Raw genomic sequence first — 72,089 nt, forward strand, 5'->3', positions numbered from 1 at the left:
AGTACCTGAATTATTGTTGGATTTTATTTTGAACTCCGAGGGTCGTCGTGTCTTCATACATGGCGTCACTCTTACTCTTGGATGCTTCCGCTGAGATAATACCACTTTACTCTGATTTTTCCTCCGTTATTTGATTATTAATTATTTAGTCAAACTTTTTATTGAAACCCTAGAATAATTCCCCTTTCTTAAAGTCCCATTAGTCGCGACCACCTGCGTTTATTAATCCTAGAAAGGGCGGTCGTGACAAAATTCGTATATGACTTCTCTCTCTTCTTCTCTCCCATCTCTCTCATCCCTTCATTCTTCCCCAAATCAGACTTTCTCTCTTCTTCTAATTCCATCTATGATTGATACTCTCTCCGTCCCTAAAAAATAGCCTTCATTGGAAATGACACTGGTTTTAATGAGCAATCGGTAAAGTAAGAGAGAGAAATCATATACAAATTTGGCAAACATAGAGAGTATTGGGGACTTATTCCTATGGCGAAGGGTGAGCTCTTTTTCAATAACATAAATTAACGTTTTTCCCTTTGCAAAAAATGGTCTTCCAATGATCAGCAGGACACTGGGATCTTTCTTCATATCGAGGATGATGAAGTCCACCGGATAAATAAAGTCGTTCACTCGCACCAACACACATTCTCGAGGATTCCATTGGGGTGCCTCACGAATCTATCTGTTATGATTGGTATACTGAAAAGCATATTTCGAGCATGTTGGACGGATAGAATTGTTTGTATACAATAAACTCTACAATTCACTTGCCCAAGGCGAGAAGATGTAATTTTATCGCATTGGCGTTTGTTTATGCATTTGTAAGATGTTTCTCAAACATTTAAATGTATAAGAAGCAAACAAGTCTAATTCTTCTGCATAGTAGACTGGTCGTGAACGAGGTTCACAGAATGTGACACAGTTGGTCCTTTGTAGAAGAGAAATAGAATTTCACAACCTAGATAGACTTTGACTACCTATCGTAAAAGGTTGCAGTGTCAGTCCGCATGTTTCCTTACCTTAGGAAATAAACGACACTGATGTGGTATAGCACTGAAGGATCTAACAGTTGAGATAAGTCTTTCTTGCTATTTACTAAAAGACGAGGTCTCAGTGATTGCTATTTCTTGATCATTGTTGATATAACATTGAGCATATGATATTGATTATGCACTACTTTGATTTATCAAATGGTGCGGATTTTTCGCAATCCAAGAATCCTGATATCTTGGGTAGTGGTGATCAATGTCTAGAGGTGCTAGTATTGTTATTGCAATGAATCGTGTGCTGGGTGAGTCCATTTTGATGATATCCTCAAGAGGTGTTCGAAAAATATTTTATTATTCAGAAACACGGCCGGTTGGAATTTATTCCAGAACAATAAATAGCAGACTTATATTAATTAATGGATATTTATATCTTAAACACAAGAAATAATAAATTAAAGAGGTAAAGCCCGGATTACTCGTAATTTGGGATTGAACATGCAGTCAATATTATTATACTATAGTGGATGATAATAATATTATGTCGGACTTGTATTAAATTGGGGCTCAAATTAATTAGTAAAAGTCAAACAGGTTTGGCCCAAGTCCAACCTCCATGGATCTCTAATCTGACACATCATAACTCTATATAAAGGAGATTAGACAGAAGACAAATGAATTAATTCATTTTTTTAATCATTCCTCTCTCTAGATTGAACGTAGTTCTCTCCAGAACTGAATTTTTGTCTTCTTCTCTAATCAAGTCCTTTTGTTTTTTACGAGCTTTGCCCACCCAAAGGTTAGATTCTGAGTTCGGGTAACACATTAGAAGGTCCGTGGTTGCGTACGAAGAACATCACGTGGAGAAGACGCAAGCAATCGTCGATTCTTTGGAGAATCTGTTCGGTAATTCTAAACCGTAGGAAATCATGAATTAGTGTTTTATTTCCTAAGCATGATTTATGTGCGTTCGTGTATGCAATTGGTTGTTTAACATGTGAATAATTAATCCCATAATCAGTCAAATAGATATGTAGATCTGATTTATTTGTTTATGCATTTCTTTCGCTGTGCAAGGGTATCAATCCCCATCAATTGGTATCAGAGCCAATTATTGGCTCTGATTATGTGGACTAATTTCATGTTTTGTGAATGGCTTAATCCTATGTGTTTTCGTTGCTTATTATATGTTTTATAATATGCATAGCTCGAAGACCCTAGATCAAAGAGAAACACGTATTTTTCAATGTTTGATCGTGAATCGCTAATTGCACAATTTGGGAGATTCAAATCTCGGTTTTTTTTAAATATGTGATTTAGAGTTCTCTCATCGTTACCTGTACATGTATGTAATGATTACATATTGTAATCTATTTTTCGTGCTTATGGTTACGTGGAGTGAATTGCGGTGATATCCGCAAGAATTCATTTTGAATGATTCAATTCAAATTTTGAATTGCGTGAATGTAGTAATTTATTTACTAATGTTTTTGGTTAGCAATCATTACGTGATTTTATATTATTATGTCTTGATTAACCATTGTTCAATTCGTACGTGATTTTGTATCACGACGTTGGTGAATTGCTGCATTCGAATTGTTTGAGACATGGAATCTAGGTGTAACCATGAATTGGAGTCGGCTGTAGCGGTGCCGGGCAGGTTGCTACAACAGCGGCGTTCCGATCAGTGACATTGAACTCTCCAGGCGAACAGTGACAGTTCGTTGCGACAGCGGCGGGAACCGGAGTTCAGACTGCCCAAGCCCTTTGGCTGGGCTGTCTCGACGAGGCGCTGGCAGCAACGGTGATGACGCAGTAGCAGTTTCGCGTTGGGGCAGCAGCGGCTGCGAAGGCGACGTTACAACAACGACGATGACACAGCAGCAACATCGGGCTGGGCAGTTTGCCAAGCAGCAACATCGGGGACGGAGGGAGTATCTATCTAGAATATATCTTAATAAATTTAGATAATTATTAATCTTGTATTGTATTATCTTTTGGATTTGAGATAGATGTAGTTTTGTCTAGTTAAATCTTAGGTGAATTAAATTAATATTAATTCTAGATTATCCTAATTTTATGGATATAAATAGATTTATTTCTATTTAGAATATATCCTAGAATAATACAAGATAATCCTTATCTAATTGGATTTTGATAAAATTAATTTTATCTAGAATAAATCCTAATAGATATGATATATTCTAGTTTCTTATTCTAAATAATATAAGATTTGTTTAAATCTTAGAATCATTGGATTTTATCTTTGTCTTATGGATTTGGAGAAATTTGTTTTTATCCTGAAATATCCTGGCAAGATTTAGATAATGATAATCCAAGGCCACTCTTATCTTGAATTTTAGGATTTGATTTTGTCAATGTAAAATCTAGAATAATCCTAAGAGGATTTAGATAGATTCAACTCTATCCAGATAAATCCTATATTAATTTGGATAACCATTATCCAAGATAAATTTATTTAATCCAAAATTTCTATTTTGGATAAGATAAGAATTAATTATTTAGTTAAATCTCCCTAGATTTATTAAATAATTTCAATAATTATCTAGTTTAATTAATCGCCATGAATTAAATGGATTTATCTGTTTATTTGGTGTTAATCTATTTTAAGTGGATTATCTGCCTTATCTGCTTATGTGATAATTATGCAAAAACTATATTTAAAATTACTAAGCGATAATTACAACAATGCATTGTATATGGTCTCAATAAATTGGTATATATATGAAGCAATTTCTAATATTATAGCGACCCACCTTAGTGAGAGTAATAATCCTACGAAATAGCAAGTTCATAAGATTTGACTTCTTAAAAAAAAGATTAGACTTCTTAATAGTAAATTGTTTAAACTAGAAGCGTGTTTCTAATATTATCGCGACCCACCCTACTGGGAGCCATAATCCTGTGAAATTGCAAGTTCATATGTTTAAACATATTTATAAGATAGCTATGGAATTTTGTTAGTGGCGTACGACCTTCCCTAGAAGGAGTATCAAAACATAAATGAAATTCCTAGATGTGAATATTTATATGGTAAAAGCCTAGACAATATTTGGCGGCCATGCCACCTTAGTGGTCTCTAGACTATTCGTCGGTATTGTGACCAGAAAATTGTTGGAATCTGAATTTGTATGATCTCCCTAGAGGCATACTTATTTTGGTTTTCATAGTTACGAGATACATAAATTATTTTGTGGTTGTTTGCGATTATGCATCAAGCATAATATGTGATAAATAGTTTTATTTCTTCTCAGCCAAATTTTTAATAATTTCTGCGAACCTTAAAGAAATCAGCTCGAAGGCCAAAATTATGTAGACTGAAAATGTTAAAAGGATAAGATTCTCATTGCTGAAAACTTAAAGTTTGTAATCACCGAATCATGTCCTCCATATCCTCAACAAAATTCCACAAAGAAAGTTTGAGAATGCATTTTTTGCATATACTTGACAAGTTCTTTGAGGAAGAAGGTCAAACTACTTTCTTTAAAGTAGTAAGATAAGTCTTGGTTTATACCGATGATAAAGGGATATCCAATGAGGACGATGTCCAGATTATATTGGAATATCCAGAAAAGATAGAATGTTTTGAGGAATCTTCTGATTCAGTTACTCAAATAGTTTCTACACTCAGTTCATCGCCAAAAGTAATAGGGAGTGATTATATGAAGGTTGTTACTGAATAGTTGGAAACCCTAAGCATTATATTCACTTAATTACTATTGGAGGAAGATAACATGATAGTTGACGAATTCATTAAGGCTGCATATTTCATATGTCTTAGTTCAAGCGAACAGGAGACTAGCAATGGAAAGAGGGAAGGGCCGTATTGTCATCAATGCCTGCTGAAAGCAAGAAATGCAAGAAAAATTTGGTGAAAAGACAAAGAGAAGATGCATTGTAAGTCGGATTGACCTCTTATATAGAAGGACAATGGCTTAGGTAACAATGCAACTTCTAAAGGATAGATCTAGATCTAGTTGGGCAGTTGTTGCAGTGAGAGCTATTTATTTATGCCCACTTTATTGTTTTGTTTTGATGTTAGAGATTTTGTTTTATTGGTACAGTCTTGTTTAGAATGAATTTATATTCAGTTTCTAAACTCATTTATGATTCCACGATGTTCAATTTCATTTTATAATGCTTGCATTATTGAGAAATGTGGATCGAATATCTATCATAGTACCATAGAATAACAAATTATACATCATAGTATCTAAACAATATAATTGCAACAAGATTGAGTTTAACACGACAGTTCAACTTCTTAAACAATGAATGATAAAGTATTTATGACACTTAAAAACAAGGCCAAGAAAGTACTTAGTAATTTTTCAAACTGATTTTGTCTAACTCAAATGACTACTGAGATTTTAACAACTTGTTTGTTAAATAGCTGAAGAATCAATCAAGTAAGTCTGGTTGATGCACTATAAGTTAGAATCCTTTGGTAGTTCAAGGGATTCAGAATACATATAGAAATGCAATATAGAAATACTAGCAAGTCTCAATGGTTTACACAATAGGAGACGAACAATGAGTAACGATCAGTAGTGGGAGTTAAATCCTAGTTGACTACTACAAGCATTCTTCTAAAGAATTGGATAGTCATATAAGAAGATATCGAAGTCCCTCAAAGACAAGTTCGATAAATGAACAGTTTTACTCAATAAAACCTTATCCTTGATGGGATATATGTTGGAAACAACGAGTTATACCATAAAGAAACTACTATGACATCAATACCTTCTACAACACACGAGTTGTGGACTAGAGACAAGTCTAGTCCAGCACATCTCAAGGTGTGGAGTTATTTGAACACATGTTTTGGAAAAGGTATCCAAGTAATTGGAGTTGTGTACTGAGGTATGTTTTAAGGTTATCCCAAATGATAGAAAAGATACAGGTTCTATAATCTTCACGACATGATAGGTGTTTGTTTACACGAATACTAGATTCTTTGATGAAGATTATTTGAAGAACTACAAGCCTAACAAACATGATAATTCTCAAAATAATGAGAATATCTATTTTTCATCTTAACCAAGAAGTAATACTATTAGAAACTTATGCACTAAGAAAATCAACGTTTGTACCTAAGATTGTAAGAGTCATGTCATAGTGGGAGCGTTCTTTGGGAACATAACAAGTTCATGGGTCTAAGAGAGTCTTTTGACTCAGTCTTAGATCGACTTGAACCTAATCCTTGTAACTACAAGGACGCATTGGCTCATTCAGATAGTCGTTTTTGATAAGATGATAGATTCTGAATAACAATCTTAAATAGACAAGAATGTTTGCAAGACTTGCGATACTACTCATAGACTATTTCAGCTAGTGGGAGCTAGTGGATCTGCAAGTTTAAACAGAGATCTTAAAAGGCTAGAATAATGGCTAAACGGTTATACCAAGAGAGAATCATATTCTCGCCTGCCATTATGCCTAAGTCGATCTGTATCACATTGTCTATGTAGCCTGCATAAATTATGATGTATGTATTATGATTGTCAAGACAGTTCTCTTTAGTAGAAGTTTTGAGGAGATCATCTGCATGGAACATCTTAATGGTTATGTAATGAAGGGCAAGCAACACGTGATTTGGAAGCGTATGTAGATCATTTATGGTCTTAGGAAAGTATCTAAATCATAGAACATGTGTTTCATTCACGTTGTCAAATATTTTGAATTTGACCAGTGCCCTTAACAAAGCTACAAGTACAAGAAAGTTGAAAGTGCACCATATATGGTATTCTTGGAACTCTACAATGATGACATCTACAAAAGTTGATAAACAACTTAGAGGGTTATCTAGCGTAGGAAACTGATCGTCTACCCATTTAAGGATGATGGATTTAAGATAGACTAGTTACATTCTAAGCATCTACGTCATTAGATTGCTAGAAAAAGAATGTTATGTTTTCTTAAAGAATCCTACATCTACACAATACTTAGACACTTTAGCATTGAAAATTCCAAGAAAATGTTTTACTTCTCTAGATGGAATTATCTTTTCTCTAGTCAAATGTTTTTCGACACTGAATGAGATCAAGAAGAATGAGACAAGTTCTGTAATTGGAAGTCTCATGTATGCTATGATTGTATAAGTTAGATATTAGCTTCGCCGATAGAAGCTTGATATCATTTTAACCATGGCCAAGGACATTGGATTGGTAAAGAATATACTATAGTACTTGAAAAAGACTAAATGGTATGCTCTAGTTTACCAGACATCCATGTTATGTCCTTTAGGTTACATCGACTCAATTTTATAATTGATAGATGATCGAGTCATCGTCTGACTATGTGTTCGCTTTAGGAGTTGAAAACTGAGTCATGAAGGAGTTTGAATACATCACAGACTCTGCCATGAAAATTACAAGTGCGGTTTCATCGGAAACTGCTAATGTAGTTGTTCATCTTAGTAATTTCCTAATAGCTTTGACCGTGAATTCGAGTATGCCTATGAGTATTATATTTTGTTATGAATACTCTAGCCATGTGTCTAACTCGAGGGAAGCACGATCTGATAAAGCTAAGGAATCACATACAGAGGAAGTATGAAATTAATTAAGGATTAAGTGCGCAGCAAGACATTATAGTTACCAAGATATTATCAGAGAACAACCTGACAGAATTTTTTCACAAAATTCTTATATGGTAACATGTTTTACATATGAGGTGAAAAAATATGGTAGTTCGATGTATCATGGTCCGAGACCTACTTAGAGTATAAGTGGGAGAGTTTTAGCAGTGGGTATACTTGAAAGCATGATTTTGAGTATAAGTGGGAGATTGTTAGGATTGGTATACTGAAAAGCATATTTCAAGCATGTTGCACGGATAGAATTGCTTGTATTCAATAAACTCTACAATCCACTTTTAACCCAAGGGGGGAAGAAGTAATTTTATCGTATTGGCTTTTGCTTATGCATTTATAAGATGTTTCTCAAACATTTAAATGTATAAGAAGCAAACAAGTCTAATTCTTCTGCATAGTAGACTAGCCGTGAACGATGTTCACAGAAGGTGACGCAGTCGGTCCTTTGTAGAAGACAAATAGAATTTCACAATCTAGATAGGCTTTGACTACCTATCGTGAAAGGTTGCAGTGTCAGTCCGCATGTTTCCTTACCTTAGGAAATAAACAACACTGGTGTGGTATAGCACTGAAGGATCTAACAGTTGAGATAAGTCTTTCTTGCTATTTACTGAAAGACGAGGTCTCGGTGATTGTTATTTCTTGATCATTGTTGATATAACATTGAGCATACGATATTGATTATGCACTACTTTGATTTATCAAATGGTGCGGATTTTTCGCAATCCAAGAATCCTGATAACTTGGGTAGTGGTGATCAATGTCTAGAGGTGCTAGTATTATTATGGCAATGAATCATGTGATGGGTGAGTCCAGTTTGATGATATCCTCAAGACGTGTTCGAAAAATGTTTTATTATTCAGAAACTCGGCCGGTTGGAATTTATTCTAGAATAATAAATAAAGATTTTGAACTAAACAACTCTTGGAAAAAGATATTAATTAATTAAAGTCAAATAGCAGACTTATGTTAATTAATGGATATTTATATCTTAAACACGAGATATAATAAATTAAAGAGGTAAAGCCCGAATTACTCATAATTTTGGATTGGACGGGCAGTCAATATTATTATACTATAGTGGATTATAATAATATTATGTAGGACTTGTATTAAATTGGAGCTCAAATTAATTAGTAAAAGTCCAACAGGTTTGGCCTAAGTCCAACCTCCATGAATCCCTAATCTGGTCCATCATAACTCTATATAAAGGAGATTAGACATAAGACAAATGAATTAATTCATTTTTTTAAATCGCACCTCTCTCCAGATTGAACGTGTTTTTCAGTCTATCCAGAACTGATTTTTTGTCTTCTCTAATCAAGTCCTTTTATTTCTGGCGAGCTTTGCCCACCCAAAGGTTAGACTGAGTTCGGGTAACACATTAGAAGGTTCGTGGTTGCGTACGAAGAACATCACGTGGAGAAGGCGCAAACAATCCTCGATTCTTTGGAGAATTTGTTCGGTAATTCTAAACCGTAGGAAATCATGAATTAGGGTTTTATTTCCTAAGCATGATTTATGTGCGTTCTTGTATGCAATTGGTTGTTTAACATGTGAATAATTAATCCCATAATCAGTCAAATAGATCGGTAGATCTGATTTATTTGTTTATGCATGTCTTCCGTTGTGCAGTGGGCACCAATCCCCTTCACTATCTACTAATGTAGGGTGACAGTGGTTGCCTTCAATACACCGAAAGAAGCTAAAGGGCATATGATTAATGCTTGCCCCTAAGTCACATAAGATCTTTGTTTGCCTATTGAGGACTAGAAATTTAAAATTATTTTAAGAGAGAAATTGATTTTCATATAAAATGTAGAGGAATAATTGTAGCTAGTAGATGAGATCTTATATTCAAAATCATCAAATGTCAAAATTTCCCTTTTCATTTAAAATTAAGAAAAAGAGGAGGGATTAATTTAAGCCACTAGATCTCAAGATTATGTGGCCAAGATTAAGTTACTACTAAGTTATAATACAAGATGTATGTTTTCTTTATAATAAAAAACACCCAATGTGGGCGGGGTTTAGGCAAATCCCCAACCTGTAAATATGATCAAAATATATCATTCAAAAACATGACTCAAGCCCAAAAGTAACTTGGATCCAAAGACAGAGCAAGAGAAAGTTAACTGGAAACCCCACAAGTAAGTTATATCCATGCTATCAAGATATAGGTTATCATATGATTAAATCTCTGTATATATACCAACCTGGTTAGTTATCAAATTAAGTTATCAAAATTGACATTTGTAATATACCGAATTGATTTAGTTATGAAAATTATCAAATTAAGCTAATTATCATTTGATTAAACTCTTATATTATGGTATATTATTTAAAAAAAATTGATTTCTAGTAAGTGGCAAAAAGTGATTTGAAGTTTCTCACTTGAATATGAAATTTTAATATTGTAGAATATATGCTTCAGTTTGTCCCACATTGCTAAATGAGCATTCATTGATCCTATTTTTTAAGGAGTTTCATTACTCACTCTGTTATAAAGAAATATACAAATTTATAAATGATACCAGTTTTAATATACCATTGGTCAAATAACAAAGAGACACCCGTTTTAATATACCATTGGTCAAATAAAAAAGAGATGTGAAAAATAAGAGAGGGAGAAACAAATATAATAGAAGTAGTGTTAGTAGATTATGAGGTCCACATGATTATTAGTGTGTAATTAGTTAAAAACTTTTTCATGTTTAGACTTGGTCTAATCTTCGAGGATGGCCTAAAATGGTAAAACTAATCTACTTTTTAAGGACGAATGAAGTATTACGGGAAATTGATCCATAAAAGCATAAACTTTGCCTAATATTTGTTTTTTCCCACGAAATTTAAAATTGGTAGTATATAATAGCACAAAGTTTGCACTTCATTTGGTATTTCCCACGGCATGTCTATTACTATTTGTCTAACTTACTAGGCTTTTTTGTATCACACTTGACACAATTAAATCAACGTGGCTTTTTATCCTACATGTTATGAACTTAAAAAGTGGTTTAAAATATCTAAAAATGTATCACGATTGCCTACGTAAAATAAGATTTAGATGAAAATATCTTATTTGAGTGAGTTTGGGAAATACCAAACCAAATGCAAAGTTTGTGATATTATATACCAATTTCAAAGTTCATGGGAAATACCAAATTGCAAATGAAACACTCTATAAACAAACTAGATGCACTACAAACACACTACACACAATGCATTGCAACTATACACAAACTAGATAGATTAATTACATTATACACAAAATACACACATTACACACACTATAAACCAAATACATATACTAGACACTATACATACAGAATTATACATACAGACAGCTACATACATAAAATAAACATATACAAAAAATACAAACAAAGCACACACAATAAACACACATTGGACACACGCTATACACAATGTTCATAAAACAAATAGACTAAATACACAAAACAGGCAGAACCCTAAAATTACACAGACTACAAACAAAATACAAACATTTCACGCACAAAACACACACACTACATTACACAGAAAATGCACATTATACATAGGACACAAAATACACGCTCTATACAGACTATTCACAATATACACAAACTATACACTAAATATACATGTACAAAAATACATACTATAAGCACCATACACAAAGTACACGCTCTATACACAAAATACAAGCACATTCATACACACATAACACAAAATACACACAACATAGATTGCACATAATACACAAGACGCTATACCCAAAGTATATACACAAAATACACAAGTACATATAGCACACAATACACAAAGTGCTCAAAATACATTGCACACAACACACACACTACACACAAAATATATATACAATATACACAAAACAATGCTACACAATATACACAAATACACACCATGTGCTCATAATACATATATTAAACACAATACACATTTTACATAGGACACAAAATACACGCTCTATACAAACTATTCACAATATACACAAACTATACACTAAATATACATGTACAAAAAACACACTATACGCACCATACACAAAGTACACGCTCTATACACAAAATACAAGCACATTAATGTGTGTTTTATGTAGTGTGTGCATTGTGTATTTTCTGTAGTTTGTGTATTGTGTATTTTCTGTAGCGTGTGTAGCACATAGTCTGTGTTTTGCGTTTACAGTGCATGTATTTTGCGTAACCGCAAATACAAAATACAGATAGTGCCCTACACGCACTCACTATAAAAAATAAACAATACATGTGGTTATTTTGATTTCTTTCGTAGAGTTCTTCCTATGCTCTGGCTCATGTGGTTATTTTGATTTCTTTTGTGCTTATACATTTATATGACTGATCACCTTATAAAAGCATTTTTTAGGTTTCAATTATACTTAAAGCATGTTTTAATTCAAGTTATGAGCATGATACATGTGATAATTGCGCGAATAGAATTTTTCTAAATAATCTGTTAAATAAATTAGAATTATTATGTAATTGATTTTATCATGCGCTTCCGCTGCCAACCCCTTCACACTCGACCACACAAGAATTCGAGTTTAGAGGTTCGTACAACACGATTTATTTAAATATCAGCGTCTTAGGAAAAAGTAGAAATTAGCACAACGGAAACGACTGAAACACGGTTCCATGTATGAAGACATGAACCTCCGAGAGTACTGCATGATTTAGAAATAAGCCCACTTGATTAAGCACTCTCCCTTCATTGCGGCTCAACCTACAGATTTAGAAATACAAGTAGGACTGAGTACAAAACATACTCAGTGAATACATTGCCGAAAGATATAAATATACATGTATACAAGAAATATTGTCAAGCCATTATAACAATAACACTTGGGAGTTTTTTTGTTAAACCTTAAACCTTGCAACTTTTTTAAGAAAATACCTCCTTCTTAGGATATTACTTCCTTGCGATTGCCTTAGTTAAAAAAATTTATTAATGACCATTTAGCTTCAAGATAAGTAAAAGTAGATGTCATGCACCTAGGATTATATCTCGTCTCATTCCTTTAAACCATTAACTTCATTAATTCAACTAAGAGATTTAATTCATTTGCAAGAAATTAATTAAATCAAGAGGTTAAATAATTTAACCATGAATTTACCTTACTCAAATTATGCAAGGACACAAACAAATTTAAGACAATAAATCCCAAAGCTTCAACTTAGACATAGCTTACTAGTTAAATAATTCTAACTTTAAGAATAAATTATTATTATTATTATCATAAAAGTTAGACTAATCCAATATTAAAATTTAAAGAAGACTTTGGCTCAAATATTTTAATTTTAAAGAGTCCATTCAATATAATAAAAGATAAATAAAAGAGGCCCTAAAAATTAATTAATTTTAAGATCCATTCTTTAGCCATTAAAGAAATAAATGATCAAGCCCTACTCACGTCATACTCACTTTGCGCCTCCTGCCCCCCTCCCCACGTCTCTCTCTCAAATCTCCCTTTTCTCTCTCGCCTCTGCCGGAAACGGCTACTGCCGGTCACGCCGGCGCCGACCAGCCGCCCCTCTCTCCTTCTTCCTTTCTCTTTCTTTCTCTTTCCCCTCTTCTCACTTTCTCTCGGTCTCCTTCTCCACCAGCACCACCGCCGGCTGGAAACCGCCGCTGCTGCCGTCGGGCTGCCGCCGCCGCTGCGCCGGCCGCCGCCGCTTCGGAGGTGAGTATATTTCACTTTTTAAATTTTGTAAAACAATTTTCTAAACTTTGAATCTTTGCTTAAATTTTCAGAAATCAAGAGGGGTTGAAAAGACATTGAAAAAGAGTGTCGTCTTTTGCCGGATTTCGTCACCACCGCCGGGCTGCCGTCGCCGCCGCTGAGCCGCCGGAGGGCAGAAACTCCAGCCCATGTATGATTTCTTATTTCCTTAGTTTAATCTTTAATTAATTGGCTTATGTATTTGTGATTCAAGAGGCCAAGGTTTTCCTATTTATGCTTAAGAGTTGAGATCTTGAAGAAATATTAAGCATGCTTGTGTTTTGGGTTTTGGGACGGAGATATGTACTAAATGATGGCATGCTTTGAAGAAAGAATTTTGGTAGGGAACTTACTTAGATGATGAGAAAAAGCTTGATGAATGAACAATATGCAACTCTCCTCTCCTTGCTAGCTAGACTCTTGAAGCACTTTCCTCCAAACTTGAATGGGTGGAAACATGGATTTTTGTGGGTGGAATGGATAAGTTTATATGATGAAACTGATGAGAGATTGTGATGGGAAAAAGGGTTGATAGGGATGTTCTATTTATAGTGAATTTCTTACCGTGTGATGTTTAATGTGGCGACAAGATACATAAGGCTCCTCTCCTCTTATTCTTCATACTCATCATGGTGTTGGGGACTTTGTTCCTCTGATTCTAATTAACTCACTGTTGGAGCATGCATGGGGAGGATTTATTCATGCAAGATTTTGAAAATGATAATGCATGTGTGCTATATGGGCTATGGCTAGCTGCAACGGGACGAGCAATTTTGTTTAGGTTTGTATACTCAATGTCATACACAAACTAAACATTGCACAATTATGCCCACTGTTGAGGTTTTGGGGCACTTCAGGCCTTTGTTTGCTGCGTGCATTTGAATAAGCAATATCTATGGGATATTAAGAAACCTATTTAATATTGTAAGCATTATATCTGGGATGTTGAGTAATACTAGTTCAGTCATGCACTTCAGCTCATTCTTCAATTTAATATTTGCCATGTTTTTCTGTTAATTCATCAATTCAACAAATAGGTCATAAAGTCTAATATTTAGATGCATCAAAACATTTGTATATGGTTTCCAAAAACAAAGATGATGAACTTGTGATTTTAAGGTCCCATATTGTTTCATGCCTATTGTTTGTTCTACTTCTAATTTACGGAACAGTTTAAACATTATTTACTACAGATTTATATAAAAAAGTTTACTAATTATATTACTAACCTATTTAAATATATTTTTCTATTTATGTATCAGGTTGCATAGAAAAGAGAAGATTATGATTGCAGCTTTGGAAAAAGGCAAAACACCAATTTTAAGAGAACTGTTTAATGCAGAACAGTTTCAAAGCAGGTACGTAGAAAAAATAAAGAAGGTATGCTATGGTTTCCATGACCACAAGTCCACAAGTTGATCCAGTTCTTTCTTGACTTCATGTATAATATATTGTTGGTCTTAATATCGTGGCCAAGTGTTATTGATGTAAACATTTGTAACCATTACAAGTCCACAAAATTTCTGAATTTTGCAGGTTATTACAGATGTAAACATTACGATAGGAAGAAAAAAAAGGAAAAAAAAAGTGTTGCTGATGCAGCTGAATCTATTCAAGCACCGGGCAACCTGTATAGGAGTCTGAGAACACTTCCCAAAAACAGGAAAAAAAAGAAGAAAAGAAAAAAAGGAAAAAAATGGAAAAAAGGAAAAAAAGAAAAAAAAGGAAAAAAGAAGGTAGAGACGAATACTCAACTATGCCTGTGGAGCATGAAGATGTTGAGGTTTGAGCTGTTGTTTTCCCTCTTACCTTTTGTGTGATTGCTGAATTTATTATTACGGATATCACGATAGATATTTTTGACTAACTGGGCCATATTTCTTTATAGCCAAGAGAAATGACTTTGGAAGACATTGAGAACAGATTAGGATAAAGACGATTACTCAACTAAAATGTGCGGTGTGGAAAGAACGGCTTAAAGGTTAGGGTTCAAATTATTGCTTGACCTTATTTGTGACCGTTATATTGTTAGGTCTGTTTGTGTGTTTTCCCCCTTAAGTTATGGTTTTGCATCGTGGGCTCATTGTATCTCACTTTTTGGGTGTAAACATGTCCCTTAACCGTATGATTTACAGCTTACTAGAAACAATGATTGCATGTTTGCATCATAGAAATTTGTTACAATTACAAATGGATACAATTTTATCAGGCTATGATGCTAATGTATGCTTAGAAAAATAACTCTTGACCTGTGCATCTGTTTTGCAAGTCAGTTTGGTGTCTTTTGATAATTTCATTATAATTTTATCGTTCTTCTGTTTTTCTTGAGGATAATTTCTCTGGTTAGTTAATATACTCCCGTTGAAGAAATTGCCAGTTTTTCTATGTGTGGTTTCCTTGTCTACCAATTTTTTTTATAGATTTAGCAACGTTAGCATGGTATTGTCCTGCCTTAGTAATTCAGTCTTATATCTCTCCCCTTATAGGTATCCAAAAATTTGAGAATATACAGGGTTCCGCTTTTGCTATTATTAGCGAATGATTGAAGTAATATGGAGCTTTTCAAGGTATTATGCTACTTTCCATTATAACTCATTCATCTTATAATCAAAAATTGATTAGGTTATTCCACTTTTCCATATCATTATATTGATTTTTCTCATGCCGCATATCCATTGCAGATAATTGTGATTCTGGTAGCATTTTATTCATACTTTTTATATTTTATTTTCAGAATGCTTCAAATGGTGTGAGAGGAAAGAGGCTGTCGCTGAACTAACAGAACTTGCACCCGCCAAAAAGATTACTCCTGGAGATTTTTCAGAAGTTTGTCGTACAATAAAGAAGGTATGCTATGGTTTCCAGGACCACAAGTCCACAAGTTAATCCAGTTCTTTCTTGACTTTATGCAGAACATATTGTTGGTCTTAATATCGTAGCCAAATAATTCGTGTTGCCTGCACAACATTTTTGAATCTTGCAGGTTATCACAGATGTAAACATTACGATAGGAAGAAGGAAAAAAAATAGTTTCTGTTGCAGAAAAGGGCAACCTTTTTAGGGGTCTGAGAACACTTCCCAAAAAAAAAAGGAAAAAATGGAAAAAAAAGAAAAGAAAAAGAAAAAAAGGAAAAAAGAAAAAAAAAGTAGAGATGATTACTCAATTATGCCTGTGGAGCTTGAAGATGTTGAGGTTTGAGCTACGATTTTCTTTTCCCCTCTTACCTTTTGTATGATAGCTGAATACAATTAGGGACATCACGATAGATATTTTTGACTAACTGGCCCATTTTTCTTTACAGCCAGGAAAAATGAGTTTGGAAGAGATTGAGAACAGATTAGGATCCCTTATTCAAACGGAGACGATTACTCAACTAAAATGTGCTGTGTGGATAGAGCAGCTTAAAGGTTAGAGTTCAAATTACCATTTGACCTTATTTATGACAGTTACATATTTAGGTCATATATATGTGTGTTTTTATGTGTGTTTTCCCCCTTAAAATATGATTTTGCATCAAGGGTTCATTGTATCCCACTTTTTGGGTATAAACATGTACATCAACTGTATGATTTGCAGCTTATTGGAAACAATGATTGCATGTTTGTCTATAAACTGAGATTTTAGACACTATCATGCGTCCCAGAAATTTGTTACAAATGGAAACAATTTTATCTTGCTCTGATGCTAATGTATGATTAGAAAAATAACTCTAGACCGGTGCATCTGTTTCTAAGTCAGTTGGTGTCTGTTGATCATTTCATAGATGATTATGTTTCATAATTATTTTATCGTTATTCTGTTTTTCTTAAGGAAAGTTTTTCAGGTTAGTTAATATGCTCCCGTTGAAGATTGTCAGTCATTCCATGTGTGGTTTCTTTGTCTACCTAAATATTTTACTGATTTAGCAACGTTAGTATGGAATTGTTCTGTCTTAGATATTCTTCATCCTATATTTACAAGTATATGGATTCTACAATCTGCTTGTTTGAATTTTTCTTTTGCTCTTAAGATAAACCTTTATCCAATTCCTTTGCCAATGTTTAACTTGGACAAATTTATCTTGTATATTTGAAGCAAAATAGTATATGGGGTGTAGATTAATCCTCATATAATGGCTTTTTACTTTCAATTTTCTTGATATTCTCTTTAAATACTGCTTTGTTTATTGGTCTTTTTTAAAAAGGTTATATTGCTGAAATATACATTTTGTTTTTGGTTCTTCGATGTTAGAGTATTAAACTTATTGAGATGCTTTTGTATGAATTGCTTTAAAAAATGAGGCCACCCATTCAAAATTGTTATCTTGCTAATGATAAAATCTGTAATTCAATTTTTAATTTCTGATTTTTTTGTTTCAGCTATTGTGTCTTTTAAAGAGCAGCTGAAGCATGCTTTAATGAAATATTGAGGGTTTGTTTACAAGAAACTGTATGAACATCCAAAATTTTTATTCCTTGAATGAGGTTTGCTAACTTTAGTTGTTAGGTGGCACTAAACCTATCTTATATCACTCCCCTTATAGGTATCAAAAAATTTGAGAGATTTACAAGGTTCCACTTTTGCTATTATTAGCGAATGAGTGAAGCAATATGGAGCTTTTCAAGGTTAATATGCTACTTTCCATTATAACCCATTCATCTTATAATAAAAAATAGATAAGGTTATTCCACTTTTCCATATCATTATATTGATTTTTCTCGTACCATCTTATGATTCTGGTAGCATTTTATTCATACTTTTTATATTTTATTTTCAGAAAGTTTCAAATGATGTGAGAGGAAAGAGGCTGTCGCTGAACTAACAGAGCTTGCATCCACCAAAAGATTACTCCTTGAGATTTTTCAGAAGTTTGTCGAACAATTAAAAAGGTATGCTATGGTTTCCATGACAGCAAGTCCACAAGTTAATCCAGTTCTCTCTTGACTTTAGGTAGAACATGTTGTTGGTGTTAATATTGTGACCAAGTAATTAGTGTTGCCTGAGCAACATTTTTGAATCTTGCAGGTTATATCACAGATGTAAACATTATGATAAGAAGAAAAAAAAGGAAAAAAAAGCGTTGCTGTTGCAGCTGAAGCTATTCAAGCTCTGGGCAACCTGTATAGGAGTCTGAGAACACTTCCCAAAAAAAGGAAAAAAAGGAAAAAAAGAGAGAGAGAAAAAAAGGAAAAAAATGGAAAAAAAGAAAAAAGGAAAAAAAGGAAAAAAAAAGGAAAAAATGGAGAAAAAAGAAGAAAGGAGAAGACTATTACTTGACTATGCCTTTGGAGCTTGAAGATGTTGAGGTGCTGTTTTCTTTTCCCCCTCTTACCTTTAGTATGCTAGCTGAATACATTATTATTTGGGGCATCATGATAGATATTTTTGACTAACTGGCCCATTTTTCTTTTCAGCCAAGAGAAATGAGTTTGGAAGAAATTGAGAGCAGATTAGGATCCCTTATTCAAGTAGAGACATTACTCAACTAAGATCTGCTGTGTGGAGAGAGCGGCTTAAAGGTTAGGGTTCAAATTACCGCTTGACCTTTTTTATGACAGTTACATATTTAGGTCACATATATGTGTGTTTTCCCCTTAAGATATGGTTTTGCATCTAGGGTTCATTGTATGCCACTGTTTAGGTATAAACATGTCAATCAACCGTATGATTTGCAGCTTACTGGAAACAATGATTGCATGTTTGGTCTCTTAAATGAGATTTTAGACACAATATCCTGCATTAGAGAAATTTGTTACAAATGGAAACAATTTATCTGGCTTTGATGCTAATGTATGCTTAGAAAAATAACTCTTGACCGGTGCATCTGTTTCATAGATGATTATGTTTCATTATAATATTATCGTTCTTCTGTTTTTCTTAAGGAAAATTTTTCTGGTTAGTTAATATGCTCCCGTTGAAGAAATAGTCAGTTATTCCATGTGTGGTTTCCTTGTGTACTTAAATATTTTATAGATTTAGCAACGTTAGTATGGAATCTTTCTGTCTTAGTTATTCTTCCTCCTATATTTACAATTATATGGATCATATAATCTGCTTGTTTTGAATTTTCCTTTAGCTCTTAAGATAAACCTTTATCAATTCTGTTGCCATTGTTTAATTTGGAAAAAATTATCATGTATATTTGAAGCAAAATAGTATATTGGGTGTAGATTAATCCTCATATCATGGCTTTTTATTTTTAATTTTCTTGATATTCTCTTTATATACCGCTTTGTTTATTGGTCTATTTTAAAAAGGCTAGCTGTTGTCTTTGGTTCTTTGATGTTAGAGTATTAAACTTATTTAGATGCTTTTGTATGAATCGCTTTAAAAAATGAGGTCACCCATTCAAAATTGTTATCTTGCTAATGATAAAATCTGTACTTCAATTTTTAATTTATGAATTTTTTGTTTCAACTACTGTCTTTTAAAGAGCAGTTTTAAAGAGCAGCTGAAGCATGCTTTAATGAAATATTGAGGGTTTGTTTACAAGAAACTGTATGAACATCCAAAATTTTTATTCCTTGAATGAGGTTTGCTAACTTTAGTTGTTAGGTGGCACTAAACCTATCTTATATCTCTCCCCTTATTGGTATCCAAAAATTTGAGAGATTTACAAGGTTCCACTTTTGCTATTATTAGCGAATGAGTGAAGCAATATGGAGCTTTTCAAGGTTAATATGCTACTTTCCATTATAACCCATTCATCTTATAATAAAAAATAGATAAGGTTATTCCACTTTTCCATATCATTATATTGATTTTTCTCGTACCATCTTATGATTCTGGTAGCATTTTATTCATACTTTTTATATTTTATTTTCAGAAAGTTTCAAATGATGTGAGAGGAAAGAGGCTGTCGCTGAACTAACAGAGCTTGCATCCACCAAAAGATTACTCCTTGAGATTTTTCAGAAGTTTGTCGAACAATTAAAAAGGTATGCTATGGTTTCCATGACAGCAAGTCCACAAGTTAATCCAGTTCTCTCTTGACTTTAGGTAGAACATGTTGTTGGTGTTAATATTGTGACCAAGTAATTAGTGTTGCCTGAGCAACATTTTTGAATCTTGCAGGTTATATCACAGATGTAAACATTATGATAGGAAGAAAAAAAAGGAAAAAAAAGCGTTGCTGTTGCAGCTGAAGCTATTCAAGCTCTGGGCAACCTGTATAGGAGTCTGAGAACACTTCCCAAAAAAAGGAAAAAAAGGAAAAAAAGAGAGAGAGAAAAAAAGGAAAAAAATGGAAAAAAAGAAAAAAGGAAAAAAAGGAAAAAAAAAGGAAAAAATGGAGAAAAAAGAAGAAAGGAGAAGACTATTACTTGACTATGCCTTTGGAGCTTGAAGATGTTGAGGTGCTGTTTTCATTTCCCCCTCTTACCTTTAGTATGCTAGCTGAATACATTATTATTTGGGGCATCATGATAGATATTTTTGACTAACTGGCCCATTTTTCTTTTCAGCCAAGAGAAATGAGTTTGGAAGAAATTGAGAGCAGATTAGGATCCCTTATTCAAGTAGAGACATTACTCAACTAAGATCTGCTGTGTGGAGAGAGCGGCTTAAAGGTTAGGGTTCAAATTACCGCTTGACCCTTTTTATGACAGTTACATATTTAGGTCACATATATGTGTGTTTTCCCCTTAAGATATGGTTTTGCATCTAGGGTTCATTGTATGCCACTGTTTAGGTATAAACATGTCAATCAACCGTATGATTTGCAGCTTACTGGAAACAATGATTGCATGTTTGGTCTCTTAAATGAGATTTTAGACACAATATCCTGCATTAGAGAAATTTCTTACAAATGGAAACAATTTATCTGGCTTTGATGCTAATGTATGCTTAGAAAAATAACTCTTGACCGGTGCATCTGTTTCATAGATGATTATGTTTCATTATAATATTATCGTTCTTCTGTTTTTATTAAGGAAAATTTTTCTGGTTAGTTAATATGCTCCCGTTGAAGAAATTGTCAGTTATTCCATGTGTGGTTTCCTTGTGTACTTAAATATTTTATAGATTTAGCAACGTTAGTATGGAATCTTTCTGTCTTAGTTATTCTTCCTCCTATATTTACAATTATATGGATCATATAATCTGCTTGTTTTGAATTTTCCTTTTGCTCTTTAAGATAAACCTTTATCAATTCTGTTGCCATTGTTTAATTTGGAAAAATTTATCATGTATATTTGAAGCAAAATAGTATATTGGGTGTAGATTAATCCTCATATCATGGCTTTTTATTTTTAATTTTCTTGATATTCTCTTTATATACCGCTTTGTTTATTGGTCTATTTTAAAAAGGCTATATAATGCTGCAGTATACATGTTGTCTTTGGTTCTTTGATGTTAGAGTATTAAACTTATTTAGATGCTTTTGTATGAATCGCTTTAAAAAATGAGGTCACCCATTCAAAATTGTTATCTTGCTAATGATAAAATCTGTACTTCAATTTTTAATTTATGAATTTTTTGTTTCAACTACTGTCTTTTAAAGAGCAGTTTTAAAGAGCAGCTGAAGCATGCTTTAATGAAATATTGAGGGTTTGTTTACAAGAAACTGTATGAACATCCAAAATTTTTATTCCTTGAATGAGGTTTGCTAACTTTCGTTGTTAGGTGGCACTAAACCTATCTTATATCTCTCCCCTTATAGGTATCCAAAAATTTGAGAGATTTACAAGGTTCCACTTTTGCTATTATTAGCGAATGAGTGAAGCAATATGGAGCTTTTCAAGATTAATATGCTACTTTCCATTATAACCCATTCATCTTATAATAAAAAATAGATAAGGTTATTCCACTTTTCCATATCATTATATTGATTTTTCTCGTACCATCTTATGATTCTGGTAGCATTTTATTCATACTTTTTATATTTTGTTTTCAGAAAGTTTCAAATGGTGTGAGAGGAAAGAGGCTGTCGCTGAACTAACAGAGCTTGCATCCACCAAAAGATTACTCCTTGAGATTTTTCAGAAGTTTGTCGAACAATTAAGAAGGTATGCTATGGTTTCCATGACAGCAAGTCCACAAGTTAATCCAGTTCTCTCTTGACTTTATGTAGAACATGTTGTTGGTGTTAATATTGTGACCAAGTAATTAGTGTTGCCTGAGCAACATTTTTGAATCTTGCAGGTTATATCACAAATGTAAACATTACGATAGGAAGAAAAAAAAGGAAAAAAAAGCGTTGCTGTTGCAGCTGAAGCTATTCAAGCTCTGGGCAACCTGTATAGGAGTCTGAGAACACTTCCCAAAAAAGGAAAAAAAGGAAAAAAAGAGAGAGAAAAAAAGGAAAAAAAATGGAAAAAAAGAAAAAAGGAAAAAAAGGAAAAAAAAAGGAAAAAATGGAGAAAAAAGAAAAAAGGAGAAGACTATTACTTGACTATGCCTGTGGAGCTTGAAGATGTTGAGGTGCTGTTTTCTTTTCCCCCTCTTACCTTTAGTATGCTAGCTGAATACATTATTATTTGGGGCATCATGATAGATATTTTTGACTAACTGGCCCATTTTTCTTTTCAGCCAAGAGAAATGAGTTTGGAAGAAATTGAGAGCAGATTAGGATCCCTTATTCAAGTAGAGACATTACTCAACTAAGATCTGCTGTGTGGAGAGACCGGCTTAAAGGTTAGGGTTCAAATTACCGCTTGACCTTTTTTATGACAGTTACATATTTAGGTAACATATATGTGTGTTTTCCCCTTAAGATATGGTTTTGCATCAAGGGTTCATTGTATGCCACTGTTTAGGTATAAACATGTCAATCAACCGTATGATTTGCAGCTTACTGGAAACAATGATTGCATGTTTGGTCTCTTAAATGAGATTTTAGACACAATATCCTGCATTAGAGAAATTTGTTACTAATGGAAACAATTTATCTGGCTTTGATGCTAATGTATGCTTAGAAAAATAACTCTTGACCGGTGCATCTGTTTCATAGATGATTATGTTTCATTATAATATTATCGTTCTTCTGTTTTTATTAAGGAAAATTTTTCTGGTTAGTTAATATGCTCCCGTTGAAGAAATTGTCAGTTATTCCATGTGTGGTTTCCTTGTGTACTTAAATATTTTATAGATTTAGCAACGTTAGTATGGAATCTTTCTGTCTTAGTTATTCTTCCTCCTATATTTACAATTATATGGATCATATAATCTGCTTGTTTTGAATTTTCCTTTTGCTCTTTAAGATAAACCTTTATCAATTCTGTTGCCATTGTTTAATTTGGAAAAATTTATCATGTATATTTGAAGCAAAATAGTATATTGGGTGTAGATTAATCCTCATATCATGGCTTTTTATTTTTAATTTTCTTGATATTCTCTTTATATACCGCTTTGTTTATTGGTCTATTTTAAAAAGGCTATATAATGCTGCAGTATACATGTTGTCTTTGGTTCTTTGATGTTAGAGTATTAAACTTATTTAGATGCTTTTGTATGAATCGCTTTAAAAAATGAGGTCACCCATTCAAAATTGTTATCTTGCTAATGATAAAATCTGTACTTCAATTTTTAATTTATGAATTTTTTGTTTCAACTACTGTCTTTTAAAGAGCAGTTTTAAAGAGCAGCTGAAGCATGCTTTAATGAAATATTGAGGGTTTGTTTACAAGAAACTATATGAACATCCAAAATTTTTATTCCTTGAATGAGGTTTGCTAACTTTAGTTGTTAGGTGGCACTAAACCTATCTTATATCTCTCCCCTTATTGGTATCCAAAAATTTGAGAGATTTACAAGGTTCCACTTTTGCTATTATTAGCGAATGAGTGAAGCAATATGGAGCTTTTCAAGGTTAATATGCTACTTTCCATTATAACCCATTCATCTTATAATAAAAAATAGATAAGGTTATTCCACTTTTCCATATCATTATATTGATTTTTCTCGTACCATCTTATGATTCTGGTAGCATTTTATTCATACTTTTTATATTTTATTTTCAGAAAGTTTCAAATGGTGTGAGAGGAAAGAGGCTGTCGCTGAACTAACAGAGCTTGCATCCACCAAAAGATTACTCCTTGAGATTTTTCAGAAGTTTGTCGAACAATTAAGAAGGTATGCTATGGTTTCCATGACAGCAAGTCCACAAGTTAATCCAGTTCTCTCTTGACTTTATGTAGAACATGTTGTTGGTGTTAATATTGTGACCAAGTAATTAGTGTTGCCTGAGCAACATTTTTGAATCTTGCAGGTTATATCACAGATGTAAACATTACGATAGGAAGAAAAAAAAGGAAAAAAAAGCGTTGCTGTTGCAGCTGAAGCTATTCAAGCTCTGGGCAACCTGTATAGGAGTCTGAGAACACTTCCCAAAAAAAGGAAAAAAAGGAAAAAAAGGAAAAATGTTGAAGATTGTCAGTCATTCCATGTGTGGTTTCTTTGTCTACCTAAATATTTTATAGATTAAGCAACGTTAGTATGGAATTTTTCTTAGTTATTCCTCCTCCTATGTTTACAGTTATATGGATCCTATAATCTACTTGTTTTGAATTTTCCTTTTGCTCTTAAGATAAACCTTTATCAATTTTGTTGCCATTTTTTAATTTAGAAAAATGTATCATGTATATTTGAAGCAAAATAGTATATGGGGTGTGGATTAACTGCTTTGTTTATTGGTCTTTTCTAAAAAGGTTAGATAATCCTGTAGTATACATGTTGTCTTTGGTTCTTCTATGTTAGAGTATTAAACTCTTGAGATGCTTTTGTATGAAATGCATTAGAAACGAGGCCACCCATTCAAAATTGTTATCTTGCTAATGATAAATCTGTAGTACAATTTTTAATTTATGAATTTTTTGTTTCAGCTGTTGTGTCTTTTAAAGAGTAGGTTGAATCACAAACTGATTTGGATCCATCTGTTGAGAGGTCGATCCATTTACTTTGTGTTATTCCCAGCTGGAATGAGAAAAATGTTCAGGTGCTGCATCCAGAAACTTAAAATTTTTACATAATTTCTTTGTTGTTATCGACTACTTGGAATGTTGAACTTGCTTAAGCATGGTCTGTTGAACAGGTCCTGCAAGAAGTTATTGATATTGTCACCCAAATTACTGCGGTAGCATCGAAGCTTCCTAAAGAGTGTGTTGTGAGAAAATCTTCAAATGGTGTAAGAGGAAAGAGGCTGCTGCTGAACTAACAGAACTTGCATCCACTAAAAAGATTGCTCTTGGAGATTTTTTAGAAGTTTGTCGAAAAATAAAGGTGTCCAGTTCTCTCTTGACTTTATGCACAACATATTGTTGGTGTTAATATCGTGACCAAGTAATTGGTGTTGCCTGAGCAACATTTTTGAATCTTGCAGGTTACTATAAGAAAAAAAGAAAAAAAGGAAAAAAAAAGAAAAAAAAGGAAAAAAAGGAAAAAGGGGAAAAAAGGAAAAATAAAAGAAAAAAGAAGTAGAGACGATTACTCAACTAAGCCTGTCGAGGATGAAGATGTTGAGGTGTGAGCTGCTGTTTTCTTTTCCCCTCTTACCGTTTGTATGATGGCTTAATATATTATTAGGGACATCACAATAGATATTTTTTACTAACCGTCCCATTTTTTTTACAGCCAAGAGAAATTAGTTTGGAAGAGATTGAGAGCAGATTAGGAATTCAAGTAGAGATGATTACTCAACTAACAGAACTTGCATCCTCCAAAAAGATTGCTCTTGGAGATTCTTCATAAGTTTGTCGAACAATAAAGAAGGTATGCTATGGTTTCCATTACCACAAGTCCACAAGTTAATCCAGTTCTCTCTTGACTTTATACATCGCATATTGTTGTTAATATCTTGACCAAGTAATTGGTGTTGCCTGAGCAATATTTTTGAATCTTGCAGGTTATATCACAGATGTAAACCGTTGCTGTTGCAGCTGAAGCTATTCAAGCACTGGGCAACCTTTATAGGGGTCTGAGAACACTTCCCAAGAAAAAGGACAAAAAAGGAAAAGAAAACAAAAATAAAAAGAAAAAAAAGAAAAAAAGGGAAAAAAGAAAAAAAGGAAAAAAAGAAAGAAAAAAGAAGTAGAGACGATTACTCAACTAAAACCTGTGGAGCATGAAGATGTTGGGGTTTGAGCTACTGTAGGTATCCAAAAACTTGAGAGATATACAAGGTTCTGCTTTAGCTATTATTAGCGAATAGCGAATGATTAAAGCCATATGGTGCTTCTGAAGGTATTATGCTACTTTCCGTTATAACTCATTTATCTCATAATCAAAAATATATTAGGTTATTCCACTTTTCGATATCATTATATTGATTTTTCTCGTGCCACATATCCATTGCAGATAATTATAATTCTGGTAGCATTTTTTTCATACTGTTTATATTTTATTTTCAAAAAGGTTCAAATGGTGTGAGAGGAAAGAGGTTGTCGCTGAACTAACAGAACTTGCATCCACCAAAAAGATTACTCCTGTAGATTTTTCGGAAGTTTGTCGAACAATAAAGAAGGTATGCTATGGTTTCAATGGCCGCAAGTCCACAAGTTAATTCAGTTCTCTCTTGACTCTATGTAGAACATGTTGTTGGTGTTAATATTGTGACCATGTAATCGGTGTTGCCTTAGCAATATTTTTGAATCTTGCAGGTTACAGATGTAAACATTACGATAGGAAGAAAAAAAGGAAAAAAAAGCGTTGTTGCAGCTGAACCTATTCAAGCTCTGGGCAACCTGTATAGAAGTCTGAGAACACTTCCCAAAAAAAGAAAATAAAAAGGAAAAAAAAAGAAAAGAATAAAGGGGAAAAAGTAAAAAAATGGAAAAAAGAAAAAAGGAATAAAAAAGGAAAAAAAAGCAAAAAAAGAGAAAAAAGTAGAGATTATCACTCAACTATGCCTGTGGAGCTTGAAGATGTTGAGGTGCTGTTTTCTTTTCCCCCTCTTACCTTTGGTATGATAGCTGAATGCATTATTATTAGGGACATCACGATAGATATTTTTGACTAACAACCCATTTTTCTTTACAGCCAAGAGAAATGAGTTTGGAAGAGATTGAGAGCAGATTAGGATCTCTTATTCAAGTAGAGACGATTACTCAACTAAAATGTGCGGTGTGGAAAGAGCGGCTTAAAGGTTAGGGTTCAAATTATTACTTGACCTTATTTGTAACAGTTATATATTTAGGTCTATTTATGTGTGTTTTTCCCCTTAAGTTATGGTTTTGCATCGTGGGCTCATTGTATCCCACTTTTTGGGTGTAAACATGTCCCTCAACCGTATGATTTACATGGAAATTTGTTTCTGGATTTATGTGTGTTTTCTCCCTTAAGTTATGGTTTTGCATCGTGGGTTTATTGCATCCCACTTATTGGTTATAAAAATGTCCATCAACAGTATAATTTGCAGCTTACTGGAAACAATGATTGCATGTTTGGTCTCATTCTGAGATTTTAGACACAATATCCTGCATCGTAGAATACATATGTCCTGATAATTCTTATCTAACATATTTAAACAATCTTGGATCCTTTCTTGACTCTTGATCTTCTTTAACTTCGATAGGGTACTTGAATTTCTTCAAGAGCTTCTGGATCTGTTGAGAAATGAGGGGCTACACTATCAGAAGGTAACTGATGTGATGTGCTTTTCTTTATTGTTATGAGTTTTCTGTCTGTAAGTTAATGTCAAATGATTCTGGTTGTTTTGAATTGGATTGAATTTCTTTTTATTTTTTTTCAGAAAGTAATATCTCAAGCAGTATCTAATGTCTTATTATCTTGGACTGCAGTCTGGACATAACATTGAAAAGTTCGAGAAAAAATGCATGAACTGATGAACCAAGTCATCCAAACATATTCTGCTGCAACGACTATTCCTCACATTTTACAGGGTTTGCGTTCTAGGAACAACAGAATGAGGACCGAGTCCGCTGACCATGTTGGAGTCTTATTAGATAACTATGGAGCTGAGGTAACGAGTTAGCCAACCGCCTTATTTATTCTTCATTGCATAAGTCTCTAGTGCTTTATTGTTTTTGTGTGCTATATCGTTCCATGTATTCCTGTTGGCAGATAATTAGCCAGTTAAAATCCTTGCAAATTGTCGCAAGTTAACTGCTGAACGACATGGGGACACCCCAAAGCTGTGTTAAATAATTTGGCTATAGGTTATAATATTCTTTATAAGCTTATAACTTACTATTGTTGGGTTGTTCATTTAGACTTTTTATACTATATTCATTGTTTCTTAAGCTATGAAAGTTGTGGCAAGTGAATGCATAGTTATTACTTTTGTTTTGAACATTTGTCGCCATGAGTGAGGCGCCATGGCGGTGCCATGGCCTTTGTTTTTAGCCCTGAACCCTGCCCAATTAATAAAATAAAAGGACAAATTAACTCAAAACTTGGGGCTTTTTTTAGAATCAGTTTACAGTCCCTCGAAAACACCCTACTTCGCCATGAATGTGGCGCCATGGCGGTGCCAACCACAGTGCCATAGTTTCCCTGCCGCCCCCTGCCTTGGCTGAATGATCTAATGATAATTAAAATTTTATTAATAAATAAGTAATAATAATAATAATAATTTTAATATAATCAATAATATTAAAATTATTTTAAGATTTTCTTAATGAATTATTAATGAAAAACATAATAATAGTTGTTATAATATTTTTTATTATTATAATGCATAATTTTATTATTTAAATTAAGATTTTCTTAATAAGTAAATATATAGCATAATAATAAGAAATAATAATATAATAATTATTATTATAATTATTAATTAGTATTTTGATGTAGTTAGAATGTAACTTAAAATTTTCATTAAAATCTTCTTAATTGGTTATTACTAAATTATAACAAAATTTGATCAGCCTGAAAGATTCGAACAAGGTTGGTGCAGATTTATTTTTTAGGGCAATAAGGTGCAAATATTTTGGTAACTGCAGGCTGCAAACAGTGCCTGTATCTTGTTTTGGAAATAAAAGAGATGATTAACTTAGTGTTACTCTCGCAGGATGACAGGGAAAGGATTATTGTTCGCAGATTCAAATTTGAAGAATTGAGAATAGAGGAAATTCAAGATCATGAGGTTTCCAATCTATTTTAAGATATCTTTATTAATTTTGGGGATTAGATTTTCCACACCCCAGAGGAAGCCTTCATACAACTTTTGAGAACTTTTGTCCGCTTTTGGGTTTGGGTAAATGGTGTTAGACCATTAGTGTTGACTTGTTTTTACATTCTTTATAGATCCTTGTAAGTGACTTTCGAGAGGATCTTCATCGGAGGCTCTTAAGTGCTGACTTCAAAGATCAAGTTGATGGCATTGAGATATTACAGAAGGTTCTTTCAACATAAATTCTAGTTTCTATTCTGTACCTTGACATTTTCTTTTAACCTTCGATTAGTTTTTTTTATTGGCAATGTAGTCATTTGTAGCAGTTGTAAATCTTACATGTAGTTTTGAGAGGCAAATGCTCATATTTTTCTCTGATGTTGGTTGTGTTATAATTAGTAAGCTTTTGGTTATTTCTTATATGATAGTTTTTACTTGATTTGGTCGATCTGTCTCGTCAAGCATTATGTCCGAAAGCAGCCCTAAAGACAGCTAAACCGATTGGTCATGGCGACCTCGAATCTCGGCATGGAAGCAGAAATGGACCATTCTTCAGTTTTTTTTTGGTTAATATCTTTATTTTGAACCATAAATTATTTGTTAATTGATGTCCTATTTATTCAGAGAGGTGTACCTAACAAGGGATCCAGGCAAGAATCCATCATGTCTGTTCAAGACATCAACATTCAGTCACATGTTTTGATCAGCCTGAAAGATTCAAAAAAGGTTGGTGCAGATTTATTTTTTAGGGCAATAAGGTGCAAATATTTTGGTAACTGCAGGCTGCAAACAGTGCCTGTATCTTGTTTTGGAAATAAAAGAGATTATTAACTTAGTGTTACTCTCGCAGGATGACAGGGAAAGGATTATTGTTCGCAGATTCAAATTTGAAGAATTGAGAATAGAGGAAATTCAAGATCTTGAGGTTTCCAATCTATTTTAAGATATCTTTATTAATTTTGGGGATTAGATTTTCCACACCCCAGAGGAAGCCTTCATACAACTTTTGAGAACTTTTGTCAGCTTTTGGGTTTGGGTAAATGGTGTTTAGACCATTAGTGTTGACTTATTTTTACATTCTTTATAGATAGTGACTTTGCTTTACCTCTCAAACAGAATGATGTCATGAAATACTTTCGAGAGGATCTTCATCGGAGGCTCTTAAGTGCTGACTTCAAAGATCAAGTTAATGGCATTGAGATGTTGCAGAAGGTTCTTTCAACATAAATTCTAGTTTCTATTCTGTAACTTGAAATTTTCTTTTAACCTTCGATTAGTTTTTTTTTTTATGTCAGCATGCCGTGTGCTTAGCTATCTGAATTTATCCAATGATATTATGAAAAAGAAATGAGAGGTATCATATTTGTTGAGTATTCTCAAGACACTTGTTATTAGAACATTTGTTTATTCAGTTTGTTTGTGGAATTGCTAAAATTACAAATTGTTATTGATTTTCCAATATCTAGCTTTCTAATGATGTTACAACTAGTGCATATATATATATGTTCGGATTATTCTTATCTATCATATTTAAACTATCTCTCTTGACCTTCTGTAATTTTGATAAGGTACTTGAAATTATTCCCGAGCTTCTGGATATGTTGAGAAATGAGGGTTACACTATGACAGAAGTAGAGGAAACCATCTTTCTTCCTGGCTTGGTTGAGAAGGTAACTGATTTGTTAGCTGTCTATTTGATATGCTTTTATTTGTTGTTAAGAGTTTTTCTAGCTATATGTCTTTGGCATGTGATTCTGGCTGTTTTTGAATTGGATTGAATTTCTTTTTTATTTTAAAATGTAATATCTCAACCAGCATCTCCAAAGTGTTATTAAGCTAAGGAAGTTGTTGTGGAGAGTGAATGCATAGTTATAACTTTTGTTTTGAACATTGTCTTTCCTGATAATTCTACAAATTATATAGGTGATGATATTTGGATATATGTCAGGATCCTTACCGAGGCACAATTAAGTATGTTGAACTTGCTGTTATTTATGTATACTCTATAATATACTGAAATGATGGAGAGGAATGTCTTTGGACCCAAATATGTTCCAAATTGTAGTGTGACAAGGCAAGACATTCATTGTAAACTGTTTCTATAATTTATATTTGCATAATATTGAAGGGAAAAATTATTAATGACCTCATTGGTCCTTTCCTTTTTGGTTATGGTAATAAGTTTTTAATGCCCACAGGTTTAATCCAGCTGAACAAAGTGGGGACTTATCAAGACCCGTTGGCATCCCAACATTCAATCATTATAGACTACCAATGCCGCAGGCTTAGTCTGCTGTTGGGCTAAAATCATAGAATATGGTTCTCCTGAACAGGGTAGGGGGTAAAGATGAGGAATATTTTTCAATGGAATGCTTTTTTCAGAAGATTAGGTATGTCTTTGAAATATCTGCTCAGATTTGTTAATCGATGCATTTGAAAAAAGTTGTCCGAAGAACCAATAGTATGATAATTTGTTAATATTAGTTATGGGGAATCAATAGTCTTCGAATCACATTTAATCTATTACGAACATCTTAACTAACTTAATGTGTAGACAATTCTTTGGATTTTAGTTTGAAAAGTTTGTACAATACTGAGGAAGCAAATAGACTGACATTTTTTTAAAAGATCTAACAAGATTGCATTACTGAGTGGTTGATGTTGGTCAGTAATATCTTAAAATGTTAAAAATTGTATGTTCACATGATCTCATATAATTATTGGTTTTTCAAAATTGTATTAGCACTTTACTTAATGCTTGAATTAGAACTTTTTTTATCTACTTTTCTAATTTTGTCTACTGATAATATCTCTGATTCTGTTTTGTTTGTCCAATGTCATTTCTACGTTTATTTGGGCAATTATAGCTTTCTCTTGAGAAACTTATTGTTGTTTTTGGCAACAGGCTGATGAAGGCATGAAAGGTGTGCTATGAATTGTCACAAGCAACTGCTGATCCCAAGAGTAGCACAATGGGCTGATAAAATATATCACCGTTTCTTCATTCTACTTTATCATACCGAGCTACTCCACCAAAAAATCTCGTGCCATTAATGAAAATATAATAATAATTATAATATTTTTATTATTATTATAATGTATGATTTTATTAATTAGATTCAGATTTCTAAATAATATAATAATATCAATAATAATAATTATAGTTATTATTAGTATATGAATGTAGTAGAATATAATTCACAGTTTCAAATTTTCATTAAAATTTTCTTAATTAGTTATTACGTACTAAATTAAAACAAAAACATATAATAATAATAATAATAATAATAATAATAATAATTATTATTATTATTATGACGATTTTATATTTTGATTATTGAACCAAGACATATTATATAATTGCTTATGACATTATGCTTTCTTTATTGTTTTAATAACCGATACTCTTATATATGACAAACTAACCTAGTTTCTTTACAGCTAACAGATATGAGTTTGGAAGAGATTTGGAGCAGATTAGGATCCCTTATTGATTCAGAGACGATTACTCAACTAAAAAGTGTTGTGTGGAAAGAGCGGCTTGAAGGTTAGGGTTCAAATTACTGCATGAACTTATTTATGACAGTTGTATATTTAGGTCATATTTATGTGTGTTCATTGTAATGATATTATGAAAAAAATAGAGTTATCATATTTGTTTTTTTGTCAGCATGCCGTGTGCTTAGCTGTCTGAATTTATCTAATGATATTATGAAAAAAAATGAGAGTTATCATACTTGTTGAGTATTCTCAAGACACTTGTTATTAGAACATTTGTTTATTCAGTTTGTTTGTGGAATTGCTAAAATTACAAATTGTTATTGATTTTCCAATATCTAGCTCTCTAATGATGTTACAGCCAGTGAATATATATGCTCGGATAATTCTTATCTATCATATTTAAACTATCTCTCTTGACCTTCTACAACTTTGATAAGGTACTTGAATTTATTCACGAGCTTCTGGATATGTTGAGAAATGAGGGCTACACTATGACAAAAGTTTAGGAAACCATCTTTCTTCCTTGCTTGGCTCAGAAGGTAACTGATTTGTTAACTGTCTATGTGATATGTTGTTAATAGTCTTCTGGCTATATGTCTTTGGCATGTGATTTCGGCTGTTTTTGAATTGGATTGAATTTCTTTTTTTTTTAAATGTAATATCTCAACCAGTATCCAAAGTTTTGTTAAGCTAAGGAAGTTGTGGCGAGTGAATGCATAGTTATTACTTCTGTTTTGAACATCGTCTTTCCTGATAATTCTGAAAATTATGTAGGTGATGATATTTGGATATATGTCAGGAAGCTCCGAGGTATGTTGAACTTGTTATTTATGTATACTCTATACTTAAATGATCGAGAGGAATGACTTTGGACCCAAATCTGTTCCAAATTGTTGTGTGTCAAGGCAATACATTCATTGTAAATTGTTGCTATAATTTATATTTGCATAGTATTAATGGGAAAAATTATTAATGACCTCATTGGTCCTTTCCTTTTTGGTTATGGTAATTAGTTATTAATGACCTCGTTGGCCCATAGGTCTGATCCAGCTGAACAAAGTGGGGACATATCAAGACCCATGGGCATCCCAACATTCAATCATTACTCAAACTTTTATGTACTGAATTACTGATTGTCTATAATCAACACCACTATCCAAACTGATTTGCTGTTTTCCCTTGAACACATCTCTTAATAATTTATAAGATGTGTTCACTTTCTACTAATTTATGTTTTTTTTGAACTCTCAGGGAGAACTATGGCGTTTCTGAAATCCACACAGATAGACTACCAATGCCGCAGACTTAGTCTGGTGTTGGGCTCACAGACTGGAATGAAGCTTTAAAAATCATAGAATATGGTTCTCCTGAACAGGGTAGGGGGTAATGATGAGGAATATTTTTCAATGGAATGCTTTTCGGAAGATTAGGTATGTCTTTGAAATATCTACTCAGATTTGTTAATCGATGCATTTGAAAAAAGTTGTCCGAAGAACCAAATAGTGTGATAATTTTTTAATATTAGTTATTGGGAATCAACAGTCTTCGAATCCCATTTAATCTATTTTGGACATCTTAACTAACTTACTATGTAGATAATTCTTTGGATTTTAGTTTGAAAAGTTTGTACAATACTGAGGAAGCAAATAGATTGACATTTTTTTTAAAAGATCTAACAAGATTGCATTACTGAGTCGTTGATGCTAGTCGGTAATATCTTAAAATGTTAAAAATTGTATGTTCACATGATCTCATATAATTATTAGTTTTTCAAAATTGTATTAGCACTTTTCTTATTGCTTGAATTAGAACTTTGTTTATCCACTGTTCTAATTTTTCTTCATAATTTTGTGTACTGATAGTATCTCCGATTCTGTTTTGTTTGTCCAGTGTCATTTCTACGTTTATTTGGGCAATTATAGCTTTCTCTTGAGAAACTTATTGATGTTTTTTGGCAACAGGCTGTTGAAGGGATGAAAGGTGTGCTATGAATTGCAAATGCTGATCCCAAGAGATGTTTAGGTGCTGCATCTAGAAATCTAAATTTTTTACATAACTTCTTTGTTGTTACCGACTACTTGGACTACTGAGAAGGTCCTGCAACAAGTTATTTATATTGTCACCCATATTGCTGCGACAGCATCAAAGTTTCCTAAAGAATGTGTTGTGCTTTCCTTTCAGGTAATAATAGTTTGGTGCAATCATAACCATGAAAATTTATTTGCATTTCTTTGATTGCCTATGTAGTTATTTGTCACAATCGTAACTCTTAAACGTAGTTATGAGATGCAAATGCTCATATTTTTTCCTGATGTTTTTCTGATATTCGTCGAGTTAAAATTAATAAGCTTTTGGTTATTTCTTACGTATGCTAGTTTTTACTTGATAGGTATAACTCAAAGAGGAGCCGACATAAAGACTCGTGCTCAGGCCATGAAGTGTGTTTAACATCAAACATCTAAACCCCTCAAAAGTTGTCTTATTATTATTTTTTTGCATTTTTATTTATCGTGTGCATAATGAGTGTAGTATGTGCCACCTAAGTGTAGTGTATCTAGTGTGTTTATAGTTTGTGGAGTGTGTATATTTTTGTATAGTGCGTATATGTTTGTAAAGTGTTTGTAGTGTGTATGTTTGCTGTAGTGTGATTGTATTGTGTGTGTAACATAGTGTCTGGATTTTGCATGTGCATAGTGCATGTGCATTGTGCATGTGCATGTGCATGTGCATGTGCATGTGCATGTGCATTTAGTCACGTTTGTTTTGTGTAGAGTATGAATTGTATGTATTTTGTTTATATATTTTGTCTATGGCGTGTGTATTATGTTTAATTTATGTAGTGTGTGTATGTGTGGAGCGTGTATTTTGTGTATAGAGCGTGTATTTTGTGTATCCAGTGCTTTTATTTTGTGTATTGTGTGTTTATGTGATATGTGTGTATTTTTTGTACATGTATTTTGTGTCCAATGTATAATGTGCATTTATGTGTAATTTATGTAGTGTGTGTATGTGCGGTGCTTGTATTTTGAGTATAGAGCGTGTATTTTGTGTAATATAATGTAGTATGTGTATATTGTGCGTGAAATGTTTGTATTTTGTTTATAGTCTGTGTAATTTTAGGGTTCTATCTATTTTGTTATAATGTATGTGGTGTGAGTAGTATGTGTATTGTGTGTATTGTGTTCGATATGTATTATGAGCACATGGTGTGTATTTGTGTATATTGTGTAGTATTGTTTTGTGTATATTGTATATATATTTTGTGTGTAGTGTGATGTGCTTGTATTGTGTATAGAATGTGAATTTTGTGTATTAGTGTGTATGATATGTGTGTATTTTTTGTACATGTGTATTGTGTGTTTTTGTAGCATATATATTGTGTTTTTTTTGTGTAGCTTTTTGTATATTTTTTATAATGTGTTGTGTGTTACACTTTGTGTATTATGTATAATGTGCATTTTCTGTATGTATGTCTAGTGTATATTTGGTTTAAAATGTGTAATGTGGGTATCGTGTGTATAGTTTATGTAATGTTAGTGTGTATTTGTATATAGTGTATATTTGGTTTAAAATATGTGCAATGTGGGTATCTTGTGTATAGTTTCAGTAATGTGTAGTGTAGTTTGTGTATGATTTGAGTAATGTATGTAATTTATGTATAATTTGTGTATAATTTGTGTATTATGTGCAGTGTGTTTTTTGTATAGTTTGATTAGTATATTTGGCTGCAATGTGTTGTATGTATAGTATTGTATGTACAGTGTGCGTGTAGTGTTTCCGTTTTGTGTATAGTGTGCGAGTTTAGTGTTAGTCAGTATTATTTATTTTGTAGTTAGTGTGCAGCGCATTATTTGTATTTTGTATTTTGTATTTATGGTGCATGTATTTTGTTTATAGGTTGTGTAACTGAGTGGGCAGTGTATTTGCAGTACATGTATTTTCTATATGCGAGTTTATTTTCTATAATGTGTGTTTTATGTAGTGTGTGTATTGTGTATTTTCTGTAGTTTGTGTATTGTGTAGCACATAGTCTGTGTTTTGTGTTTACAGTGCATGTATTTTGCGTATAATATGTTTATACATAGTCTGTGTTTTGTGTTTACAGTGCATGTATTTTGCGTATAATATGTTTAGTTTGTGTATATTGTGCAATATGTATAGTGTTGTATTTTCCTTACGTACATATTTTTTCTATATAGTGTGTGTTTACAGTGCATGTATTTTGCGTATAATATGTTTAGTTTGTGTATATTGTGCAATATGTATAGTGTTGTATTTTCCTTACGTACATATTTTTTCTATATAGTGTGTGTTTGTTATAATGTATGTGGTGTGAGTAGTATGTGTATTGTGTGTATTGTGTTCAATATATTTATTATGAGCACATGGTGTGTATTTGTGTATATTGTGTAGTATTGTTTTGTGTATATTGTATATATATTTTGTGTGTAGTGTGTGTGTTGTGTGCAATCTATTTTGAGCACGGTATGTATTGTGTGCAATATTTACTTGTGTATTTTGTGTATATACTCTGGGTATAGCTTCTTGTGTATTATGTGCAATTATGTGTATATGAATGTGCTTGTATTTTGTGTATAGAGCGTGTACTTTGTGTATGGTGCTTATAGTGTGTATTTTTGTACATGTATATTTAGTGTATAGTTTGAGTATATTGTGAATAGTCTGTATAGAGCGTGTATTTTGTGTCCTATGTATAATGTGCATTTTCTGTATAATGTAGTGTGTGTATTTTGTGCGTGAAATGTTTGTATTTTGTTTATACTTTGTCTATTTTGTGTATTTAGTCTATTTGTTTTGTGAACATTGTGTATAGCGTGTGTCCAATGTGTGTTTATTGTGTGTGCTTTGTTTGTATTTTTTGTATATGTGTATTTTATGTATGTAGCTGTCTGTATGTATAATTCTGTATGTATAGTGTCTAGTAAATGTATTTGGTTTATAGTGTGTGTAATGTGTGTATTTTGTGTATAATGTAATTAATCTATCTAAGTTTGTGTATAGTTGTAATGCATTGTGTGCAGTGTGTTTGTAGTGCATCTAGTTTGTTTATAGAATATTTCATTTGCAATTTGTGTGTAGTGTTTATTTGTATTTTGTGTATTTTCAGTACATATATATTTATTATATATTGTGTGTTTTTGGAAGCACATGTACTATGTTTTTTTGTATAGTGTAGGTGTATTTAGTCTTTTTGTTGTGTTTATATTGTGTTGTGTGTTTTGTTTGCGCACGTGTATGTAAACTGTGTGTATTGTGTATTTAGTGCATTTATTTTATGTATAGTGTGTGCAGTATGCATTGTGTGTATTCTATGTATATACTTTGTTATTTGTAATTTATGTAGTGTGTATTTTGTGTATGTATGTGATGTGCTTGTATTGTGTATAGAATGTGAATTTTGTGTGTTAGTGTGCATCCAGTGCATGTATTTTGTGCATAGGGTGTTATTGTGTGTGATATGTGTGTATTTTTTGTACATGTATACTGTGTGTTTTTTGTAGCATATATACAGTGTTTTTTTTGTAGCTTTTTGTATATTTTTTATAATGTGTTGTGTGTTACACTTTGTGTATTATGTATAATGTGCATTTTCTGTATGTATATCTAGTGTATATTTGGTTTAAAATATGTGTAATGTGGGTTTCATGTGTATAGTTTCTGTAATGTTAGTGTGTATTTTGTATTTAGTGTATATTTGTTTTAAAATATGTGCAATGTGGGTATCTTGTGTATAGTTTTTGTAATGTGTAGTGTAGTTTGTGTATGATATGAGTAATGTATGTATTTTATGTATAATTTGTGTATTTTGTGTTGTGTGTTTTTTTATAGTTTGATTAGTATATTTGGCTGCAATGTATTGTATGTATAGTGTGCGTGTAGTGTGTCCTTTTTTTGTATAGTGTGCGAGTTTAGTGTTAGTCTGTACTATTTATTTTGTAGTGAGTGTGCAGCGTATTATTTGTATTTTGTATTTATGGTGCATGTGGGTGTTAGTAGTCTTTTAAATTCAACTGACTTAATATTTAAAACAGAGATGATAAGATTGATCTTAGGAGTAAGTTTGGTAAGAGAAAGGTTGGAATTCAGGTCTGGTAAGCTTATAAGACGGTTGGCAAGCCTTATGTCTAGGTGTTCCACGCATAGTGTTCCCCTGCGACCAGTTTCTCCCATCTAAACCAATTCCTAATCCAAGTCTTTATCCCTTTTTATATATGGCCAGTAGATTTAGAAATCTATTAAGATCCAGTAGATTTAGAAATCTATTATTCAAATTGGACTATTCCTAAAGAAAAAGTAGAAAATTTCTATGGTACAGGTCTCATTGATTTTAAAACTGCCTTTTCTATAAGAACTCATGAAGAAACTAGAAGCATATTGCAAAAATCGGAAAGTTTTCCCCTCCTTAATAGAGAATCTATAAAAAGATATAGGGAACAAAAGTATAGATATGCCCATTTTGGTCTTGCTCAAATTGCTGTCAAACCCTTGGTTCACATAGGAGTTGATTCTCCCATATATATTACTCTAAGAGATGGAAGACTAAAAAATATAAAACATCTATTTTGGCGATGGTTCAAACCAATATATGTAATGACCCTATATACTTTAATTGTTCTCCTAATTTCTCTGTAGACCTTACAGTCTCTCATCCTTGATGTCCAAATACAAGGAGATGAGTTTCATGAATGTAAAAATTTTGCAATAATGTTTAGGGTCTATCTTAGACTTATGTCTTTAAACTTAAATCCTAAATTCTGCAGGAATCCTTTCTCAAAAGGAGAAACCATCCTCTTACAGGTTGATGCTGAACAACCTACCACCTATACTCCTAAAAGACTTAAATGGAATGAGATTACAATTCCAAGTCAGTTTATCATAAAAGGACCACAAGCCACTAGAAACATAGAGAAAACTGAACCATCAGATATCATTGAAGAACCTGATGGAACTGTAATAGTTAAATTTGATAGAACAAATTCTTCTCAAATTCCAGAAACAGCAGGAGTTTTATCTATAAAAGTAGTAGAGCCTCCTGCTCTGATATGCCTAGCACTTCAGAAAGAAATTGGACTTTCAAAACCCCCATACCTCAATCAAATTTAACTGTCGAAGAAAATATAGGTGATCCTTACTTACCTACTAGAAGTACTATGGTCATAACTTGTAATAAAGAATTTAAACCTGATATGGTTTATTTGAACGAAGAATTAAACAATCCTGTCTACAAAGAAAAAGAAGAATGGTTCAATAAGTTAAACGATGAAGTTAAAGATAAAATAAAAGATGAGTGGATGAAAGAAATGATGAGAATTAAAACAAATTTCATTTTCTATGATTTCATGGCAATATACCTATCTTCGGAAGGATGGTATAATTGTTTTAAAAAATCGGCTATTAAAGTCGGCGCAAACCTTATGAGAAAATGGTGTTCTTCTGAAAATAATGATATTTTTACAGCAATTCATCCCCCTCTTCAATCCTTAAAAATACAAACTTCCAAAGGGGAAATTATTGCTGACCCTTTCAAACGAACTAAAGTGAATGACCCTGAAGAAAATAGAGAATTCCGAAAAATCATTCAACAAAATAATTATGCAAACCAGATTCTTCATACTATTGTAAATCAATTAGATACTATTTCTTCAAATAACTTTCCTGCTAACAGACAAAGTATCCTTAATGATACTTCCAAACCTTTTTTCAAAAGTAATGAAATTTTAAAAAATAAGAATATTTCCTTTAATTCAAAAACAGAGAACATTCTTAAAAAATTGTCTGAAAATTTTGGTGAATCAAGTAAGTCAACTACAAATGTTATTCATAAAAACCATGAGTAAAGTACTGATCAATCAAGTTACTCTTCCTCTGAAAAGGAAGATAATTTTGTTGAAAAATTAGAAGATATTTTCAAAGATTCTAATAACTCCCCTCTCAAAATAAATAAAATTTTCAAAGGGAAAAAATTTAACAACAGTGAACCTTATTATAATAGACCTTCGCCGGCAGACTTTCTCTACGAAGAAAGAGGTCAATTACCTTCACAGACAAATTTCCTGATGAAATTAAAGATAAAACCCAATTACAAAGGCTTAACAAAAACCCCTCTAATTGGACAGAAGAACATACTAAAGTCGTCAAAACTATCAAACAACAAGTCAAGACTCTTCCTTGCCTTGGCATCCCCAATCCAGAAGCCTTTTTAATCATTGAAACAGACGCTTCAAACATTGGTTATGGAGGAATTTTAAAACAAAGAATAGATTCAAAAAGAAAACCTTGTCAGGTACCATTCTGGTATCTGGAATAATGCACAAATAAATTATTCCGTTATTAAAAAAGAAATCTTATCCATTGTTTTATGCATCCAAAAATTCCAAGATGACCTCTACAACAAAAAATTCTTAATAAGGATTGATTGCAAATCCGCAAAAGAAGTCCTTACCAAAGATGTCCAAAATATTGTTTCAAAACACATTTTTGCCAGATGGCAAGCCATTTTATCCGTATTTGATTTTGAAATTGAGTTCATTAAAGGAGAAAACAATTCTCTACCTGATTTTCTGACTAGAGAATTTCTTCAAGGTCACAATGACAGACTCTAGGACATCCAAGAGACAAAGTATCAAAGACTATGAAGTCTTCACTTCAAAAGCAACCTCAAAAGCCCTGGTCTCTTCCTCGACCCCAACAATTCCTCAAAAACCTAATCAAACTCTTTCTAACAGGTTTTCCCCTCTTCAAAACGCCCTTGAAATACCTTATAAAACTGTTCTTACCTCAAACATTCCAAAATCCACCAATATTCAAATACCTAACATGCCTGATCAGTTCAAGTACTTCTCTAAAGACTGGCATGAAGATTGTGGGACGACTCATTTCTCTGAGTTTCCTACCAAACCTTCTCAAATTGATTTCATAAGAAACCGGTTTTCAAATACTTCCTAACTCTGGGAATCTGATGATTGTTTAAAAGATCAGAAGTACTATGAGTTTATTCTAATTGACTCTGACTCGGTTGAATAACTCATATTTACAACAGATCTAAAGAAATTGAGTATTCAAAATGCATTATCAAAAGAGTCCTTACCACAACCACTTTTGGTGGCCTCAATGAGTTCAAAATTTTTAACCACCCAGCTCAAGGGTACAATTATATCGATTATAAGAATGCTTGGTTCAGAGCTTTCTTATTGAGATATTATAATCACTCTTGGTTTATAAGCTTTCATCATAATTGTGAAAAACAGTTCCCTGTTTGGTTCCCTGACTGGTGGAGGAAAATGGGATCTTCAATCCAAATTCTCCCCTTTGATGTTCAACAAGGGTTTCATACTTTTGCTGAATATTCTACTCTAAAAAATTTCCAAAAATTCATCATGTTCCATGCGGAATTCAAAGTCCCTTGGATTTTTTCCTGGGATTTCAATTTTGAAAAAATCTTTCCAGATCCTACTCTTTTCTCCTTGACAAGGGTCTATAAAGTTAAATGGTGGGTTAAGTTCCAAAATCATATTGGAGCTGAATCTGCTGTCAAACAATTTTTTACCACTGGTGAAAAGGTGATTTTCCAAAAAAACAAGAAAGAGAAAAGCAAGGCAGAAAGAACAAAGAAGGCCAGTACTGCGGAGCCAAATAATTTTCTGGAAAACCTTCCAGAACATATCAAGAGAGATTTCTTTGATTTTATGGCTCAAAAGTCTGTCAAAATCTGAAGAATCGGTCTCTTCTGATCCTATTGGGGGTCAGGACCCCTTTGATTTTTGATGACAGGTTTCTTTAGAAAGAAGAATACTGAAGCCTATTCTAGGTTTCTCATTGAAAATATCAAGATTGATACCGAAATGGTCATCTCCCTTTCAGAGATTACAAAGATTATTCTTGAAGTCCATCCGGAAGAAGTGGATTTTCCATTTCTTAGAGAAACCATTGATGACATTTTTCATAGAGTCAATAGAATTAAAAGGATGAAAAGAACTCTCAAAATTATCTCCATTATTACTGCAGCTTGACCAATGCATCCTTTTCAAAGATTCGATTTTAGATCAGAACTCAGATGGCTCCAGGCAGCAATTCTTAATGAAGAAAGATGCTTGGAAGAAATGTACAAATACCGAATGAGAAGAAGTCATCATATGGACTTCTACCATAATAATGAAGATTGGAGACGTTGCCAATACATAATAATGAAGAATGGAGACGTTGCCAAAAGCAAGATTCAGCGGATTAACATCATATTGGCTGCATAATTGATTTATGAGCCACCTTCTTCAAAAGCTCTCCTCTCAAAAGTCAAGAATGACGGCTACTTCAGAAAAAATCACCATGTAGCCACTCTTTTTGCAAATAACTGTTTGTAATAGTTGTTCCACTATGTAAATTATTGTGTTTTACGTCACTGCTTACGTTTCTGTAAAATACTGTACTCCTATGTAGCCAGGGTTGTTGGCTATAAATAAGAGGTTTTTTAGGAAGAGAAGCACACCGGTTACTGATCTCAGAACCATTGCTCTTCTCCCTCCTTCCCTCTTTTACCTTCCAAGTTTTAATCCAAAGTGAGTTTTCATATTACTTTTTCAAATCACTTTCTTTCATTATGCAAACTACTTTCATTGTGCATATATTATCTCTTCTTCATATGTCTTTTAATAATAGAATAATTTATCAAAACTTTATCATAGATCATATGATGAAAACCAATACGTTATTACACAACATGGCTGTTGCCAATACGTGTTCTAACAACAAGGTGAACATCATAGGATTTCATGATCTAATCAAAATTAATCAAAACTCAACCATAGATGTCATAGGATTTCATGATCTAATCAAAATTAATCAAAACTCAACCACAATCGACCTTCCCTAGAAGGAGTATCAAAACATAAATGAAATTCCTAGATGTGAATATTTATATGATAAAAGCTTAGACAATATTTGGCGGCCATGCTACCTTAGTGGTCTCTAGACTATTCGTCGGTATTGTGACTAGAAAATTGTTGGAATCTGAATTTGTATGATCTCCCTAGAGGCATACTTATTTTGGTTTTCATAGTTACGAGATACATAAATTGTTTTGTGGTTATTTGCGATTATGCATCAAGCATAATATGTGATAAATAGTTTTATTTCTTCTTAGCTAAATTTTTAATAATTTCTGCGAACCTTAAAGAAATCAACTCGAAGGCCAAAATTATGTAGACTGGAAATGTTAAAAGGATAAGATTCTCATTGCTGAAAACTTAAAGTTTGTACTCACTGAATCATGTCCTCCATATCCTCGACAAAATTCCACAAAGAAAGTTTGAGAATGCATTTTTTGCATGTACTTGACAAGTTCTTTGAGGAAGAAGGTCAATCAGCAGCAATCACAAATAGCGCCGGTGAGATTGGGTCGCCTTGTCTAAGGCCTCGAGTAGAGTGAAAGAACCCGGCAGGCGCCCCATTAATAAGAACTGAGAACCAACAAGAGCCAATGCATCTCTCAATGATCCCTATCCATGCTTCCAAAAAACCCATCCTTCGGAGAACCTTAAGCAAAAAGCTCCATTGCACCCGATCATATGCCTTAGCCATGTCAATCTTAATAGCCACGTTTGGCGCTGGGGAGCACCGAGCGAGCTCATGAAACATTTCCCGAGCGAGGAGGACATTATCATGTAAGAGGCGGCCCTTTACAAAGCCGCTTTGGTTCGGAGAAATAACCTTGGGTAGAAAAGGAGCAAGCCGGCCCGTGAGGACCTTTGTGATGATCTTGTTAACAACATTGCATAGACTAATCGGCCGGTAGTCCGCCCACGTGACGGGTGTAGCCTTCTTCGGAATGAGTACAATATTAGTAGCCGTGACGCTTCGAGGAAGGAACGCACCCAAGAAAAATTGTCGGACGGCATCAACAACATCCTCCCCAATTATTCCTCAACATGCTTGGAAGAATAAGGCCGAGAAGCCATCCGGCCCAGGTGAACTATCCCCGGATATATCGAACACCGCTTTCTTTACCTCCTCGGTGTCCGGGGCCGCGTGTAGCTCATCAAGATCCGCTGAGGGGGAGAGTTGTGGGATAATCTCGAGGGCCGGTTCCTCAAGCTCAAACGAGTCCGGGGCGAGTAGGTTTTGGAAAAATTCAACCGCTGAGTTCCTAATCTCACCTTCTTCCGTAATCTCTCGACCTTCTTACATAATAGAATGTATACGAAGTCGCACTCTCTTCTGTTTTACCCAACTTTGGTAGAATCTTGTGTTTTTGTCCCCATCCGCAAGCCACCTTAATGACGCCTTTTGTCTCCAGAAATCCTCCTCCATCCGAAGGAGTAAGATGTATTCGGCAATTTTCTTATTGATATCTGTCCTGTTTTGGGGCGATGGGTCAGCCTCAAAATTGGTTTGAGCTTGCGCAATCCACTCCTCCATCTGTTTGAGGTTGGCGTGGATGTTGCCAAAAATCTCTTTGTTCCAGGCTTTAGGTGCTTTCTTAGTCCTTGCAAGTTTGATTTGAAGGTTTAAGAGCCCAACTGCCTCGGTCGAATGGGCCCAGACATTCTGGATAATCACCTTGAACCCTTCGTGCCGGACCCACATATTCTGAAAACGGAAGGTACTACCCCCTATCGTAGTCCTTGGCATCTTGCATCTTGCATCTAGCTAAGATCGGCCCATGATCCGAGGAGACTCTTGGGAGGTTAGTCACCCGAGTTGCCTCAAACGTGCTAGACCAAGCTTCACTAACGAATGCCCTATCCAGTCTTTCAAACAGCCCATTCTTCGCCCATGTGAACTCCGCACCATCAGTCCCCGGGTCAAGGAGTCTACAATCTTCAATGGCTTCAGCAAAGTCAATCATCTCATTCTGCCTATTCGTCTCACTACCGATCCTGTCTTCATGGGAGAGGATCGTGTTAAAGTCCCCTCCAATCAGCCAAGGCGTGCCATTCACACAATTTGAGATCTCCCTCATTTTATCCCACAGAGGGTGTCGTTCCATTCTAGTGCACTTGGCGTAAACCGCCGAGATATATATAGGATGCGCAATGCGGTGCGAGGTTACCCTGCCGTGCAAGACTTGATCCAAATTTTCTACAATATCAAAGTCAGTCCCATCTTCAACAAAAATCCAGATATTACCAGATATGTTTGCCCCCTTAAACTTTAGCCCCAGCACGTTGGAGTATCGGTCCGGGTCAAGGGTGGTAAGAGGCTCCATAATTGCAAGAAACATAATATTATAACATTTAATTAATCTCTTTAAAAAATTTTGGGTCGGCGTGTTAGCGACTCCCCTAGCGTTTCAAAACATGCAATTGTACGACATGATTAACAAGATTGGATCGTACCCGGGGGGTAAGAAGGCCCTCCTTGGAACAAGATAATCCGTTGGTCAATTACCATTGAGCGATCATTGACATCGGTTAGGTTGAGGGTATCCGCGGCATGTTCCCCAGGAGGTTGGACGTCCATTTCCACCGCATCCATTTCCCCACATCAATCCACGTCGAACTCCCCATTCTCCATAAGCGCGTAGTATTTATTTGTGCTTATAACATTCCCCATCCTTTCATCTGCACTCCATCCATGATTGGCCATGGAATGTCGCCCTCCCCCTCTCGAACCCCCTCGTGGACCTCCTCGAGGCCTTGCATCCACCCGACGGGGTGATACACTATGCTCTCTTCGAGCATCTTTATATTCCTTTCTCCCCTTGGTGGCTTCCCCCGGCCCCATCGCGTACCTAGTAGCACATTCCTCGTTTCGCACCAATTGGGTGACTTGTTGGCCCTCTTCCATAGCATCATCCTCATGAGATTCGCCTACAATATCCGGACCCTCCCAATCCGGGTCTTCCCTCTTGTCACCAAATGCCTTAGGTTTCGGGAATGATCCTCTACCCTTACTCCTCCCTTGACGCCTCCATTCATCGCTATCATTTGGTGTGGCTTTTTTCATTTGGTTGCTTTTCGGTTGTACCATTGACTCCTTGAGTTACGTTTGATTGGAGTGCTCTATTGTAGTCCCTCTTCGGGGGTCTCTCGGTTCTTCCGACGGCATAACAAACCCTGCTTGAATGCCCAATGTGCTTACATTCCCGACAATACTCCGGAATCTTGTCCCATCTCACTTGTTGGATCGTCTCTCGGCCGCAAATATCTAATACAATTTCTTTGGGGGGAGGCTTAGTGATATCAATTTCGATGCAAATGCGGGCAAAGGATAATCGTGATTTATTTGCTGTGGCACGATCTACTTGAATCGGGGTCCCAAGGAGCTTTCCGATAGCGAATAATGCGGATTGATCATACAGGTGTATCGGAAGACCAATCAAATTACACCATATCGTTGCAATTGGCGACTCACAATAAGCGTCGAAGTCCGGTGACCATTTGAAAACCCTCATTGGGTGTCGATCAATGTACCACACAGGTGTTCCCTTCGGCACTCCGAGCAGCCTAGCATAGTCCGCCAAATCCTCGCATCGAATGAGTATGTGTTTGGCGTTAATGTATTTCCAAGTAAAACCACATTGGAGTTTAATATTATTGAGAGCCTTATGAATTTGTCCGGATGTTGGGATGGAATGGGAGAATTTACCTACTATGGCGTGTCCCACACTTTCGGCAAGCTTCTGAATTTCCATCCCCGAGAAGTAGATTGCTGGCATTCCGTTCAATACCGTTGCGAGACCAATGGATTGAAGTTTATCGGCCATGAACACTTGCGGTCCATTTGGATCGGGGACTCCTTTGATCATATCCGCCATTGAGCTCCATGTAGTCGCATTTCTGGGGTTCTTGTTGGTCTCGGAACCCGATGCGGTGCCACTCGACCCTGGTCCGGTTCCCTTTTCTTCCCAAGGCCGTGCTCCACTCGGCGTTGTTGTCGGCGTAGCTTTGGGTTGGTCAGCCGTTGTCTCCGGACGGGGGGTTTGTTTCGGGTGCGCCTCGCTCCCTCCTTCTCCAAACATGCTAGCCGAACCCGCAATGGGGTCACCTCCACCACCGCCTCGACTTGCATGGGTTGTTGGTGCCACGGCTACTCCTTTCAACCGGCCACTCTCAAACGAATCCCGTATCTTCAAGGTTCGACCTCGCCCCAAGGGAGGGAATTCCACTTGGTATGACTTAAATGCGGAGGATGGCGATAAAAGAGGGGTGTTCTGGCCTGAATATAATGGCCGGTTCGACTCAACTAGTGCACGTCCGGTCTCCTTCGCGCCGGCGGCGAGAAGTGGCTGAGCCACCACGGCGTCTAGCAAATCCGCCGATTCCAAGGATGCAACATGGATGAAATTGGTGGGATTAGGCTGCAAATTGTCTCCAACGTCTAGTGAGACAAGTGACTCTCCATTTTGGCAAGGCACCAAACTACTTTCCAAAAGCAGTTTTGTTCCCATATCCAATTCGGGTAAGTTGACTAACTCTTCACCCAAAGCCCCTTGTCCTTTTGCAGCACCAAGGACGATGGATTTGGCATGGCTCGGCTGGGTTTGCGTCTTTTCGAGACCAGCCATCTCATCTCCGGCAGCGTGGTCGGAATCTTGGTCGGCGAGAGACGGAATATCAGGGCACCCGCAACGCTGTGCCGTTGCGGTTCCTATGTCGTTCCGGCAGAACGGTTCCGCGGCGGCACGCGTTGCAGGCCTCGTTCCGTCGCCATTCCGTTCCCATGCCGTTCCCATACCGTGCCGCGTTCCGTTCCGGAGGAACGTGGAACGAAACGTTCCGCCACTCGCCGAGGCGACGTGGCGGCCTCCCATTCGACGACTACTTCTGCGATAACCTGGTTTGGTGAGATACGTACTTCCGTCGCCGTTTCTGCATGGGGAAACCTTTATTTCTCCACATCGCTAATACTTTGGCAGCCCGGGAAGAGTTCTTCCAGGAAGGGTACGACGCGGTTGGCCGTCCCAGCCACACGACGCTGCAGAAATGTACTGCAGCAATCCGCCAGCTTGCGACTGGACTAACGGCCGACATGTTCGACGAATACCTCCACATCGGAGACAGCACTGGGCGAATGTGCTTGCTCAAATTCTGCAAAGGCGTCCGGGCAGCCTTCACCGACGAATTTCTCCGGAGGCCAAGCACGACCGATTGTCAGTTCCTGCTCGACCTTCACGAAACAGTGCACGGATTCCCCGGGATGCTCGACAGCGTCGATTGCATGCATTGGTAATGGAAGAATTGCCCGGTGGCGTGGAAGGGGTCCTACACGAGCGGCCACAAAGGCACCCACCCAACCGTTATACTTGAGGCCGTTGCCGACTACCGCCTTTGGATCTGGCACGCGTACTTCGGGGTCCCCGGGTCGAACAACGACGTAAACGTGCTCCACCAGTCCGACCTCTTGACCAAGTTTTGGATGGTAAAGCGCCGGCCATCAACTTCGTCGCCAACAACCGGCTTTATAAAATGGGGTACTATCTCGCCGATGGCATCTACCCGAAGTGGCCTACCTTCGTGAAGACGTGAAGTGGGTCTGCGAACCCAAAGCAGGCTCTTTTTGCGCAGAAGCAGGAGGCTGCTCGCAAGGATGTGGAGAGGGCGTTCAGGGTTCTCCAAGCGCGCTTCAACATCATCATAGCCCCGGCTCGTACGTGGTTCATGGAAAACATGGTCGACATCATCTATACGTGCATAATCTTGCACAACATGATTGTCCAAGACGAAGGACTCGAGGCGGGAAATTGGTTCGACGACGAATCCCCCGGAAGCTCAACCGCCAGTAGTCCGCCTCGAAGTGGAGCGCATCCGTCTATACAAGAACGGTTATCTATTCGTGCAAGGACACGCGACTCTAGTGCCCACACCCAACTCCAACAGGATCTAATTGAGCACATTTGGGCAAATTTTGGCGGATGAAATTATTAAAATTGTGTACTTTTATTTTTTTAAGATTTTAATTGTGTGCTTTTTATTTTTTTAGGATTTTAATTGTGTGCTTTTTATTTTTCTAAAAGTTTAAATTTATTTAATGTTGTGTGTTTTTTAATAAAGTGTGTTTGTTTTTTAATAAAGTGTGTTTATTTAAATTGAATTGGGTTGGAAATAAAAAAAATGAAATTGATAGAATATTAATTTAAGGAACGGTTAAGGAACGGAGGGTTGCAGGTTCCGTTCCTTAGTTAAGGAATGGAGTAAAAAAGTACAGTGGGGCCCTCAAATAGTGGTTTAAGGAACGGTATAGGAACAGCGCTGTGGATGGCCTCATGGGAAACCACTTGAACCTCCTCCAAAATCGTCAGTTCTTGCTCCTTTTAACCACCATTTTGCCTCTTTTCCTCCTCAAGAGAATCCTCCCCTTTATCATGCTTCGAGGTCGACAGAAAAATGGAGGCTTTACACTTAGGACTTCCGATTGGGGAGCCGTCTTCCTCGCCGAAATCGATTCGCTTCCTTAGTGGTTTGTCTTCGGGGAGTGGGGATGGAACAAATCTCTTTCGACCGCTCCCTTTAGTAGCCGGAGCCGGGGTGCTTTTACGCTCCTTAGTCTTTGATTTGGTATCTTTCATGGCCGATTTCTTGGGGGGTTGCTTCGAAGGTGCCGTCTCCTTCAAGCTAAACGTCATTAGCTGGTCCGAAAGGGTTCGTTCTCCCTCGGGGGGTGGTGTATCATTCGGCGGGTCTCCCTCCATGGTCGGGGTTCCAACTTGGTTGGAGGTAGGCAAATCCACGACGAGGCCGACGGAAGGTTGGTGGTGCGTGGCTCGTCGGGTGGCAAAAGGAAGGTGACGGTGGGCGGGAGGTGGTTGTGGGGATCGGTGACGGTGGGCTTGTCGGCGGTGGGGCGCGAACGGAAGTTATAGGAAGGTGGAATTACTAGAGAGAAGGAGTGGACGAATTCTAGAGAGAAGGGAGAGCTTCTCTCTCTTGACTCTTACCGTTTCCGTCTTGAGTTCCTCCACAAAAATCCATTGCCATTTCCGGCCGGAATGTGCAAGTTGATTCTCACTCCCTTCCAATGTTCTTTCTTTATGTTCCCATTAATCATACTGTTTCGGATATAAGTTTGTACCTGCCAAACCACGTTGTACGCCTTAAATTGGGTCAGTTGGTGCCGGCTCCAATTTCTCTCGGCCCAAAGGAACCACATGATGAGATAAGGCATGGCGTGGCTAAGGTGTTTCTTGCTATCTTGCCGGGTTCTTCGCGACCAGACCTCCAGGCGTTCCGGTATGGTGTCATTGATCCGGATTGGTGGTGAGGATCCTTTAAACCAGACATCGAATTCTCTCCACACTCTGGCAGCCCCAGAACCTTGGATGAAAAGGTGTTGTAGGGACTCTATGTTTGGTCTGAATGGGTAGCATTGGCATTTAGAAGCCATCTCAATCTTTCTCCATTGAAGCTTTGTGTCGACCGGGATCCGGTTAGAGAGCAGCCTCCAAACGAAAATGGATATTGAATTGGTAAGGCCAGCCTTCCATATGTCATCCAATCCCCAGATGATAGGTCTCTGAGTACGGAAGGTCTCCCATGTCGTGGCAAGGGAGAAGTCCCCGAGCCGAGAGAGGCTCCATCTTGGGATGTCCGGTTCTCCATGTACAATTGGGAAGCCGAGAATTTGCTGGATTACATGTTGCGGGAGGCCGGCTTGGGCATGGAGGAGTTGAAGTTTGGGTTCGTCCCATTGTCCATTCCGGGTGTAGGCTCCAACCATGTCCCTCGCGCATCTTCCATCATCAAGCGCTAGCTCCCTCAAGGTACAATTGCCGAGCCATATGTCGTCCCAAAAGTAGATCTTGCCTTGCCCCACCACCCACTTAATGTGCGGCTGTGCTTGTGCCCGGAATTTCATGAGCCGTTTCCAGATTGGGCTACTTCGTCCCGAGGGTCTAGCCACTAGCGGAGAGGTCGTGCTACAATACTTGGCCATCATGTACAATGCCCAAAGTGAGTTTTGTTCCCTAAACCGCCACCATAATTTGACATTGAAGGCTCGGAGGACCTCCTTTGACTTGCGGATGCCAAGGACTCCCTCGGCGGTAGGCAGGCAAATTTGATCCCACCCGATCCAATGTGTCTTCTTCTTTTCGTTTGAGGAACCCCAGAAGAACCTAGCCAGCTGTTGATCAATCTGTTTGAGAGCGCCGGCTGTTGGCTCAATGGCCTGGAAAATATGAAGAGGAACCGCTTCCAAGGTACTCTTGATTAGTGTAAGCCTCCCCCCGAACGAGAGGTGCCTATGAGCCCATCCAGATATCCTCAATGCAACTTTCTCCCGAAGGAACATAAACATATCTGTGCGTTTAACACCTCGATATATGGGCACGCCCAAGTATAGGAAAGGGAAGGTACCTTGAGTGAAACCTCCTTCCGAATGAATTGACCCTGCCCAACCTTCATATATCTCAGCTATGTAGAAGTTACTCTTGGCGAGGTTGACTTTTGGCCCGAAACCTCCGCATAACCTTCAAGGCATGATCTTAGGCGCCTAATAGAGGGCGCAGCCGCTTGGGAGAAAGATAATAATGTCTTCGGCATAGGCTAGGTGATTTATCTCCATGCAGTGCCGAGCCGCCTTAAAAGTCATCTCTTTGTGTCCCAAAATAAGTTTATCAAGCACCCTTGAGAGGTACTCTGCCGCAATCACGAACAGGGCCGGTGAAATGGGATCGCCCTGTCGGAGGCCTCGGGTAGACTTAAAGAAACCCGAGGGGGCGCCATTGATAAGCACCGAAAACCAGCAAGTGCCAATACATCTTTCAATGAGGGAAATCCAAGCTTCCGGGAATCCCATCCGTCGTAGGACCTTGAGGAGAAACGGCCATTGGACGCGGTCATATGCTTTTGCCATGTCGATTTTAAGGGCAACATTGGGGGCAGGCGCGCACATTGGTAGCTCGTGGAACATCTCTTGGGCAAGGAGCATGTTGTCTTTCAAGAGTCGTCCCTTCACGATTCCACTTTGGTTTGGGGCAATAACGCGGGAGAGGAAAAGAGTTAACCTTTTCATGAGGACCTTTGTTATGATCTTGTTGATCACATTGCACAGGCTGATGGGGCGGTAGTCCCCCCACGATTTGGGAGTGAGCTTCTTGGGGATCAGGACTATGTTCGTTGCCGTGACACTCCGGAAAGAACGCCCCGAGGAAGAACTGTCTAACCGCGGGCACCACATCGTGTCCCACGATATCCCAGCACGATTGGTAGAAGGTGGCTGTAAAGCCATCCGGCCCTGGCGCACTATTTCCGGATATATCAAACACATCTCGCTTAATTTCATCCTCTTCAGGTGGATTTGAGAGATCTCGAAGTTGTTCCGAAGGTGGGAGTTGGTGGATTAGGTCAAGATCCGGCTCACCAAGGGCCGAGGGGGTGGGGGCAAGGAGACTCTTAAAGAAACGAGTGTTTTTATCTCCATCCTACAGCCATCTAAGAGCTGCTTTCTGGCGCCAGAAGGCTTCCTCCATCTTGAGGAGGAGGATGTACTTAGCTATCTGTTTGTTAATCTCCACTCTGTTCCGGGCTGAGGGGTTTTCTTCAAAATCGGATTGTGCCACGGCGATGTTCTCTTCACAAGTTATGAGGTTGGCGTGGATGTTCCCAAAGACCTCTTTGTTCCACCGTTTGAAAGCTTGTTTAATCCTTGCCAGCTTGATTTTCAGGTTAAGTAAGCCCTCAGCTTCCGTGGGGACCGTCCAATTAGCTTGCACCAGGTCGGCAAAGCCTTCATGCCTGACCCACATGTTTTGGAAGCGGAACGCTCTGCCACCCTCATGATTGCTCGTCAGTTTGCATCTCACGAGAACTGGCCCATTGTCCGAGGCTATCCGAGGGAGGTTGGTGACCCTAATGGCGTTAAAAGGTTGGGCCCCTATCCAACCTCTCCATAAGGCCATTCTTAGCCCAAGTGTAATCCGATCCATCAAAGCCCGGATCCAGTAGTCTGCAGTCCTCAATGGCTTCGGCGAAGTCAATTATCTCCGCCTGCCTATTTGAAGTCCCCTCCAATTACCGAAGGCATCCCTTCCGACGTTGGAGTGATGTCTCTCATCTTGTCCCAAAGAGCCCTCCGTTCCCCCCTCGTACACTTCGCGTACACGGCTGAGATAAGGATAGGGTCTGGGAGCCTAGGGCAAGTGAACCGCCCATGAAGCAACTGATCCGAATCATCCTCAGCATCAAAGTTCGCCCCCTCTTCCACAAAGATCCAAATCTTCCCATTGACGTTCGAGCCCTTGTAGGTCAGGCCCAACGCTTTTGAGAATTTGTCCGGGTTTGGGGATGTGAGCGGCTCCATTATTGCAAGAAAATGAATATTATGAGATTTAACTAGTCTTTTTAGGACGTTTTGGGTTGACGCGTTCGCGATCCCCCTAACGTTCCAAAACAGAAAGTTTAAAGACATGATTAACAAGAGAGGTCCGTACTCGGCGTGTTTGAAGGCCCTCCTTGAAATTCAATAATTTGGAGACCATTCCCTTCTAGGCATGCCTAGGCCTCCATAAGCGTCGGGATGTCTCCACCATCGTCTCCATTGGGAGATGTGTTCGCTTCCCAATCATCCATGTCCTCGAGATCATTTTCCACAAACTTCTCCCGAGCCATGAGGGAAAAATACCGCGTCTCCATTGGTACTCATGTGGCTTTTCGACCCTTGTGATTCGGCCCGTTCTAAATCGAAAGGATGGAACGAGCCTCTCGGTTTCTCAAGGTTTCCCACGGCCGAAGACGCCACTCGCCGTCCCGTGGTCGCTCCCTTTGGTGAGCCCCCACGTCCACCTCCAAAAGAGGAGGGTTTGGCGATCGGATCTCTAGCTTGTTTGGGCCGATGTCGATCGCTTCGATCCACCTCGACATGGGAGATGACCAAGTCCTTGCCACCTTCATTTTGCATTTCTCCCATGAAGTCTGCCCCGACCATTTCGGTCCAATGTGCACATTCGCCTACGGGTTGGTCCGTATTTGACTTTCCTTTCCCTTGTTTTTTCCTTGTTGTTTCCATTCCGAGTTATTTCCATTATGCTTCAACACATTGCTTCCTTCTCCGACGCTATAATCCCCATGGTGTGGTTGTATCGGTGGGGCGACATTGTATTTCCGTTTGGGAGGCCGTTCCACCTTACCCGCCGCATAGCACACGTCACTTTTATGGCCCACGTGTTTGCATTCCCGGCAATAGGATATGATCTTGTCCCATTTCACTTGTTGTACCGTTTCCCGCCCACAAATATCCAAAATGATCTCATCGGGAGGCGGCTTGGTAATGTCGATCTCTACGCAAATTCGGGCAAAGGAGAGTCTTGACTTGTTGGCCGTGGCACGGTCCACTTGTATAGGCGTTCCGAGGAGCTTTCCAATGGCAAAGAGGGCCGATTGATCATATAGGTGAATTGGGAGGCCAATTAGGTTGCACCATATCGCCGCTATTGGGGACTCGCAATAAGCATCAAAGTCCGGCGTCCATTTAAATACTCTCATCGGGTATCGATCGATGAACCAAACCGGCGTGCCTTTAGGGCCACTATGGAGCCGCGCATAGTCCGCCATATCCTCGAATTGCACAAGTATATGTTTCGCATTAATATATTTCCAAGTGAAACCCCGACAAAATTTAATATTATCTAGCGCTTTTTGAATTTGATGTGATGCCGGAATTGAGTGGGAGAACTTGCCAACAATGGCGTGTCCAATGCTTGTTGCCAATTTTAGGATTTCCGCACCGGAGAAGTAGATAGCCGGGATGCCATTAGACGTCGTAGCAAACCCAATATTTTGGATGTTGTCCGGGACAAAAAATTGCGGACCGTCGGGGTTTGGGGCATCCTGGACCATGTCAGCCATGGAGATTGGCTTGTTGACGTTCCTCACACCGACCTCATTTACCGGCTGTTGAGGTATGCTCGGGGGAGGGATGTGTTCCGTCTCCCTTGCCTTGGTCTGGTTACCTTGCATTTTTCCACTAACAAGCTTCCCGCCCCGGTCTTCTTCGAGCATCGGTTCATCGGTATCACAAGACGCCTCCATCGCTATCTCAGCTCGATTGGAACTAGTCGTGATCGCGTATGGCGCCGTGGCCGTCGGCTTAGCTCTCGGCCAAGAAGGCTTCGACACGGTGCTCGGCATACCGACCTCAAAATTCGCTCGAAGTTTGCTAGTTCTTCCTCTCTCAGGGGGGGAAGTCTTCCAAAGATGGTCCATTTAATGCCGAGGGTAAGAGCAAGAAAGGCTCCTTTGTCGCCGCGAGCAGGGAGGGTGGTGTCGTCGTCACCCTCGCATTCTCCAATGGGTTCCCGGCGAGGAGTGGTTGCGCCGCCCATGTATCTAGCCTCTCCGCCGAGTCCAAGTTAACCACTTGCAAGATATTACTCATTTTTGTCTGCATTGGTGGAGAGGTGTGATATGCTTCACGTGATGGTCCGGAGGAGAAAGGGACAAAGGCACTTTCCAAATGCAATTATGTTCCATTAGCCATTTCGGGAAGGTTGACATTCACATGACATTGCTCCTTGGGGATCGCCCTTTTCTGGCTGCAAATGAGGCCCAACGGTCAAGGCCTCACGTGACACATGAATGGGGTAAGAGTCCAAGCACCTTTCCAAAATCGGGTTTGTCTCCAATTCCATTTCGGGCAAGGCTACTTTTTCAACGTCCAATGCACCATGTGCCTCGCAATTGGTACCCCCATTGGAATGGAAACGGTGCAACACAAGGTCTTTGGCTGAGTCAGACTTTCCGGCGCCGGCGACTTCGCCGGAATCTTCAAGGGGCCTTAAAGTGCTCGGGGATGTCGTCATTCTTCCCGAGGCCGGCCTCAAAGGTCTCCTCTTCGACGTTCACAACCTCGGCTGGGTTGTCTTCGTTAGGACCCGTGGGAGACCCGACCGCTTCGAGCCTTGTATTCGCCGGAAAAATCGCTCCCTTGCATTTCGTCTCTTCGGAAGCGAGGCTGCCGTCACCTCCAAAAGTGAGCTTCTTACGGAGTTGCTTCTCCTCCGGGAGTGGGGATGGGATGAATCGCTTCCGCCCATTTCCTTTGGATGGTGGTGCCAGGGAGCTTTTTCGGATCTTGAGACGGGCTTTTGCGGTTTTGACCTTCACGGATTTGACCGGTTTTTCCGAGGGTGTGTCCTCACTTGAGCGAAAGACCATGAGGTGGTCTGAGATGTTCCTCGCATCTTTGAGGTCCAGAGGGGGTCCGGCATGGCCGGAGAGAGGACAAGGCGACAAGGACAAGTAATGCTGAATCACGGAGCCATCGGCCGCTAGCGGTGGCAATTAAATGGCACCCACCGGATAACCCTTGGATCAAGCTTAACACCGATGGTGCGTATGTGGAAGCGTCGGATAAGCCGGGGGAGGTGGTATCATCCGACATCATACCGGAAAAGTGCTTGCAGCGTTCGCTTCCCCGCTTGCGGCTCACTCAGCCCTGGAGGCGGAGCTCCATGCCGTTCATCTCGGATTGGACCTTGCCTTAGAATTCAATCGACCTATCTGGGTTGAGTCGGATGCACAACAAGTGGTCCAGCTCCTAAATGGTACAAGATGGGGTCCGGCACACAATAGTCGGGTGTTGGCGCAAATTTCACTCCTCAAGCGCCATCAAGACGTGCGCGCCACCTTCATTCATCGGGAAGGGAATAGGGCCGGAGACCTACTGGCTAAAATGTATTAGAATGTCACAACTACTACCGAATGAGTGCCCACACGATGCCGAGACACCTCAGTGCGATTACTAGGTTGGAAGCAATGGGAGTTCCGAACATTCGGGTCCAACATGAGGATGAAGAATAGACAGATTTGGAGGATAGAAGGGTATCGACTTTGGTCTTTGTTTAATTGTATTTTGATTTTGTAAGGGAGTATAATGAGGTCCCGGCTTGTTGTTTGGGACCGCACTCTACTCCTAAGATTGTTATGGCACATCACTTTTGGGTGTGGCCATGTTTTGTATGCACCGTCTTTTGAAATGTAGGGATGAGGGACCCACAAACCCTCCACCATGATGGTGTTGGATAAAAAAAAGGGTTTGGGTGGTTGCAGGTGGTTGAGCTTGGGGTCAGCCGGGGAACGGGGAGATGAGGACGGAGAGTGGAGGACCGTCGGCCGTTGTGGCCGAGGGGAGGTGGTTGGGCCGTGGGGGTGTGGCCGTCGGTGGTGGTGGGCGGAGATGGTTAGGCGTGGTACAATGAGGGCGAGAATTTTAGAGAGAGGCGAGAGCTTCTCTACATCGCTCCTTCCGTTGTTCACCTTTAATTATACTGGAAGAAGCCTGCCAGACCGCGGTTCACCAGGACAGAAAACCAACATGACGAGATGCATCTACTAATCATATGCCTTTGCCATATCTAGCTTGAGAGCCAGATTAGATGAACCCACTCTGATTTTGCGTAATGACAAGGGGAAGTAGAGGTGCAAGTCTCGAAGCAAGGATCTTTGTGATGATCTTGTTCGTGACATTGCAAAGGCTGATCGGTCTGTAATCCCCCGCCACGTGACCGGATTAGGTTTCTTCGGAATGAGAATGAGCATGGTCGCCGTAAAGCTTCGGGGCATAAACGCCCCACTGAAGAGGTCTCCAACAGCTGCAATCACATCACTCCCCACAATCTCCTAGCAGTGCTGAAAAAATAACGAAGTGAACCCATCCGGCCCGGACACACTATCACCACTGATTCCAAAAACTGCATCCCTAACCTCTTTCTCCTGCGGCAGCGAACACAGAGCCTCCTGATCAACTGAGTCTGGCAGTGAATGGACGAGGGATAAATCAGGCTGTGTACGGTCCCCAACGTCAGATGTTAGAGGCTGCTGAAAAAATGCGGCCGCCTACTCCCTGATCTCTGTCTCTTCCGTCAGTACATGTCCCCCAACCTCGACCGTGTGTATCCTCAACTTAACTCTCTTCTGTCTAACCCAACCATGAAAGAATTTGGAGTTCCTTTCTCCATCGGTAGCCCATCTAATGGCCGCCTTCTGCCTCCAGAATTCTTCTTCCATCTTGGCCGTGACGATGAGCTCCGCAGATAGTCTACTAAATTCAGTTCTATGTGCTGGTGTCAGGTCACTATCGAACAGGATCTGTGCCTCAAGAACTGCCTGCTCTGCATCCTTAATGTTCTGGAGTATGTTGCCAAACACTTTTCTGTTCCAAACCTTGAGGAACTTCTTGACCCTGATAAGCTTGAGCTGGAGGTTCATCATGCCATTGTACCCTGTCTCTCCCTCCCAGACTCGGGCAATCTCGCTCCTAAAAGTCTCATCTCTTACCCACATGTTCTGAAATCTGAAAGTCGGTCTCGTGGTCTGGATAGAGAACTGACATCTTAACAGCAGTGGCGCGTGGTCAGAGCTAAATCTCGCAAAATGTGTCACTCTTGTCGATGCGAAAACTGATGTCCAACGCTCTCCAATCAAGATGCGGTTCAACCTTTCCCAAAGTCCCCCCTGTGTCAAAACCTGGGTCAATCAGCTGGCACTCAGCAATAGCATCAGCAAACTCCATCATGTCTCTATGTCTGTCGGTGTCACTCCCCTGTCTCTCTTCATTGGCGAGGAACATGTTGAAGTCACCTCCCACTAGCCACAGCCTTCCCTCCATAGCCAGCGAGATGTCTCCTAACTTTTCCCAAAGTGCCTGTCGTGTCTCTCTCGTATGTCTCCCATAGACTATAGTGATATAGATCGGGAAAGGGAAGACTGCTGCAGAGGCCTAAACATGTAAGGCCTGTCTCGAGTCATCAACCACTTCCACTGTCCAATCCTCATGGGTAAGAATCCAAATGTGACCACTTTCATTAGATCCTGCAAACCGAATTCCTCCAAACTGTACCGAATGTGACCACTTTCATTAGAGCCCTTATCCTGGTCCCGAGCTACCGAATTCCTCCAAACTCTACCTTTCTTACCCACAAAGTTCCACCTCGATCCTGCCTTTATCTGTCTTTCAGGTTGTTTCCCCGGGGCGGTTCCCCTTGATCTCCTCTCTCCTCATTCTGCTTTTGTGGAGCCGGCCTAGAGTAGTCCTTGTTTGGTGGTGCCGGCCTCTTCTCAAACGCATAACACTGATCCTCTGAGTGGCCGACATGTTTACAGGCCGAACAATACTGTTGGAACAGGCTTTGAGATATCTATTTCAATGCAAATGCGTGCATATGTTAATCATACTCATGTGATAGTGGCATGATCAATCTGAATAGGCTCACCAAACAATTTACCAATGGAAAATAACATGAATTCTTCAAATAGATGCATGCAGATTACACCAAACAGAAGCAATGGGAGTCTCAAAATAGAGGTCAAAATCAGCTGTCCATTTAAACATTCTCATCGGATAATGCTCAACAAACCAAGTATTATTGTTACTAGCTCCACATAAAACTTTCACATAGTCATCAATCTCAGATAAGGTAATGAGGGTTCGTGGGTCCCTCATCCCTATATTTCAAAGTGATCGAAATACAATACAGGGCCACACCCAAAAGTGGTGTGCTAGGACGAATCAAGGGAGTAGTATGCGGTCCGATCCCAAATGGTGCGGACCTCACCCTACTCCCTTCAAAATACAAAGGGCTAAAACTACTTCAAGAGGCACGCCAATCTTCTTCTTTCTTTCTCGCTTCATATATCTATTCTTCCTCTTCATTTTGGACACGAATATGTGGGACACCCATTGCGTCAAGCCGAACCATTGCTTTGAGGAGTCTCAGGGCCGTAAGGCAGTTCATGCGGTGAAATTCTGTTCCCTCAAGGCCCAATTTGGCTAGAAAGTCAGCCGCTTTGTTTGCCTCTCGGTGGATGAAAGTGGCCCGGAATGTGAGCTGCCTCTTAGTGATCACCAGGCGCGCCATGGCTCGCCGTGAGTGGGCCGGACCCCATTTCGATCCATTCAAGAGGTTGATTGCCTGTTCAGCATCAGATTCAATCCAGATAGGCCGCTCGAATTCCTTAGCTAGATCCAAACCGTGTTGTACGGTTAAAAGTTCGGCCTCTAGTGCCGAATGTGCATCGAGGGGTGTAGCAAAGGCCATGAAAGCATCTTACCCTCGGAGTCCCGTACGACCCCACCCCCCCCCCCCCGACTCTATCCGTATCCATATTATATGCCCCATCCGTGTTAACTTTGATCCATGGTCGGTCCGGGGGTTCCATTTGATCGCCATGGCCAGCAGTCTCTCTCTTCTTGCATAGGCTCGACTCGGGATATTGATTATGGGCCGTACTCCTTTCCAGTGCTTCGGCTTTAGTTTCCCGTTGGCCATGCTATTCTGGATAAACATTTGAACCTGCCACACTACCATTATACGGTTTGAATTGTACCTGTTGGTGTCTGCTTTTGTTTCTTTCGGCCCAAAGGAACCAAAAAATGAGATAAGGAATGACATAGCTCAGGTGTCTCTTATTTTGTTGTTGCGTCTGCATGGACCACACCGCGAGCCTCTCCGGGGCTGTGTCGTTGATCCGGAGGTGTGGGGAAGAACCCTCAAACTAATCATCAAACTCCCTCCAAACACTAACTGCCCCACAACCTTGGATGAAAAGGTGCTGAAGTGACTCCGTGTTTTTTTTTTAAACACCTTCACGGTGGAGGGTTCGTGGGCCCCTCATCCCTATATATCATCTCAAAGAAAGGTTACAAAACAAGGACACACCCAAAAGTGGTGAGCTTGCACAAATTACAAGAGTAGAAAGCGGTCCGGCCCAAGTAGTTTTGGGCCTCATCCTACTCCTATCAAAAGGCATTCTACACTAAAAGCCACTATTCCAGCCCGGCGCGAACTCGGTGACCCAGATTAGACTTCTTCCCCATTTCGAACCCGGATATGTGGTACTCCCATCTCCTCCAAGCGGAGTATTTTTTTTTTATTAAACACCATCATGGTGGAGGGTTCGTGGGTCCCTCATCCCTATATTTCAAAAGGCGATGAATACAAAACGTGGGCACACCCGAAAGTGATGTGCCTTTAGAATTTTAGGAGTAGTATGCGGTCCGTAGCCACATGCTCGGACCTCATCACACTCCCTTTCAAAAGCCAAATTACAATTAAGCAAAACCAAAGGCTATACCCTTCTGTCCTCCAAAGCAAGAGTCTATTCTTCATCCTCATTTTGGACTCGAATATTCGGGATTCCCATTGCATCCATCCTAGTTATTGCTGTAAGGTGTCTTGGCGCCGTGAGGGCATTCATACGGCAGTAGTCGGTACGTTCCAAACCCATTTTAGCGAGGAGATCTCCGGCCCTATTCCCTTCCCGATGGATGAAGGTGAAACGCATGTCTCGTTGGCGCTTGAGGGTTGCAAGCCGCGCCATCACCTAGCTAATGTGGGCCGTACCCCAGCTTGTGTCATTGAGGAGCTTGACCGCTTGTTGTGCGTCCGATTCAACCCATATAGGTCGATTGAATTCCAAGGCGAGGGTCAGCCCAAGTTGGACGGCAAGAAGCTCCGCTTCAAGGGCCGAGTGAGCCGCAAGCGGGGGAGGCAAAGGCTGCAAGCATTTTGCCCTTGTGATCTCGAATAATTCCTCCTCCCCCGGCTTTATACGCCGCTTCCATGTATGCACGGTCGGTGTTGAGCTTGATCCAGGGGTCATCCGGTGGGTACCATTTGATTGCCAATGCGAGAGGCCTAGTTCTCCTTGGCTCGGCCTGGCTTGGGATAGTGATTTTGAGGCGAACTCCTTTCCAATGCTTCATCTTGTAGATTCCGTTGGCCATACTATTTCTGATGAAGACTTGTACTTGCCAAACCACATTGAATGGCTTAAATTGCGCCGATTGATGGCGGCTTCTATTCCGTTCCGCCCAAATGAACCATAATATAAGATACGGCATGACCCGACTGAGGTGTTTCTTGCCGGGTTGTTGGATTCTCCGTGCCTAGACTTCAAGCCTTTCTGGCATAGTGTCATTGATTCGGAGGGGTGGTGAAGATCCCTCAAACCAGGAGTCAAACTCCCTCCATACCCCGCGTGCCCCATCCCCGGTCTATGTGGGCAGCATTGGCATTTGGACGCCAATTCCATTCTTCTCCACTGCAGCTTTGTATCCACCGGGATGCGGGTGGACAGGAGTCTCCATACAAAGATAGCAATAGAGGACGTAAGACCCGCTTTCCAAATGTCATCGAGGCCCTGGACGATCGGCCTTTGGGTTCGAAAGGTCTCCCATGTTGTAGCTAGCGAGAACTCCCCATTATGTGATAACCTCCATCTCGGCACATCCGGCCCCTCCAAAATGATTGGCGTGTCAAGAATCTTCCGGACGATGTGTTGTGCTAGGCCGGCTTGCGCTTGGAGAATCTGCAGCTTGGCTTCATTCCAAGATCCATCTGTAATGTAATCAGCAACATGAACAAGAGGACCTCCCCTATCATCGAGAGTAAGTTCCCTCAAAGGAACCTCTCCAAGCCATAAATCATCCCAAAATAAAATCTTTCCTTCTCCCACCGTTTGAACGTTCTTTTGACCCTTACAAGCTTGATGTTTAAGTTGAGAAGGCCCTCGGCTTCCGTGGGAGCCATCCAATCGTCCTGCACCACCCCGGCAAAGCCATCATGCCTTACCCACATGTTTTGGAACCGGAACTCTCTGCCACCTTCGTGGTTGTTCGGCATTCTGCATCTGACGAGGATTGGTCCGTGATCCGAAGCAATGCGGGGGAGATTAGTGACTCTTATTGTGTCAAACAGTTGGGATGACGTTTCACTGACTAGCACCCGATCCAACCTTTCCAAGGCCATTCTTAGCCAAAGTGTATTCTGAACCATCAATTCCTGGGTCCATAAGTCTGCAATCCTCAATGGCCTTGGCAAGTCTACCATCTCGGCGTGCCGATTTGTGTCACTTCCCGTTCTATCTCGAGTGGAGAGGATGGTGTTGAAGTCCTCTCCAATGAACCAAGGCATCCCTTCCGACACTTGAGTAATGTCCCTCATCTTGGCCTAGCGGTAAAGGGTGCTGGATACCGCGTCCATCCTGGAGGTCTCGAGTTCGAACCCTGGGTGGCGTAATTTGTCTTTCCTCCTTGTTATAGGAGTTGATTTGTAATTTCCTCCTTCATATATATGATATAAATATATGAAGTTAATTTTTAAAAAAAAAAAAAAAAAAAAAAGAGCGAGCCGCTCCCCGGTGCTTCCCTGCCGGTGCTTCCCCGCCGGAATCCTCGCCGGAAAAGCTGGTGGCGCCGCCGGTGGGAGCTTGGAAGGCGGCGAAAGAATCCCTCTCTCGTGTGGGGGTGGGGTCCGCGGAAGGAGCACCAGCCACGCAAAGTTTCCACAAAGCCGAGCCAATCTCTTTGGATGCCACCAAGATCAAAGCCTTGGGGATAGCCGGCTGTTTTGAAGGTACACCATCCCTCTCCTTTTCCGACTTAGAAACGGATTACCTCTCGGAGAAACTAGGGCTAGCCGTTGTTGGAAAATTCTCCCATTCGCTCCCAACTACTTACCAAATACAAAAGAGCCTAGGAGGTTTGGGGCTAGTTGGCTCTTTTAGTTGGAAACACTTGAATGCGAAGCATGTTTTAATCCAATTCGAAGAGATGGCCGATTATGTTAAGGTGTTAAATGGACCTAATGGGAGCCCGATTTGGTATGTTGAGGGTCACCCGATGAGGGTATTCAACTGGGCGCCGGACTTTGATACTTTCTTCGAGTCACCGATTGTAGCCGTTTGGTGCAACATTGTGGGCATACCGGCGCATCTCTTTGAGGAATCGGCTATCATGGCAATCGGTAACCTCTTAGGCAAGCCTCTACAAGCCGATCATGCCACAATCCATCAAAGTCGTCTCTCCTTTCCTAGGATATGTGTAGAGATTGACATCTCGATCCCCCCGCCGGAAGAAATCATCCTCAATATCCGAGGTAAGGACTCAAGGTACAAAGTGGCATGGGACCGTATCCCCTTGTTTTGTGCAAATTGTAAACATGTTGGGCACGTGAGAGAAGATTGCCATGCTTCGGGAAGGAAGGACCGGGGTGGTGGTAGAGATCACCGAGTACCGACCAGGGCATTTTACTCGAGCCATGTCTCCAAGATTACCCGCCAAGAGTGGCGCCTAAAGGTGGACACATGGGCAGGGACTTCATCATGTAATGGGCATTCGATCAAGGCCAAAGAAGGAACCAACCAAATGAGGAACATGGAGGGATCAACGGTTGAAGAATCATCGAAGACAAGAGTGGCTATCATGTGTCAACCAAGTGTGGATGATGATGGATTCCAATTGGTGTCGAGAAAGAGGAAATGCAAGGTTCATGAGGGCGACGTGCTCCTCAAAGCATAACACATTGATTCATGGCATTTGAAGGAGAATGTTGCTACGGTGACATTTGAGAGTGATAAACCAGGCGTGAACGAGCCGGGTGATGGAGACACACCCAAGCTGATCTACAAGGATAAGAAGATGGATCCATTGATCATTCCAAGTGGGCCAATTACAAGAGCTAGAGCTAAGAAGATAAGGGAGTCCATGTTGCTTTTAGTTGTTGAAATAAAAGCCCAATTACAAGACCATTCTACATTGGGCCAAGTGGTGAATATTATTCAAGTTTGTGGGCAGCCCAAGGCTTGAAGTTTTGAGTCACTACATATCACATTTTGGAGGCCAAAATTGATGATACATGATGCATTTTCGTCCAAGTTGGAGCAGCCAAAATGAAGGGTCTATTTTAGTTACATTTTATGTTAAATAAGTGACTTTAGATATCCTAGAGTTACACCAAAGGTTTAGGAGTTACTTTTCTTTTATTATTAGTCTTTTTAAGTGTTTTAAGTTGTACTAATGATGTGGGACTTTCAAGAGTCCATTCTAGCCTATAAATAGGCTTGTAAGCATGTCATTTGAGACACCATTGATCAAATACGAAATAGACTTTGTCTTGTGAGTTGAATTCTCTTTGTAGAGGTTTTCACTTGTTTGGAACTTATCAAGATACTTTGAGCAAGTTTTTGTGGCGTTCAACCATACCGAGGTTCTTGGCTGATCATATAGCCATCGGGTCGAGGTTTTTTAAGCTCTGGAAGTGGATCAAACCAGATTATCAATCAAGGGAGTCCGCTGCCAAACCTTATACGTGGGGTTCTTAGATCAATATATCCAACGGGTCCTTCGTCGTATCCCAATCTATATCATTTGGTATCACGAGCCAACTGGTATTGATCTATCCTTAGCTTTATCTTACATTGTTTATCTTTCATATCCTTAAAAAACTAAAAAAAAGAAAAAAAAACCGAAAAAAAAGAAAAAAAACGAAATACATATTTCACCTCATATTTTCTTGACCATTTCCTTTCATCCTTCATTCAAGGGCTGAAGTTTGGTTGGTCGTTATTAGTTCTTGTTAGTTCTTGATTTGTTTTTTACTTGTGTTATCTTTGCAAAAGAGAAAGAGTGGTAAAAGGCTTGAGTGGTGAGATTATTTGAGTTGAGGTAAAAGCCAACGAGTGATATACAGGGACCCACGAACCCTCCACCATGAAGGTGTTTGGATAAAAAAAAAAAAAAAACGAGTGATATACACGAGTGTTTTGTGAGGTTATTTTTGTGTGATACACGAGTGAACTGTGAGGATGGATTCTACTGATGAAAATCAAATTGATCCTACGTTGCAAGCCATCCAACAACATTTTAGAAGGCTTGGACGTGTTCTGGAAACTTCAAGCAAATGCAAACAGTAACGAGGAAGAAGAGAGTGGAGGAGAGGATAATGCTTCACATAGGCATCGAAATGAGAGGCATGGAAACGGCAGAAGAGGGCGTACAAATGAAGTTGATGGTGATTTGAGAAGCATCAAACTGAAGATCCCAACATTCCAAGGAAGGAGTGACCCCGAAGCTTATTTGGAGTGGGAGAGAAAGGTGGATCTCATCTTTGAATGTCACAACTATTCCGAGGAGAAAAAGGTTAGGCTTGCTGCTATTGAATTCACTGACTATGCTATAGTTTGGTGGGATCAATTGACAACTAGTACAAGGCGATATGGAGGAAGACCAGTTTCGACTTGGGAAGAAATGAAAGGCATAATGCGTAAGAGATTTGTACCTTCGCATTATTTTCATGAATTGTATCAAAAATTACAATCTATGAAACAAGGTACTAAATCTGTTGATGAGTACTACAAAGAGATGGAGATTGCTATGATTAGTGCAAATGTTGAAGAAGATAGAGAAGCAACCATGGCTCGATTCTTATGTGGGCTGAATAGGGAGATTGCAAACATTGTGGAGCCTCAACACTATGTGGAGTTGGAAGACATGGTTCATATGGCCATGAAGGTGGAGGGACAATTGAAGAAGAAGGGAACAATCCAAAAGAATTTTTCAACAAGTTCTCATTCGTCAAGGACAAAAGAGTGGACTTCATCCAAATCCAATTTTGGGGCAGCATCTAAACCCCAAAATGAAGTTTCGACATCCAAGTCCAAAGAATTTGAGAAGGGTAAAGGTATTTCTACTTCTACTTCTACTCGAAATAGAGATATCAAATGTTTTCATTGTCAAGGTGTTGGACACATTGCATCTCAATGCCCAAACAAAAGGGTGATGATTTTGAAGCCAAATGGAGAGATAGAATCTGAAAGTGAACGTGAAGATGATGGGGAGCAACCAATCTTGATAAGTTAAGTGAGAGAAGCTCCCACATCTCTCTAGAAAGTCTTGCCCCAACCATCTCACGTCCAACGCCGACGGTCTCCCTCACCTTTGGGTGAGGTGGATATGCGGCCGGCCTAACGTTGGTCATGGTCCAGCCCGGAAGGGACTCACCGGGGAAGGAGGTCAAGGGCACGAGTCCCTCTCCCTCGCCGAAATGGGTTTTCCGACCAACTAATGCGAAACGGAATATGAAAAAGTCAGCCACTCCCCACCCCATTAAAAACGGTGGTAATACAAAACGCAGCGCTTGTGTGCCATTGACGGAGACCGGAAGGGTGAGGAAGAAGATTGTCTTTGAGTTCGATGAGCTTATTGCCGGAACTAATGGTGGAGGTAGCGCCATTGCCGGAAAAGACGGTTGGAGCTCCCTGCCCGGGGAGCGAGAGAAGGGCCGATGGAAGAGAAAGGCACGACCTGGCCCTTTTGAAGCCAGCACCGGAACGTTTGAGGTGGTGCCGGGAGTTCTCCCATTACTCGCGGGGGAGCTCCGTTTCTCCATGGGACAAAAGGACGGCTCGGCCAGGCACCAGCCGGAAGTCGTGACCGGAACTCGGCTGGAGGGTGCATTACCGGAGGTGAATGAGGCCGTTGCACAAGGGGTACTCCGGTCAACGCGCGTGGAGGCGGCTGCGAGTGCAGCTGTCTTGGATGAGGACACATCCTCGGAAAGGTATGGTGCCAACATGCTTTTTGACCCACCCACTCTTGCTGCACCATTTCCGGAAAAGGATAGGCATGTACTAGCTAGTGAGACATGTGACTCCCTTATGGGTCAAAGCCTCTTGCAATTCAAATCTGGTGATGGTACAAATTTCAAGGCCGAGGATAACAATGGAGGGGGTGAGGCCGGGCTCAACGGGAAGCCGTCGGCGCCGGATAACCCGTCGGACCCGCCGGACAAGCTGCTGGACCAGGACAGGGACCAGCCGGAAATCCTACCCAAGCACTCGGCGTCTAAGGTAGGCATCGACGTGGCCTCCCCCGTTGGGAGTCCGCCGACGTTGGGTCACTCGCTGGAATTCATCACGGACAAGGCCGCTCAAGCCGAGACCCAACCTGTTGAGCCAGATCTAGATGAAAAGCCCGCGAACACGGGTGCCGGGCTGGATAGTGGAGGACCACCGAAATCCGACGCGGTGAACCTTGATGCTGATCACGACACGGAGATGGGGACATTCGGATGGTGTGAAGGGATCCCTTCGCTTACATTCTCAAACGAGGAAACAAAGTGCTTGGTGGACAAGGTAGGGCACGCCATTATCGGAAAGTTCTCCCACACCCTCCCAACACCACAACAAATCCAAAAATCCCTTTCCAACATCAACTTCGTCGATGGATTCAAATGGAAGTTCGTTAACGCCAAGCACATCCTAATCCAATTCCGTGATGTACGAGATTACGGCCGGATGCTCAATGGTCCCAATGGAGCGCCGGTTTGGTTTGTCGAGCATCACCCAATGCGGGTGTTCAAATGGACTCCGGAGTTCGACACATTTTTTGAGACACCTATTGCCGCCGTTTGGTGTAAGGTGGTGGGACTCCCGATCCATCTCTATGACCAAGTAGCCCTCATTGCGATTGGCAAGTTGTTGGGGAAGCCAATCCAAGTGGACCATGCAACCTTCAACCAAACCCGACTCACCTTTGCCCGGATGTGTATTGAGATTGATATCTCGACGCCTCCACCGGTGGAGATCATTCTCAACATCCTAGGCAAAGACACTAGGTACAAGGTGGTATGGGATCGGATTCCCCTATTTTGTGCGGAATGTAAGCATGTTGGGCACGTCAAGGAAACATGCCTTATCCTAGGGAGGAGAAAGGAACAGGCCACCACGGATCCCACCCGACCACCACAACCCCGCCGACCCCACTCTGCGTCAAATCCCATCCGCCGGGAATGGAGGCTGAAAACTAACGTGCATGGCACCCACAACCCGGAGCCGGGCCAAGGGTCTATGCCAAAGGGGGAGACCGAGCCGGGGACACACAAAGAGAAGAGCGGTGCGGAAGCGGCTCCTAGCTTGAAAGCAACACCGAGGGTGCAAGCCCAGATAGATGACGATGGTTTCCAAGTGGTGTCTAGGAAGAAGAAAGGAAAGGTCCACGAGGGTGACGGGTACATCAGAGCTCTCCACAATGATAAGTTGCATCTTAAGGAGAACGTAGCAACGGTTACTTTTAGGGCCGACGACTCGGGTGCAAATGAGCCGGGCATTGGCTCAATGAGTGTATCATGTGGGTTCCTAAGCCGGGAAATGGAGGGCTTCATCGAGGACCTCGATCCGGGAGGGGTTGTCCCATGTGGGGGCACCCCTATCGCGGGCCTCAACTAGGTGACGGACTTAAGTTTTTGACGATGCGATGGCTGCATCATTATAATTGTAATTGGGATGCTAAGAGTATTTAGATGACCACCCTAGTTTATTGGGAGGCCCTCGTTGTACTCTAATTGGTCGTGGTGAGCCGTCACTTTTGGGCGGCTCAATGGTTGTTTGTTTTGGCTGCAATTGCTGTTGGTAATGCACAGGTGTGGGTCCGCCTTAACCCTCCACCCTCGGGGTGCTTAAAAAAAAAAAAAAAAAAAAAAAAGTGAACGTGAAGATGATGATGATGAGGAGGAGGAGGAGGATAAACAATTGGAAGAGATTGGACTAGAACATGGAGAACTTTTGGTGGTTCAAAGGCCTCTAAACATGCAAAACAGAAACGATGATCAACAAAGGGAGAACATCTTCCACACAAGGTGTTTGGTCCAAGGTAAACTTTGCATAATGATTATTGATGGTGGTAGTTGTGCAAATGTTGCAAGTTCTGAAATGGTGGAAAAGGTGAGCTTAACAATGGAAAAACATCCTAATCCATACAAGCTACAATGGCTTAATGAATGTGGAGAAATTCGAGTGACTAAGCGAGTTCTAATTTCGTTTTCAATTGGCAATTATAAAGATGATGTTCTTTGTGATGTTGTGCCAATGCATGCAAGTCACATTCTTTTGGGGAGGCCATGGCAGTTTGATCGTAGGGTGATTTATGATGGATTTCACAACCATTACACCTTCAACCATTACACCTTCAAGAGGACCAACAGAAATTGTCACAAGCAAGGAGAGCTCGTGAGGTTGAGAGAAAAAAAGTGAGGGCATTGAAAAAGAGTCGAGAGAAAAAAAGAGTCGAGAGGAAAGTAAGAATGAGGGAAAAAAAGGTGAGGGCATTGAAAAAGAGTCAAGTGAAAAGAGTCCGAATGAAAAAAAGAATTTTTATGTGGGAGCAAAAGAAATAAAGAGTGCAATAGTTGAAAAAGAGAGTGTTTTCATCTTAGTGTACAAACAGTCTTTGTTTACCACTAACGAATTAACCACTTCTTTACCAAGTACAGTACGTTTGTGTCTCTTTTACAGGAATTCGAAGATATTTTTCCAGTGGAAGAATCAAGTGGATTACCTCCATTAAGAGGTATTGAACACCAAATTAACCTTGTTCCCGGGGCAGTTCTACCTAACCGACCAGCCTATAGAGCCAATCCCGAAGAGACTAAGGAAATTCAAAGGCAAGTACAAGAGTTGTTGGACAAAGGAAAAATCCGTGAGAGCATGAGTCCATGTGCTGTTCCGGTAATTGTTGTTTCTAAGAAAGATGGATCATGGAGGATGTGCATCGACTGCCGAGCAATCAACAAAATCAAACCTTGGCAAATTCGGCCTCTAGAGAGAGATGCTCCTCCTTCTCTCTAGCAATATCACCTCCGTTTGATAATTCGGCCCTCCCCACCCAAGGGTTTCCTTCACTCGCCGTCTCCCAACACCTCTCGTCGTCAACCTCCACCCCGGTGCGTCATCCCTATCTCTCGCGAGACCAGCCATCCGTGTCCGCCTCTCGGCCGGCCATGCCGGATCCTACCTCGAGCCCCATCCCGACCCCGCCGGACCCCGACACGGCAAGTACTATCCCGGACCAGCTCATGGTCTTCCACTCGAATGATGCCTCAAACCCGAAGCTTTCGGCCAAAGATCTGAAAATGAAGAGTAAGAAGAGCCGGGTTAGCGCGAGAAAGAGCACACCGGCTCCCTCCACCAAAGGTCATGGTCGGAAAAGGTTCGTGCCTTCACCACTACCAGAGGACAAGCAACTTCGGAAGAAACTCACCTTCGGATTGGATGATAGCCCCGTCATTGAGGCCACCGATATGAGCTCCGACCATGACAATCCAAGTTGTAAGTCACTCTCGTTCCCATCTTGTCCCAATGACGGCTTGGAAGCAAAAGGGCCGGAAAACCACCATTTGGCCCACACTCCTACGGAAGGAGACCACATGGAGCCGGTGGCCCTTGCGATCTTGCCGGCAGGTGCACCGGACCCCCCCTCCGACCAAGGTCCCGCCGTGTATGAGACGACCGTTGGGGAAGGTGACGCCATGCTCACTTGCGTTTCCCAAGAGGGTGGGGCTGAACCATGTGCTCCAAAAAGTACCTTGGAGAGTGGGTTAGTCAACTTACCCGAAATGTGCATAGAACCAAAATACCTTTCCGAAAGCGCCTTTGTCCCTTACCAACAAGAGAAACCATTTGAAGACTCGTGCCACCCCCTCC

General features: G+C 39.2%; 1 protein-coding gene and 3 long non-coding RNA genes across 15 annotated transcripts; 3 read left to right on the forward strand and 1 right to left on the reverse strand.

Annotated features, from left to right (window-relative positions):
- Nucleotides 1-13,025: 13,025 nt before the first annotated feature.
- On the forward strand, nucleotides 13,026-27,886 carry LOC121777415. Of its 10 annotated transcripts, none has more exons than XR_006045495.1 (32): nucleotides 13,026-13,297; nucleotides 13,369-13,487; nucleotides 14,599-14,694; nucleotides 14,873-15,119; nucleotides 15,225-15,317; nucleotides 15,823-15,903; nucleotides 16,071-16,183; nucleotides 16,320-16,529; nucleotides 16,639-16,744; nucleotides 17,696-17,765; nucleotides 17,860-17,997; nucleotides 18,094-18,205; nucleotides 18,342-18,622; nucleotides 18,731-18,835; nucleotides 20,143-20,254; nucleotides 20,391-20,671; nucleotides 20,780-20,884; nucleotides 21,976-22,113; nucleotides 22,210-22,321; nucleotides 22,458-22,736; nucleotides 22,845-22,949; nucleotides 24,275-24,386; nucleotides 24,523-24,699; nucleotides 25,136-25,248; nucleotides 25,345-25,532; nucleotides 25,633-25,773; nucleotides 25,884-26,021; nucleotides 26,155-26,492; nucleotides 26,664-26,772; nucleotides 26,909-27,180; nucleotides 27,288-27,393; nucleotides 27,823-27,886. It is a non-coding gene; the product is annotated as an uncharacterized LOC121777415 (long non-coding RNA). The 10 variants fall into 10 exon arrangements; XR_006045490.1 differs by having other exon boundaries at nucleotides 17,860-17,941; XR_006045491.1 differs by lacking the exon at nucleotides 17,696-17,765 and having other exon boundaries at nucleotides 14,599-14,716; nucleotides 17,860-17,941.
- Nucleotides 27,887-29,300: 1,414 nt separating this feature from the next.
- On the forward strand, nucleotides 29,301-30,276 carry LOC121777417. Its single transcript, XR_006045502.1, has 3 exons — nucleotides 29,301-29,352; nucleotides 29,514-30,105; nucleotides 30,230-30,276. It is a non-coding gene; the product is annotated as an uncharacterized LOC121777417 (long non-coding RNA).
- A 417-nt stretch (nucleotides 30,277-30,693) lies between these two features.
- Nucleotides 30,694-35,684, forward strand: LOC121777416. 3 transcript variants are annotated; one of them, XR_006045500.1, is made up of 10 exons: nucleotides 30,694-30,733; nucleotides 30,948-31,049; nucleotides 31,578-31,769; nucleotides 32,285-32,303; nucleotides 32,821-32,926; nucleotides 33,655-33,690; nucleotides 34,132-34,310; nucleotides 34,842-34,902; nucleotides 34,975-35,061; nucleotides 35,270-35,684. It is a non-coding gene; the product is annotated as an uncharacterized LOC121777416 (long non-coding RNA). The 3 variants fall into 3 exon arrangements; XR_006045499.1 differs by having other exon boundaries at nucleotides 34,842-35,061; XR_006045501.1 differs by having other exon boundaries at nucleotides 32,828-32,926; nucleotides 34,842-35,061.
- Nucleotides 35,685-45,499: 9,815 nt separating this feature from the next.
- On the reverse strand, nucleotides 45,500-46,102 carry LOC121776765. The gene has a single exon (XM_042173934.1). It carries the CDS (start codon nucleotides 46,100-46,102, stop codon nucleotides 45,500-45,502), a length of 603 nt encoding a protein of 200 aa, XP_042029868.1.
- Between the last annotated feature and the right edge of the window lie 25,987 nt (nucleotides 46,103-72,089).

The sequence above is a fragment of the Salvia splendens genome, chromosome 18 (genome assembly GCF_004379255.2).
Source record: "Salvia splendens isolate huo1 chromosome 18, SspV2, whole genome shotgun sequence".
Lineage (NCBI taxonomy): Eukaryota > Viridiplantae > Streptophyta > Magnoliopsida > Lamiales > Lamiaceae > Salvia > Salvia splendens.

Excerpts from the sequence above, each read along its gene's own strand:
- LOC121776765 (XM_042173934.1), bottom strand. The coding sequence starts at position 46,102 with ATGGAGCCTCTTACCACCCTTGACCCGGACCGATACTCCAACGTGCTG.